The sequence below is a fragment of the Tinamus guttatus genome, unplaced genomic scaffold, assembly GCF_059628265.1.
Source record: "Tinamus guttatus ecotype Peru unplaced genomic scaffold, ASM5962826v1 Tinamus_guttatus_pri_ptg000035l, whole genome shotgun sequence".
Lineage (NCBI taxonomy): Eukaryota > Metazoa > Chordata > Aves > Tinamiformes > Tinamidae > Tinamus > Tinamus guttatus.
This window is the reverse complement of record NW_028288569.1, coordinates 4,832,074-4,901,140: the sequence shown is the minus strand read 5'-3', so window position 1 is coordinate 4,901,140 and position 69,067 is coordinate 4,832,074. Positions and strand designations below refer to the sequence as shown.

General features: G+C 40.7%; 2 protein-coding genes across 2 annotated transcripts; both read right to left on the bottom strand.

The window, feature by feature from the left end:
• Positions 1-22,633: 22,633 nt before the first annotated feature.
• CIP2A (cellular inhibitor of PP2A) lies at positions 22,634-45,806 on the bottom strand. Its single transcript, XM_088533893.1, has 21 exons — positions 45,705-45,806; positions 44,271-44,418; positions 42,874-42,986; positions 41,467-41,561; positions 40,819-40,915; positions 40,120-40,242; positions 39,825-39,970; positions 39,158-39,233; positions 37,950-38,177; positions 37,282-37,441; positions 36,369-36,510; positions 35,582-35,681; positions 35,032-35,150; positions 30,933-31,125; positions 28,812-28,886; positions 28,614-28,724; positions 27,615-27,811; positions 26,131-26,244; positions 24,528-24,610; positions 23,913-24,052; positions 22,634-22,852 (listed from the first exon to the last, which is right to left on the bottom strand). The coding sequence occupies exons 1-21, from the start codon at positions 45,804-45,806 to the stop codon at positions 22,682-22,684; spliced, it is 2,733 nt and encodes a 910-aa protein (XP_088390019.1). The 3' UTR covers positions 22,634-22,681.
• A 1,949-nt stretch (positions 45,807-47,755) lies between these two features.
• On the bottom strand, positions 47,756-55,188 carry SH2D1B (SH2 domain containing 1B). The gene is made up of 4 exons (XM_010223909.2): positions 54,932-55,188; positions 52,163-52,226; positions 49,824-49,992; positions 47,756-47,962 (listed from the first exon to the last, which is right to left on the bottom strand). Exons 1-4 carry the CDS (start codon positions 55,063-55,065, stop codon positions 47,925-47,927), a joined length of 405 nt encoding a protein of 134 aa, XP_010222211.2. The 5' UTR covers positions 55,066-55,188; the 3' UTR covers positions 47,756-47,924.
• Positions 55,189-69,067: the final 13,879 nt, after the last annotated feature.

The window sequence follows — 69,067 nt, the reverse complement described above, 5'->3', positions numbered from 1 at the left end:
CAAGTCAAACGTTTGGTGGTCCTGGTCCTAGCTTAGTTCAAGTCAATCAGATCCTGTGTGGTTCAAAACCCTGGCAGGAATCCCAGTTATCTCCATGGGATAATTGAATCTCTTCTTTATGGAGCAAATGGTGCTCAAGAGCAGTTGGCAAAAGGAACCCTTGAAGCTGTGATTCTGAAAACCACTTAGCAGTGGCCTCTCCTGCCCCCTCTGCAGCAACCCAGGAGCTAACGGGGCTGCCTTGAGCACTGCAGCGGGTCTCCTTAGGGCCTCGCCACACGCATCAGCTCAGGCGGGTGTTTTCTTGACATCTCAGAGAAAGAGTCAACTCAAGAGTGTTACGGGTGTACTTAACGCCACTTAGCACGGGTCTGGAAAAGCATAGCTGAGCTTGTGTCAGGCAGCGTTGGCAAAGAAACAGGGCTACCTCCAAATTCACCAGTGCGGGTATCCCTGGGCAGCCACCACAGAGCTAATTGGTTATCCCATGACAGGCTTATTTTTGTTGTTTGGAAAGCAGATAGGCAGCTCAAAGCAGCAGCGCTTTATATAATGGGAACTTTTTAAACACGCCATGTGGTGTCAAAGAAAAATCACCCTTTAAACAGCTCTGTCGTGACTATATTTATTTACAGGGCTATAGCTATTTTTAAAGATACAGAATTTTACAAGTAGGCCAAATTAAGCTGCATTGAATGCCAGTGAAACTGATGGCTTTTTAGTAGGAATTCATTTGATTTCTATATACTTATGACTTACCCTCTGTAATGATTATGGAAATAAATTTATGCATGTATATACACACATATATTCATATATATGTATACACAAACACAAAAATATGTAACATATGGGCATACGTGTGTGTGTGTGTGTGTGTATATGTGTATGTATGTGTATACATACATATGCCCACACACCCCACTCTGTGAAGTATTCTTGCACACAGTGCTGTCCAGGGAATTTGTTTTAGAAGTCCCACAGCTAAAAGGTTTCCGCCTTCCCCAAATTTAGCAGAATTGCTTTAGACTTCTTTTTTTTCCCCTTTCAAACTGAGATACCATTTCCTTACTATTCAAAGCTGCACAAGTGACCCTCAGATATTATCTCTTCCCTCATTTTATTTATTGTGTCATATCCAGAGCAAGTGGACAAATTTTAAAGACCCCTATCAAAAGAGATGTTGCAGTCTTTTTCAATTTAGTTTCATTTTCAATTTCTAATCAAGTCCATCCAAACAAAAGCTCTTCATCAACTGCTTTTTTTCCCCTCAGCTCCAGGGGAATGCGAAGCCCAAAGGTAGCAAAGCAGTCAATGCTGCACATCCACTCCACTCCTGCCGTTTGCCATACAAGCTAGAGATCTGCTATCTTGCTGCTGCAGCACCAAAAACAACAAAACAACCAACCAACAACTTTCTTCCCCAGAACTAGTCTTAACTTCTTTCTTTGTAAAGACTAAGAGCACAATTAACAAGCACAACTAATGCCAGATACTTTACCGTTGTGAGAGCTGGAGAGAACTCTCCAGCTGGAAAGCCAGTTCAAAGCTAGCATGGAAAGCATCTCTCTCCACAGTGGCACAGGCATGGCACTGTGTTAGCACTGGCAGTGCAGGGAACTGCATTACTTCAGTTTGTGCATCCAAAGAGGGCAGTGATAGAGCATGCAAGTGTTATTTCACATCATATGTGCAAAAATACAAGAGGAATCACTCCAATATTCACCTAGAAGACCCAGGACAGATTCTCACAAGTCCAAATATGTACTAAACTGTTTTTGCTTTGTGTGTTTTTGCTCTCTTGGTAGACCTCTTAAGAAGGTAATAACTGAGTAACTACTCCCCCCTCTCACCTCTCCCCCCCCTTTTTTTTTTGAGGGGTGGGGGAATTTTTACCATACATATTCAGAGCTAAACACTAATTATAACAAGCATGCTATAGTGTGAAAAAGCTATGATTCATCTGGGTCCATCCGTCCTTCCTAATTCCAAGCATATGAGATTGCTGAAGGCAGAAATGAGGGCCTAGGAAGCATCCATCCTTTAGGTGCCTAGGAGTCAGTAAGAAAAAAAAACCCTTGCAAGACATGAGAAACTGGAAGACGTTATGGTCATAGTATTATTTTTTAAAAATAGCAGAGTTAGGAAATACAAGGTAAAACTATACATCTTGGCTTTCCTTTAGGTCTGTCCTGACTAATAACAGGAAGAACCTGCGCTTGCATGCAAACTTGAAGCTGCAGGTAGAAAAGCTGCATAGTTACAGAAAATTGGGTGGCATGCCCTTATCCACCACCAGATCGGTGATGGATTCAAATTCAAAAGCAGGGACTTCACCTCTCTTTGCTGGGCTGGTGGAAGAGCTGGCACGGTGCACCCGGCCCACCAGCTAGAGCGCCCAAAGCAGCTACCTCGCACCTTTGAGAGGTAACCCAACTGTCTGGTAGCGCAGGTCGGCTTGAAGAACTCACTGCAGCACCTAAAACCGCAGACTGACAAATCTATCATCTCTTGTCGATGGAGATAGAGAGGACAGAAAATACAGATGGCCACTCGGTTGCACGATCACCAGGGACTTGTCGCTTTCATGAGCATCTTGCCTGGAGAAAGCTGCATTTGCCACTCCAGCAATCAAACGGGACCCCAGGGCTGGCTGGGGTATACGTTTAGTGAAATTGCCACAGAAACCTCAAGCTGTTAGTGACATGGGAGCTACGGTTAGAGATGAGCCAGCGAGGCGCGCGGGGAAGTGGAGCTGTTGGTACTCACCCTGGAGAGCACGCAGAAAGCACCCGGGCTCTGCCCACCCCAGGCTTTATATACACCTGCCTCAAGGTCACTGGTGATAACTTTTTAAAGGCAGCAACAGCAGCTTCCCTTTGTGTCTATATTTGTCACTGGTCCCCGAGGAGGGGACAAGGCCGGCGCGGGGAACATGTGTGGCAGGCCCCGGCGGAGGGGGAGGGCAGGAATGCCGGCAGGAGCGACGGGCTCCTCGTGCTTCCCCTCGCCGCCTCATTCTTGCTCCATGACTTCATGGAAGAAGCTTTTGTTTCCATGATGTGTTTTCACAGCGACAAGCATTTCTTTGTGCCCAAGAACTTACTTGCGGGCCGGAATTCAGAAGGGGAGGGAGGAAGGACGGGGAAAGAATTGGACTCTCCAGATTCAATTCCCCACAGGGAAGGAAAATCAAAGCATTTTGCATGAGGGAAAAGTGATTTGCAAGGGAATTGGGTTATGCGAGTCAAACATTGTCCTCAAGCAACAGATCCAGGATGAAAGTTTAAGTTACAGTCCAGCACCTTGAAGCCCCTTGCTTGGGCCTGGAAAACCAATACCAAGGCCATAGACACGTTTGGACTACACGAGTATTCCACAAGGATGGAGAGAAAATGTAAGAACACATCAATTCTGCCCAGAAAGTAAACTACAGATAATGAGTAGAGTAGGCATCAATTTTAGCAAGAGCGTTGCTTCAGGAAACTCATTTTTAAGAGTGAGCTTGAGTAATGTCTGGCCTCCTCACCATAAACTCTTTTTTCCTCTAACAGAAATGCTCTGAAGTAGCTCAGGTCTCATTTCATTTAAGCCCATAAATGGCAAAACTACTGGCACAGCCAGACTGATTTGGTTTTACCAAAGTAGCTTCCTTTGCTTCCAGAAGAAACCAAATATACAACCATAGAGGAAAATAAATACCGTGGATAATGCTAGCTGGCCACAAAGGAAGGGAGTGTATTAGGGCTGTAGAAAACAATTCCAATGAAGTAAAGGGAAGGAAGGAGGGAGGGAGGGAGCTCACCCACAGCTTCATCAAATTCTTAGATAACCACAGGAACAAGTGGTTTGGTTTGTAACCAGACAAGAATAAGAATGTTTGCCTACTGAATCTGCTATTTTTAAAGCTGTTGTGCTGATGACTGGACAGTGACAGGTTGCGCGGGCAAAGGAGGTTTGCAAGAAAAGGGGTTAGAGCAGTGTTGCTTAAAGGCAGGAGATTGATGTGGCGAGGCTGAGGTTCTGAGTGCTCCACTAATACTGTATTTTTAGTCTGCAGGGAATGCTACCAAGAGACGGAGAAGCACTACCGCTTTGCTACGGACATACTCACCTTCAGGCAGATTGAAGTCAAGGAGAGGATCCTTTGATAAAGTCAGAGGTGAGCACTTCAATGCACTGTGCTGTTGGGGTTTAAGTTAAGGAAAACAACAGAGCTTGAGACCATCAACAGAAACCACCATAGAGCTGAACTGTCCCTTGGAGTCTGCCAGTAGGCTGAACCAAATACAAAAATGCAGCAGTGGCAGCGATTTCCTCCTGGTTCCCTGGTCTGGATTGATTTTGCTGGGGTCTCTCGTGTGGCTTTGGTGGTACATGATCCATCTCCTTTCTGGTTTCTATCTGTCTACAGGCAAAAAGGAGCTAGTGATAGGTAATTCAATGAATAATGAATAACTCTATAGAGCTCAGGTAGCAGCTCCCGATCACGGATCAGAACAACAAGGTGGATCACACACATCACTGGGATTTACAGATGCTGTTAATCTGCAGCTGAACACTGAGAATATGATTATTTCACACCACAAAGATATAACACATGATCTGCCAGCAGTTTACTTTCAGACACAGTATTACCATCACTACCTCTTTTGCTCAGAAGGAAGCATCTCTAGCAAATTCTCTGTTAGCATTTACACATTTCCTCTGCTTCATATATTTGGCTTGTCAACCCTGCATGAACACTACAGTGTCTCCCCCATGCCTTCATTTTCTTTTCTGGGGCTGCAAACAACTGTTTTAGCAGCTGATGCCCATGCACTTTCCGTGTTTATGTCATTTGTAAAGTGACACAGACAACACTGGGTCAAACATGATCAATTAATTTGCCTTGCTAGCCTGACATGAATTGACACTACACATCTGTTATTCCTGCCTTTCTGAGCCTGTTTTGTTTTATTATGAACAAGGATAGACAGCACATTTCCCCCTAGATTAAATTTGCAACAGTGACAACCAAAGACATTTGTCTCTCACAGGGGCTACTTTTAGAAAGGTTAATGCTGGTTGCCGTTTCTGGGGAAACAAGGAACTTTGATAAGAAAAGCCCTTGTGACTAACCTATTTTTAATAACATTACATATTGGAAAAGAATGCAATAACATTTATCTGCTCCAGACACAGATAGTGTCAATATTACAGTCTTATTTAGGAAAGTTAACATGTTGGATCTCCAAGCACCCATTTCTAACTCCTCGCTATTTTTTTTCTACTTTTTTTTTTCCCTTGAAGAAAGAAAGATCAACTGACTGTTTTGACAAAATCTGGCCTTAGAATGTTCTTAATAAAACATTCATAATATCCTGGCACACCTGAAAACCAAGATCCATGAGATAAGGAGGATGCTATTTCAAGAAACTGAAGTTTGGAGAAAATGTTTTCTGAGTCCTGATCCTTCCAGATCGCTCCAAAGCAAACAGAAAGAAACTCTGAGCTCGATGCATTTAACTGACTGTAGCTAGAAGCTGCAAACTTACCAGTTACCTTCTTACGGTTTTCTGGTCACTGCTCCTTGTTGCTGCTGCTGCATTCTCCATTCAAAAGACAAATGGGAAAGAGGTAAAACAAAATAGCCAGGGCGATCTTGGAAGTCTTGTAATAAAGTCATTGAGGGGGGAATAGTTTTAGGGGAAGAAAAATGTGAACATCTTAACCAGCAGCAAAGAATTATGGTTTAATTCTTCACGTGGTTGGTGTCCCAAAGAGAAACTGGAGGGGAAGAGGAGCTTAACTTTAGAAAATGCATCTGAAAAGGATGAGAAAGCTGATACTAGGCAGTACATTTAAAGCACGTTTCAGAGATCTACACTTCTCTTACTAGAAATAGAGATTTTTGTAGATTTTGTAAGCCCTCATGCTTCCCCAGCTCCAGCGCACATGCTTAGTTACGAACACAGATGTCCACAACCTGAAGAGGCACCAGTGACCTCTGCTCACACTCCTTCCTGAACCATCATTTTAAACAGCATGCATCACTTCATTCTTGACCAACAGCTACAGCGTGGAGTGCAGAATTGATGCTCTGCACGCAGAGCATCTGCTTCTGTGCAAACGCGCCTGAGGAAACAATTCCTCAGCCTCTCAAAATTTCCAAAGTGCTTTGAAAACCACCGAGGCCCATGATCTGTTGCCATCAGTATGCAGACGCCTGAAACCGAACACCTCCTCCCGCTTTGAAGAGCCTAAGATCAGCAGCGAGCGTGGAGAATGAGCGCGCGCCGCCACGGAGGAGCGCGGCACCGGAGTCCTCGTGCCGCGCTCCGTTATCCCTGCCCGGCACTGAGCGGGGGCCCGGGCTGGGAGGATAAACATTTCAGAGCTGTCGCTCATCCCTCTCCCCTGCTGACATCTGATCATTACGGTATCTTAAGGACGCTTTAATAGGGTCAGGGTTTTAATGGGCGAGCTTGGCTTCTGGCAGTGAGACTGACGGCTCTTTGAGAGCAGGTTACTGGTGCTGATAAAGCCAGCGCAGACTGGCTCGCAGCCCTAGGAGAAAAAGAAAAGCCAAAAGCAAGAGAATTGAGCCTAATTAAATTAACAGTTGCAACTCTTTGGCTCCAGAGACATGCCAGGCAAGGGTCTTACATCAGGCTCCTTTTCACCCTTCTCTCTCCAGAAGCCAATGGTGCCTTATTCCCCCAAGGAAAAATTGGCAATCCCCAATAACTTTGGGTGTCTCAGCCTGCCTGTTGGGTCACAGAATAGCTAATAAGGTGTTTTCAGGTTTGGTGGGCATTAAACTCCCCTTAAACATTACTCGCAACAGCAAGGAAATGTGTGTGTGTATGTGTGTGGCAGGGGGTGCGGGTAAAGGCCCTAATCATTCACGGAAGTAATTCAAATTAATCTTTTCAGAATTCATTAATGAGGTGCTGGAAAAATAAATGCTTAGTTAGAATTACGGCAGCCCTTTTGCCAATTTTATTACGCCTTTCTGAGGTTAATAGTCAGCAGTGCTTTAGCCTTGATCAATACAGAAAAACAGAAATCCCTGATTTTGTCGATGCGATTTGTATTAAACAACCTAGCTCAGAAGACAGGGGACTCTCTTTACCCTGAGGTCAGCCCGTAACTATTATAAAGTTGCTCTCCACTCCAGCAGTCTGAAAACCACATTTCCTACTTTGATGCACAGCACTGCCCTTAAAAACTTCCAGGTCTTCAAATGCAACATATTCCAGCTCTTCTTGACAGTCTTTTTCATGACAACTTGCTGTTGTTGTTTTAAGTCTTTTGTATTTTAACTTCAAATATTTCTAGCCTTTCTTTCAGGCATTAGCAGAGTTAGATACAGTCCTTGCTAGTTGGCCAGTCACTAACTTGCATATAAATATCTGTTTCTTTTAATGCTGTGGAGTTTTTTTTTTTTTTTTAAACAGCAAGTAAGGTGAAAGTCATCTATAGTTTTTTCAGACATAACTAACTTTTCAATTCCCTTCCCCCTCCCCTTTATTAACCAAGCTTTAACTTGACCTTTTGTCAAGGACTGCTTGTCTGGTAGCTGTTTAAACTAATGCCTGTTGCCAACTGCGCTGCAAAAAATCCAGTGAAAGCTTAATCTGTGAAATAACTGCCTTGTGGGCACTTTATCCTCCATTGCAAGTGCCAGCAATAACAACACAAATCTATGCGATTGACATTAATACTAAATATCAAGAAGCCATTGCAGAAAGGAAAGTCTATGATTTTTCACACAATATCTTTCCAAGTACAGCTTTTCCAAGCTATTGACCTCAACCAGGAAGCTCAGGCAGTGACGTTTCTTGAAAAAAAATAAACTTCGTTTTTTAAAAAACTTAATCCAGAGAGATTGTTTTCTGCATGAGCCTCAGAAAACACATCTGTGCCTCCAAATATGAACATGACATCCTTCTTCCCAGTGCTTCCAACTGACTGGGGGGGTGTGTGTGAGTGTGTGTGTGTGTAAGCATATATTATCTAAATACTTAAATATATAAATTTATAAATATATAAAACAATAAATATTATATATATTTAAATCCACATGTGTGCACCCATGTCCATGTAAGCATATACACACGCACATATATATATGCAGATCTCTTCCAGCTATGATGCCCCACACTTATACCTTAATATTACTTAGAATGAGCTTTTTCCCTTAGAGACCTGCATAACTGATCCTGAGAGCTTGTGATATGCAGTAGCTGAGCTGTAGCTGATTTCACCTCCACAACCCTCCTCCCCCTTCACACTACCAGGATCCAAAAAGCTTCCTTACTACTCAGGTTCAGCATCATGAAAACATACTGGCTTAAACTAGAGCTGAAATGCCACTACCAGCTCCAAATTGCAAGGAAATGCTCCAAAACAGAACGTTAAATCTCAGCCTTTTCCTCATGGGGTGTTTATGTTTTCCTGAATGAGCACATCACATCAAAATTTAGACTAGTTTCTGAAAAGGTCTGACAGGAGAAGATCAGGCTGGAGGAATCATTGAGTTCCAGCATGCCAAGCCGCCCTGAGTCCCTGCTGCATCTTTACTGTTTGGGCAGCTCAATGACGTAAAAATCACAGACTGGCTGAGGTTGGAAGGGACCTCTAGAGATCACCTAGTCCAACCCCTGCTCCAGCAGGGACACCTAGAGCACATGGCACAGGGTGACATCCAGGCAGGTTTTGAAGATCTCCAGAGAAGGAGACTCCACAGCCTCTCTGGGCAGCCTGTTCCAGGGCTCCATCACCCTCACAGGAAAGAAAATACCAAGCAACTTAATTAGGTTGGCAGTCTTGTCAAATAACTTGTTAAACTGTCAACACAACTCGTTCAAAGAAAAGCCTCTGGTTATGATCTAATAAGTATTTCCCACAGAAACTTCTCACCAACAGTTCAACCATTTCCCCAAGAGAGCGTTTCAGAACAGTCTTCATTTGCTTGTTGCTCTCCTGCCCTGTGGAGGCTGGTGGTTACTCATCACTTAGGGACACACTTTAGCAGGCATGGTAGTGATGACTTTACAGTTAGACTCTATGATCTTGAAGGTCTTTTCCAATCACTGTGATTCTACCCAGTCTCTTCACATCCTATTCTACAAGTCGGGTGCCGGTGCCTTGCCATCGGCAGAGCAGAAAATGGGATCCTAACAGTGACTCCTGCAAGGCAACAAAGTAACAGTTATTTATCTAGCTACAGAAAGAGGTATTAAAATTATGACTAATGTTTTTCAGACAACCAAGATGTGTCAAATTTTTCAGCTAAACCTTCTGCTGCACAACTCTGATAAAAATAAAAAACAGGCTATTTTGATATACAAAAACATTCTATTAAAAGAAAAAAAAGGAAAACTTATTTTTAAGCCGGATTTTTCTGCTTCTTGCTTGCCAGAATATATTGGTCCTGGTAGAAACTCTCATCCTTCTCATCATGCTGCAGTTGAGAAACAGGGATTTTCCAAAGCAGAAGAAAATCACAGTCACCTCCCATGCTCACCCGAACATGCCCTAGAACCTCAGATAAGGAAGTGCTGAGCTCAAGTGCGGATGATTTCCACTGCATTTCTGGCTTGGTCTGGAGACCTTCAGTCATCCACTGCTGACACCTCTATGCCTCAAAACCCTGCAATGGGTCTACTCTCAAAAAGAAAAAAGAAAACAAGCAAACAAAAACCCAAAAAACAACACACAACTGTGGTACCAAAGTTCCCTTCTAGGAAAGGAAAAATGATTGAAGGCAAGTCATTTCTGCCAGACCAATTCAGATGGAAGCAAGGCCAAAAGTCAAGACAGGATATTGGTTTTTGACACAGAAAGCATAAGGAGTGAGAGTTCTGAGTAGCACTAGTGTTCAAAACGGGCAAAATACATTCAAAGGTAATGACGATAGCTTTTCTATCTCGCGTTATATCTATCTCAGAAGTTATTCTTCACTGGACACACTTTAATTGTATTTGCTTGCAGCTTGTAATCAGAGAAATACCCTTAGCTTACACTGAAACTACTGCAGTTCCTATTCATTTGCTGATATCGCTTAAAATTCCTGCTAGCTTTAATGTGAAAACTACAAACTAACATCACATTGTGTTTGTGTTTCTGAGGGTTCTGTGGGGACAGCACACAGTATGATTTACTTCAACAAGAAAAGGAATCACAAGTCAGAAAGTCAGATCTCTTCCATAAAAATAAACCAGAAATCATTTAAAAGATTCCAACAAGGGGCAGCAGTTCTGTCCTCTACCCAGGCTTTGCAAACACTTCTTATCGACTCACTGCACTGCACACACAGCCTTCAAACAAGACAGAAAATAGTTACTTTCTCAATCAGAAAGGACAGCTTCCAGCTTGGTTTTAGCAGGCATTATAAACGATAATACAAATAAGAAAAATGTTCGCTTTTATATGAAAGGGAGGATGCTAGAGGGAAAGTTAAACAAAACCTTTCACTCCTCCTTATTCTCCTTCTTAGAGCCCATTTTGTAGCCGTGACAGCGTGTGACTTGTCACACGGGGCTCTGCTGAGCTGAGCTCCAGATCTCTGGCACTAGGCCATGATAAAGCCTTAAGGCACAGAAAGGCCATCCAAGACCTTCACCATAACCAGGCTTTGGGAAGCAGCAGTGCCTGCCTTAATCCAGCTGTACATTTCCAGCAAATGCCTCTCAATGGTATTACCACAGCCAGAAATGAAAATGTATTAGCAAAGGAAAGATTTTTGGGGGGCAGTACTCCTGCATTAAATTGGATATGTGCCCACCTTCCAGCGTCCATCTCAGCTGCAACAGGCTGAGACCCACGGGCACTTACGAGCGTGCACGTAAGGACGGGCAGCCAAGAAAGCCGCTGACTCCCTGCATTTGTAGAGCATTTGGATGCTTTCACAACTTGACAAAACATATTAAACACTGACATCTTAATTTATCATTCTCTAGATGAAGTGCTTGTCATGTCTATCAGAACTCCTTTACAAACCTCAAATAGCAAAAAAAAGGAGTCCAGCACTTTCTAAGGGAATAGTTTGTGATCCAGGAAAGATTAGGTCTCTAAAATAAATAAACTGAAAGTTTTGCACAAACTGATTATAGCAACAGATCTTTACTATTAAAAATATTTATTGTTAAAAATTTAAGCACACTTAGAATAACCCATTCTCCTACACAGATAGTATTTCAGTCAGTCTAAGTAGATCCAGCCTGGTATTTACATATTAATTTCAATGAAAAAGTACATTTTAAGAACAGATTTACAAGAGGAAAAGATATGACAAGGATGTTGCCTTTATCCTAAAACCAAGCATCATTGAACCAGGAAGTTAAGAGAGAGAGAGAAAAAAATCTAAGTTAAGACACTCAATTTTAACACTGCTGTACAGCAAGGATGCACTGTGAATCAGGCATTTAGGTAATTGCATTCTGGCTTCCTTTAAAGCTATTTTCACCTTTCTGAAGCCCCCAAGTTAATAATCTCCAGCCCTGACTCATTTTAAGAGGCTGCTTTTCCTCCGAGAGGTTCCCATGTCAGAGTGACCATTGGCACTGAGCAAGAGCCAGGGACTCCTGCCCGAGGGTTTTGTCCTTTGGAGGAAACACAGGGTCGAGCTACAGGGTGTTAATATGCAGGGCAGGCACAAGACAAGCACCCATTGCCAGGCCTATAAAGAGGCTTGCAACGACTTTGCAGACCTGCAGCAGCAGCAGCTCAAGTCTGTTGACGGCTCCGGCTTCTGACTTGCAGCAGAACAGTTGGCTTTGGGCTTTCTTTAAAAAGCAGGTATTGGGAAGAGCACAGGTATGGGGAACCTACTCTGAGCCTTTCCAGCAGGTTCTGCCTCGTTTCCACCAGTGGCCAAGGTTTTGGTGGCATGAAGGACAACTCCTGCAAGTCACAACTATCAAACCATCCAGCTTTAAAGACCCAAAGCCAAGGGGCACAGCTAGTCCACGAGTGAAAGCCTGTATGAACCACCTCCCTGTAAGCGTGGTGTTTCGGCCAGTAAAGCGCTTGCTGGCAGCTTATCTGGGTGGTATGGTAGTAAATTGCATATATCTCCAATATTGCAAGGGATCTACTTAAGAATTTTAGCCTGCCTGTACCCTACACATAATCATAATATTAAATACAGCAGTTACTAGTAACTTAGCTTAATTACTAGCTGATTTCTTCATATACAAGGAGGCACGAAATTTCTATTATTTTTAGTTACATGGAAAGCTTCAAGCGCCCGCTTTATACCATTAAGATCATTCAGAACTCTGGGAAAAACACACAAATGCTTTAATTCTTTAAATGAAATTTTTTAATTAATTTGAACTCAAGCTAATTAAAAGATTTACAGATTACACAAAGAAATGCTATTCCATTTTCAAACAGCAAGCCTTTAAGGCTGCAGAGATGTTCTATTCTCCATTTAGATTAAAGATATAACCCCTACGTTAAGTGGAAGAAAAAAAAAAAGTTCAACCTTAATGATGGAATTACAGCCAACAGCACGTAATCAAAGTGCTTCACAGATTTATGCTCAAGGTACAATTGCTTGAAAACACCCAAGGCCATTGCTGCCACTTACAAAAATCAGGGTACTGGAAACAGGAACAAGATTTTTATCCAGAGGTAACAGCCTTCAGTTAATCCTTCTTGCCTGCCGCTTTTCTGTTTTGTGCAGACACGTATAAAAGGAGAAACCAATGCCCAACTATGGTAGCCATCAACAGTCACACTGCAACAACAACAAAAAGGAGACAAATAGCTAGATACTCAACAGAAACAGTAACTTCAATAGGGCTGGATAACTCCAAAAAATTGAAGATGAAATCATTTACTTTGGATTTGTAGCTGAAAAACGTAAGTCTAGTGACTTTTGCTATGGATCTCTCCCTACCAGCAACTACTCTTATCTTTCCTGATCAATTCCAACCATGTCTGACAAGAAGAAAGTATCTCTGGGGACATTCCTACATGTCAGTAGCTGGCTAGAAGCTGCGTTCAGATAGTGCCGTGCTAAAGCCAAAGCAGGCACAAGTCAGTTTTTCCATGTCCCATATACATTTGTCTGGATGGCCACCCAGCACTTTGATATTTCAGAGCCAACATCATTGCAGGCTGTTGCTACCCCAGCGGGGCATCACTAGGGGCAAAGAGAGACCGAAGCTGAATTCGCTTTTGCATAGAGTGAAACTGGGCTTAAGGAAGACAAAAGACCTGGTCCCATGTGCACAAGTTTTGCTGTTTTCAGCACATTCTACTTTTAAACGCGTGAAAAATCACCAAGTCCTTGATTGGCGCAAACAAAGTTGGATGTTCAGCATGACAGCTTCGCGCAGCTGCTGACAATGAGCTTCCTTCATATATAAATATAGCTGATGTATACAGTGATTGTTGGCTTGATTCCTCTATTTAGAATAATGCATATAGTGCCATAGTAACCAGCTCCTGTCACCGATTAGCCTTCTCTTACGAAGCTGAACTATTTGTGCATGAATCTGTAAAGCAGCTCACATTTTTCCTGTCTGGAAGAAAAACAGAGGGAAAACCTGGCTTCCCAGTCCTCCAGTCCTCTGCAAAAGTGACATGGAGTGACCTTGGCTATTGTTCTCTAAGTGGTTTTCCAGCATGTCACATGCATCTGTTACCCATTTATCGACCCACTTGAGTCTACAGAAACCAGCCAGTGCTCTCTTTGCTAAGCAGGGTTATTAAAAATGCACTATTAATGCTCTGCAATATCTCCAAACAAAATTCCTCGGCACGGTATAAATAACCTTAAGGTGTTAGATAACTTTTCAATGAGCCCCAAGAGCTTCACAACAAAATAGGTGCGTAGCCAGCATTTACACTTGTCTTCCCTCAAAGATCCTGCATTTGCGGACATTTAGTATTTAATGTTTTAAAAACACAAACACTGCAGAGCCTTTAACACAAGATGTAAAGAATTAGCCTACATTGTCATTTGGGAAGCTAACACCTGAGCTCTGATATCAAGTCCCAGACACTGGCTTTACTCCTTTCTAACTGTGTAAAAAGGAACACATTGTCTAATCCTGTACAGAGGCAGAAATAGAAGCACTGTAAAAAAGGAAGTCCTTCACAAACACACTGTGAAGGAGAGCTGAGCAGCGAAGATGACCACAAAAGGACATGTGACGGTATTGCTTTGTTTGGGGAGCTTTCTGTAGTAAATGGTGGCTTTCAGATAGAAAATTAACAATTTGGGTGGCTTCTTCGACTGGCAATGCAACCAGTGCCTGGAAGGTGGGAAAAGCCTGCCTCCCTCCCCAGAAAGTGCTCAAGTGATTACAGAGACTTTAGTGTGGTGGAATAAGATGTAGAGACTAAGACCAAGCTCAAAAGCTACTGTGGTTTTCTACAGCTACACAGCACATTACTGTGTGGGAGCAGAGCCGGACACATGCACCCTTTGTGGAAAGCAACCGGTATCAGCCAGCAGTAAAAGAGGCTTGACCTAAACAGCTGAGCTTAACTTTGCCTCAGGCTAAAGACAAGTGCAAAAGGCATTACCAAGCTCAGCTGACACCGAGTAGCCCATTGACTCATACTGCTTCGCACCCTAAAAGGAGCGAAACGAGGAGCTGTGGCTCTGCTAAGCATGTGCATTAGTAAGTCAGAGCAGTGCTGGGGACGCTGGGGTGAAGCACCAGTGCAGCACTGCGTGCTGTGGGGAGGGAGGCAGGAAGACACAGGCAATGCCCTGGCCGAAGTACTTCTGAGCTGGCTTTATCGCTAAGCTGTGAGGCATCACTGTAGCCATCTAACACAAAAAATGCTAGTTTCTATGAGGGAATGTGTTTAATGAGGTGATGTGTTTAATATTTCACTCCAGAAGAGACCTCCCCTCTCAAGCACATGTCCTCATTTAATTTGCCCCAGTGCGCTGATTCTTAATGAGCCTGGGAGAAATCCAGGAAAACGTTATCACTGAATAAGAGCCAGAGACTAATGCCAGACTTAGCTACCTGATTTGAAGTTTTATCACACTTCAACACTGCAAAGAATGGAAAATACTCCAAGATTACCACCACTCTTCTCTTTCTCTCTCTCTCTCTCTAATCACATTAAGATTTTAACCTCAAATTCTGAGAGACTAAAGACTTTTTTGGAGAGTGGGTGGATAAGGGTAGAGGAAACCCTCCAATTCCTGTAACACAAATCATCTCACATTTCTTAGCTTGGGATAGGCATAAAAGTAAAGAAATCACTTAAACATCCTACCTATGCAAAAGTGTTGTTTGAAGTTGCAGACACCACAATCAGAATTAAAATTCTTACAGGAACTCGAGACACTGATATTTTAAATGCTTTCACTCTAACCTGGGGCTTATTGACATAGAAGGCTATTGTTGTTTCAGCAGCATTTTAAGGACAAAAAGATAGAAGAGACTTCAGGAGCCTCACTCTTGTCTCCAAGAGCGATCTGGTCCCCTGGAGGACTCCTGTGTCTCAGGACCAGCATGTACAGGCCCCTGCCAAGAGGTCCCCACCCTTTGCAGCCCTCCCTGTGGGCAGACTTCGTAAGATAACAACACTTTATCGGCAGCTTAGAGCTAGCCTCTGCCCTCCCTCCTCACAAATTCATGAATAAACATGAGAGCATTGGGCTCCGAGTATTTAGATTCATGCTAAACGTGGCTTGCAAGCAGGAAGGGAAGGAAAAAGGAAAGGGAGGGGAAAAAATAATTAAAAAAAACCCCAGAGTCCTCCAGGCTGCAGAAGCAGAACTAAACCTGGAGGCTGTGCGACCTCACTGCAGCACCTGTGCGCGTAAGTGCCCTCCTCCCAGCGGTGCGATTAGTCGCTCTTTTTCCCCCGGGGGCTCTGCCTCATTCTGCACATGAGACAGGCCTGCGTGGGGGGAAGGCAGAGCCAGGTGGGGAGGAGACGGCGCCATCCGCGTGCCCCTTCTGGCTGCATCGCAGAAGCTGCCTCTGTATGAGTCACAAGTGAGAAAAGAAAGATGATTTTAAGGCTCAAGTAATTGCTTGCTGCTTCAGCATGCCAGAGAGCTTCACCACAGAGTACCTGCGCGATGGCAGACAAGCCATTTACACCAACCTTTATGCAAACAGCCGCTGGCTTAGTTTTGTTTTCTAAATAACTAGGCTTGCAACCCCTAGGCTTGCCAAAGCCTTCTGATTTTCATGGAAATGCTGAGCAAGTACATAGCAGAGCCGGAGCTGTGGCAACTCCACCAGGAAGGGTGCTTTGAATAGGAGGTTTTTTAATACTTATATAAAACATGTGTATGCGTGCGCGCACACACACGTGTGAGAGGCAGACAGAGGCTTCCAGCGTTTCAAACAACGGTCCCTGAACTAACAGATACTCTAACCTCCATCTATCTCATAATCTGTTGGTAATATAAGGGTAAAATCACAAAGCTACTGTACAAAGCATTTAAAAGAAAGAAATGAAAAGAATGAGCCTAAAAAAATGGAGTATCCATTAGATATTTCCTGGCAAAGGTCCTTTGCACGTACACAAGGACATGGCTTAATAGAAGCATCTGTCTGACCACACACTGAAGAACTCGCCCAGTGCTGAAGCCAGCCTCAAGCCCAATGCCAAAATGAATACAGGAGCTCTCAGAATTCCTACTACCTTCGGGGTAGTCACAGTGAACGAGTTGCACAGAAGGAAGTGATTCAGTAAAAGTAAGAACTTGCAAGGCTTGATATTTTTTGCTTCTCAACCTTGATCCAAATTCAATTGCTAGATAGGCGATAAAAATAAACCAAAGATGTTTTTTCTAAGCTTGATCCTCAGCAGATAAAAAGAGAAACAATTAAAGCACTTGATGTGACACATAAACAAGCAGCAACAGTTCCCAACTCTCCTTTTTTGCCCCACTCTAAGATTAAACAAAGTATATTGTAACTGAACATCTTGAGGTTCCCTTCACCCTCCACCATCCCAGGCCCATCATAAGCTTATCATAAGCCTCTGAATTTTTAAATTACAATGCTTTTATTTCCTTCAAAGGCTATAGGACTTTCTGGCTGTACTATGAAACATAGCTGAAATGCAATACTTGAGCATCTATATAAACAAAGAAAGCACACAGACATATTGTTATAAAGCGTAACCCAGCCAAAACAACAGCTGCTTACTAGCAAAATTAGTTTTTAATAACTTAATACAGTGCAAAACCCTAAAACACATTGTTAGCTCAGTTACTGCACAGAAAAAAATATGTGTGATACAGTATATGCTCATATAAATAAGCATAAAGGCTTAGCTGTGTCTGGAGAAAGGAAGGAATAGCCCTTCTTGCCTTGTGGGGGATCCCAGCATTATAGCGTGTTTGGTTTCCATACAGAGATAACCTTTTCAGAGATACACTTTGGCTCACAGGAACAGGATTCCACAGAATTTAATCATAATATTTTAAGTGACAACCCATGGCTGGAGTTAGAACAAAGACTCTGTATCATGACATGACCATATTAAAAAGAGATCAACTTTTGTGCTATAGAAGGTTAACCACAGAAATCGGGGATTTTGCACTCCTATTACCTTCCTTTAGGGCAGATGGCATTATTCCTCCTCCCCCCTCATTCCCTCTCTCTCACCCCAGAGCACAAGTAGCAATGGGGACACCTTGCAGGGAAGGAAGGCCATCTCCATAGTGCTCCATGCTGCAATGTGGCTTTGCCAGCCACTTTGATCAGGTTCCTCAGAGAAGGGAGAAAGCTGCTGCCCCACCAGCTTTACAGCATGGTCTTCCTCTTTCTGAGGTTTCTCCACAAGCTATCTGTTCAAAGGGGAAAACGGGCACAGAAAGAAGAAATCAGCATTCAGTGACATTGCTGCACATTCCTCCCCCTGAAGAGTACTGGGGCAAGCACCAAGCTGGAATAAAGACGCTTACCTCGCTGGAGAAATGGATAGAAGATCTCCAAGAAGTTCAGCAAAGGAAGGGCAAAGCCCTGCGAGTGGGCAGCATAACTCCAAGCACGCAGGCAATAACCCCAGTATTCATTGGGTGACCTGGACAGCAGCTTTGCAGAGAGGTGCCTGGGGATCCTTGCTCGTGGTCAGCGTGTCCACGAGCAGCGTGCCTCGTGATAAACAAGGCCAAGGCTATCCTGGGCCGCGTTGAGCGCAGCGCTGCCGCAGGCAGGGAGGGGATCCTTCCCCTCTGCTCAGCTCTGAGGCGGCCACGCGTGGAACGCTGGGCCCTGTTCCGAGCTTCTCCATGCAAGAAATGCAGGGAGTTACCGGGAGGGACTGGAGCTTCTCGTATACAAGGAAAGGATGATGGAGGGGGGACTCTAGCCTGGAGATGAGAAGGCTCGGAGGGATTTATCAAGGTTGATAAATGTTTGAAAGGAGACTGTAAAGACAACAGGGGTACTGAGAGTACCTTGAACAAGGGGGCTGGAATAAGATCCTTACAGCCCCAGCCATTTTGTGGTTCTGCAGTGTACTTTTACACTTAGGTTTGTAGAGACACATTTGGGGAAAAAGGTCCATTGTGGCTAGCAAAACATCTTCAACCTTACTCTGAAAGCAACACAGCCCACCTATACTGAATTAGGAAGACATATCTTAAGCTATCAGCAACACATCGCTTAAGGGCTCACAGAATTTGCAAGCTTGCATTTCCAGGAAATGCCTTTTAAAAAAGGGAACAAAAACTCACCCTCACACTTTTAAAGTCCAACTGGTATCTACCGTTCAGTTTAGAAGGCCCTGCAGGCGGACAAGAGGCAGCGTTTCTAGCCACGTGCACTCCACACCAATGTAAGATGAGATACTTCCAACAACTACCAGCCTCTCTATCAAGACTGTCAGTTACTCCCAGGTTCAAAAGGCAACGTGCCAAGAGGACACGAGACAGTTCATGAAAAATTTAACAGATGGAAAGTATGAGAACCATAAACTTAGCAGACTTGTACTATTTTTTAGCAGTACAAACAGAAGATACCTCCCTCCCCCCCCCCCCCCCCCCAAAAAAAAAGCTACATGCTTACATAACCTGCTCTGCAGCTTGTGGGACATAATTCTGAGCGACTAGCTGTGCCACATCCACGTACACTCCCAAGAAAGCAGCTGGCTGGGGTGGAGAGAAAGCAATCCATCACGAGGGATGCAAACCTGCCAGTCTGTTCCCAACTTCATCACCCTACAGAAGGCAAGCTCTGAGGAGAAAGAGTTGGAAGGGAAGTCTGTTTCAGACGGTAAAGAAATCTGAAGATATTGCAAAAGTGGCCAGATGAGAAGGCATGGAGGAATTTATTTATATAAAAACGAACTTTGCAAGGTTGAAAGCTTTTTTTCTTTTTTTTTTTTTCTTTTCTTTTTTTGGTGAAATAGTACTTGCCTAAAAATACGTGATCTGTGGCTGCAGAAAGTAAACTCTGCTTTCCAAGAAAACGGAACCTCTGCTTACATCTTCTAAGGAACACTTATACCAACCTACAAAGCTGGACATTGGCAGCTTCTACATTTCCCCCACCCACACACACTTTGACTTGTACTTATTATGCACAAAAGGGCACTGTTAAGAGAATTCCTGAAGAACTACACACTTACTTCAAAATCAAGAAAACTAATGATAAACAATACGAAGTTCCTGCCTGGCTGTTAACTTGAAGCTTTTGGTACTGGTACACTGGCATCCTGAGAAGTCGTTTTAGAGTTCTGTACCCAGAATTCTGTATTTTCGTCACAACATCTTTAAATAAATTCTCTTAATCTGTATTAAACACTTCCTAAAAATTTGTCAGAAGTCTTGGCTGTTTATTATGTTACTTCTTATAAACAAGCTTACTTGTCACCACTTATATTTAAGATCATTTCCTAATGGAAAGCCATGCTTTCAGTTTATATAGTGCCCAAGTTCTACCAATGGTGGAAGACATTAACGATTTTCTTAAGTAATGTAGTTAAGAAAATTCCAGCTAAAGTTTCACAACCTCAGGAGAGATCAAAGAGGAGGGGAGCAGTAGGATGAAGATAACAGATCAGATGAGGTAGCAGTGCAAAACTGTTGACCACCTCATTATCCCCAGTACACCAAAAACAAAACGGATTGTACAGCAAACACACACCCCAGGACAAAGAAATACTGATTTCACAGCATGATTCAAGCCACATGCAAGTGAAGTACATAGAGGCACACACGACATGCAAAGCTTTCTCCAAATTACGTAGAATCAATGGCAGCTACTTCCAGGTAATGCAAGTACTGGAGTGCCTGATTTAGAGACTCAAGGTTTCTCTGTGATAAGACAGCTCAGGAGTCCCTATGTTAGTAAAACAGGCAATTGGCACCCTGACGTAGCACTGATAATTAAAAATTGACTCTTATCGAATAGCTGTTTGCTATGCTGGTGCCAGCTACTCTCGGCACAAAATGAGGGAGCCTCTGGGGGAAATGCAGTCCAATAGCATAACACATATAGCATGAAACAGAAATACGAATGTTACGCAGGGAAGCTTACTACAGAACCATCCTCAATGTTAAAGCAAACCTGACTAAAAAACAAACAAACAAAAAACCCCACACAGCTATTCTTTTGCTTGAATTGAGTGTAAAAAAAGCCTACAAATCTTTTCCAGGAGCTTCCAGGACAAGAGCTATATGCTTTCAGCTATATTAGAAAAAGATATCAATTTACTTGCTAGTTCCAGTAGCTACTATTCATTTGGAAAAGCATTGCCAGCAAACACAACTGTTGTCAAAGTAGTTTAATTTGCACACTCATCTATTTGCTATACATTCCAACAGTGCTCAGCAACACTTGGCTTAGAGCAACAGCATACTGAAGCAGCACATTTTTTGCAGGAAAATGTGCCAATCAATATGCACACACAGTGCTTTCTACTATGGATTCTATTATGTCAACTCCACAGATTCATATACCATATTCTAGGGCCCCGAAGCTTCATTGAATAACCTTATTTGAGTAGGCAGCTGTCTACTCCCCCCCCCCGCCGCCCATTCCCATCAGTTAAAAAAAATGAAGTCAGACCTGCATTTATCAGTTTAATTAGTAACATGCTTGACATTTTAATTTCTATTCTTTTATTCTTTCTAACTTTTAAACCCATTGAACTGAAGTAAAAACTTATGTCTAATAAAGTTTGCTTTCCTATTTGAGCTTGGGAAAGTCTAAAAACAAAAGAACACTCCCTCCCCTCACCTCCCTCTCACTCTCCACCCTACCCCCACCCCAAACACCCTTACCTCAACAATTCTGGTGTATTTTTGTAGGTGGTAGTGGGTTTCGTTTTGTTTTCTTCAAACCTTCCTAAACAATAACTTGGATTTAGGCACCTATTCTGCACTGAGCTAGCAGTTATCCCTGTAGTTTACCTCTCAACAAAATGCACAAGACACAGAAAATAGAGCAATCTTTTATTCCTGCGGTCTTCACAGAGACCAAAACAATGCCTGTAATCTTATCTGTGGTTAAGTCATAAGAAATACATTTCAGAAACATGTTAAAATATATACAATTCATCAATGTGCAAGGCTCTACTTTGGCACGAGTTGAACAGATTCAGTAAGACACATGCATTACACAACTGAAAAACATAAGGCATATCAGACATACTAAAATTTAGCTATTGCAAATTAGATACAAATAAAGGCAGTAGCACTACAGATAAGGGTATATATTAATCATCCAGAACTCTGGTAGTTCTACCAAAACAGCTATCAAAGTAAGAATTTTGCCGACTGCCAAAAGACATGTTAGTCATGTCACATTTAAGCTAAGAAGATGCAAAAGCTTTCCCACTCAAAAATGCACATCACAAGTTCTGCTACTAGTCTCAAAGGAAAGTACATTTAAAAGAAAGCTTTCTTCAAAGTTATACTACAAAGAGTATATGAAAACCTATTTCCAGACATGGACAGAAATGTTCAGAAACGGACAGTGCTGAGAATAACTAGCGTGTACCAGGTAGGACATTCAAAGCAGAGCCTTTTAAAGAAGGAGAAAGTGTCATGGTAGAACTAGGAAAGTATTATATATGGTATTCTCACAAAGCCTTGCATTTATTTCTGGTTACTTTCCATTATTGATAGTACTTTGATATTCATTCAAGTTTCTATGCTACTTGCTGAAATCCCTATCACCTACTGATTAGCGACACCCCCACATATTCACTACATGAAATGTGCACCAATAAACTGAAATATAGCTTTCAATGTAACATGCTCTAATTGATATGATCTATTTTCTTTCTATGTTTGTATCTTGGACATCAGGAAGCAAAATATGTGGTATTCAGAAGATTCAAAATCAAGATGAATTTATCAAAATGCTTAACCTTTTGTACTGTAAAGGAGCACATGCATGTCTGACTGCCAATAACCAAGTACAGACAGAAAAAAAGGCAGTGACTGTTGTTGCCCCTTGCCTGGTTAAGGGTGGTAGTCAAAAAGAACAGTTGAATCCAGCTCCCTGCACAGATGATGGTAGTTCTACAAGACTGACAGAAGACCTGTTTGCTGTATGACGGCTCAGATTTCTCAAACCAAAGCTTCCAAAACACTAGTTGTTCTCAAATGACAGTCAAGCTACTTAATTTTTGATCATATGGGTCTTTTTAGCCAGATAATATGCTAACTTCAATTTAAAAGTCTTTACATATAATTATACATATGTATAAAATATTAAAACCTAACTACGAAGCCCTATAAACTGAGGTTCACTGTTTCTGCACTTAATTTGCCACCACTTAAACTGTGAATCATTGCTATCATATGGGAGTGTTTGAGCAGTTCTTCTTGCTGCAATTTTACAACAGCTTCTTTTTCTTCCAAACGTCCCTCCAGCTGGGACTTTTGAACTTCCAGGGAAGATGCCTGCAGGAGAAACGTTCTTTTCAGTTCAGAGGCAGAAATCGATAGATACAATGCAGTCAAAGTTGAGTGGTGTGGCAATGAACTTAAGTAATTAAAACACACAGTTTTAAAATTACAAACTTGCTTTGAAAACTTTCAGAGCTCCCATAGGTGCATGTGAATAACTACAGCTACTGTCACACTTCAAAAAAATACCACGGGGAAATACCACTGTCATCTTAAAATTGTCCTACTTAAGGGACAGAAGTGCTCATAGGCCACCCATGCTTTTTCTCCCCCCTCCCTCCTTCTCCAAGCCAAAGTATTTACCAGCAAGGGAAATATTTGTTATATATTGGAAAATTTTGCCTGGAGAGATTAGCAATGCAATTAATAGAAATGCTGCAAAAGCATTGCAAGACGACACTAATTTTTATAATTACTGACCTGTTTGCAGAGAGTTGTGCCTGTTGTGCCTTATGAGTTATTAGGAAGCTGAATATACTTCCAAGCAAGGACATGCAGGCTACAATGAGTTCTTCTGGCTTTTGTTTGCTTTTTGATATTTATTGTTTTGCCTTTTGTTTGCTTCTAAACCTTACCCTGCTGACCCTAGTTGTATAGCCAAACTGATGAACTTCTCTTGAAAAGGCCCATATTTTTTGTAGAGATGAAAATAGATTTCTCAGAATTTCAAAGATGAAAAAGGCACAGATACATTTTGGTGGGTAGGGGAGAAAAAGAGGGGTGCAAGCCACCTTCTCCAGAAGCCAAAACTAGCATCTAAAAAAAGAACACGCTCCATTCTCTCAGCATGTTTTTTTCTTCCAAACATCATGTCATCTCCATTCTTCATAAAGCCCCATGATAGTCTGACTTTGGCCTCTTTTCTCTTAAACTCAGACACAGTGTTCAAAACTCAAAACCTATATATGATTAAAACTAAGTATATTTGTTCTTATCTATTATCTACACTGCTCTGGTTTCTTTAATCACCTCTATTACTGAAATATCAACTCTCCAACTCTGTTATTTAGATACTTAAATTTCCAGACTGGGGACACGTGAAAATAATTCTTACCTTAATGCTCAGTTCTTTCCTTGCTTGTTCTGTTTTACTTAATTCCTTTCTAAGAACATCTATAGTTTCTTCCATATCTGTTTTTTCTTTCTGCCGAGATTTTAGTTTTTCTTCCAGAACTTTTATTTTTTGTTGCAAGCCTTAAAAAAACCCCAACACATTAAAAGATGGATTGCCAGACTTAGAATAGAGCTATTTAATTGCCTGTGAAACAACAAATATTTTTAGATCCTGCGTGGCTGCCAAGTGAATTATGGAGTACTGCCATCTACTGCTAAGTTACAGTGTCTGTTTTGCAGTTATTTGCTGAAAAGTTAAATTCTTGTAACTTACAGTTCCTACAGAAAGTAATTCTAATGGACATACTCTAATAATATTCTCAAGGGATATTTGATACTGTCCAAAGATTCAGCGAAATCCATGTAAACTGAAAAGTTATATTTACGTATTCTTTCAAACAACAACGACAACAAAGTATTTGATCTGTTTCATGCAACTATTATCTCTAGCTATCTCTAAGGCTTAACAAGTTAGCCACTTCTCTAGGGCACATAAAAACACCCATTTAATCTAATTAGTTCTTTCAGTCCAATGATATTTAGGTACATGGCTTACTTGCTATTCTGCTGTCTCTATCTTGCAGCTGTTGTAGTAGTTCTTTTCTGTTATCTTCAGTTTCTTTCAACTGTGCAGCAGTCCTAGAGTTGAAGAAAAAGACAATAATGGTCAGAGAAGTTAAAAGACAGCAATGTTATATTTTAACAAGCCAGAATGATTTTTTGTGTCAATTCCAACTGCAGTCAGGAGGTTCCAGTCAACACAACTATGAATTTGCAGCGTGTGTGTACAGCAGAATTCTCCCCCACTCAACCTTCTGCAAAAGTTATTTCTCTCTAACCAAAAGGAAATGGTAGAAACTACTAAATAAAGTCATTCTTAGAGCTGAAGCATCAAAAACCGGCTCTTCTACAGACACACAAAGCATTCAAAATACCATTGCAGAACTGAGATTGCTAGAGTCATATCTCACTGCCATTAATAAAGGAGGATACTGCTTTTGGAGCTCCTAGGATGCTCCTGTATTGACAATACTGACAGAAAAATGTGTTTCAGAGAAGCATTACAACTGTACATAAAGAGCATCCAATAGCATTCAGAATATCAGAGTTAGGAAAAAAGGACTATTTCACATGATACCGCTGTAGTCCATCTATAAAAGTCTGCTGCTATCCTAAACAGTTAGGATAATATTTAGTTTTAAGATCATTGAACATATAGGCATTAGCAAGGGTGGTGTTGGAAGGTTTATGGTTGAACTCAATCTTTAAGGTCTTTTCCAACCATAAGGATTCTGTGACCATCATCTCCTATCAGTGTTACAGATATAACTTGAGCACTTAGTAGATAGCCTAATTCCCAAGACGTATTTTGTCTACCTTTTGTCTCACCTAGATGCCATCTACTATCACTCTGGCTCACTTGCTTATCCACCTACCATCTACCAGCTTCTTAGTTGTAGTCTCCAGCAAAGTGCATGTGGGTGGGATGGAGGGGAAGAACAGAGTTGTGCCTTTCCATTGTCCCAAATTTATTTGTACATGGGTCACAGGTACATCAGAACTATCTTACGCCATCAGTTTTGGGGAAAATACGTCTTCCCCTCAGTGATAGTCTTGTGGTCTAAGAATGATGTTTTGTATCACACAGAGAGAGAATACCAGTCATTACTACTTACGATATGATTTGTTTTTAAATGAAACCATGTATTAGTTTCAATTATTTATTTGCAAACAAAAGCCCTCCAGTGTCAAGATCAATATTTGATATAGTACAGAGAAACCTTGGAGGCTAAAAGGCAATATGTGAAAGCTTGGATGAAAAATAATATTTAAAAACTAAAGACACACCCAAAACCTAAAAACAAATACATTAAAAGTCTATGTTACTACACTAATATTTTTTCTTCCTAGTGTTTCTATAGCCTTTGTGGAGGACCTCTAATCCCCTCCTACACCAAACCACAATATAGTAAAGAAAAACAAGTAGAAATGACTACTACAGATTTTCACCTAATACACACATCAAACAACACTGAAGCTAACTACACTTCTCAGAGGTTACTTAAATAGCAGAGCTAAATTGCACTTTAGTCTCAATCTTTCAATTACTTGTGCTTTATCTTTACTTTGTTTAAAAAAAGATTGTGAATTAAACTTACTTGTCATTCTGCTGCTTGAGTGATTCATTTAGTTTTTTCATTGTTTCCACTTGTTTATTTAGTGAATTGCATGTAATCTGTAGATCTTTATATTGTCTTTCAGTTGTTTCATGCCTACAAATAAATTAGGGGGTTACATTTAAAACACATAAGTGGTTTTGAAGAGATTTTACTTTAATAGTTTGTCAGATAAAGAAAAATACTTGACATCTCCTGAGCAATCATCCCACTCAAACAAAAATTATTTCTTCTTAGCATAAATGAAAAGCAAGCTTCAGTAGGCACATTACATGTCCTTAATGAACATCAGGAAGCAACCTTTTTTCAATAGAAAACTCTCAGGGGCTAACAAATCAGTATGCTGATGCCTTTAGAAGTTTGGCATATGCAAACTGTTCCAAATTTGCTTTTTGCAGCCATCTTTTAAGGGACACCGAGTCTATTAAGAGAATTTAAGGAACTGCATTTAAAAAAACGTGTAGATTGTTTAGAAAATAAGTTCTTACTTTATAACACATGGTAAGGATGCCCAAGCTATTTTATTCCTTCTTGGAAAATGTACAATGACTAAATACTAGAATTTCGCTCCTTTCATGCACAACTAAATAAATACATCCTGATATAGCATGTTGCTACATACAAGGAAAGAAAAAAAAACCAACCTGCACTGCCATAGCAACTACAGTAGATGAGTATCCAGGAAACTCCATAACGGATACAGCAATTCACTTGCATGCATTCCAATTCTCTACCTCTGTAACTCCCTATGGGTAGTGACATGTCTTTAAAATTATCTAATCAAATGTTTGTTCCCATTAAGTTAGAATCTTTCTGAATTTTATCAGCTTCTTGGCCTTGCTCACTGACACTTAAGGACAAGACCAACTCAAGCAGGTTGAAAAGGGAAAGCTCTTAACTTTTTTTTTCCCCCAAAGAGAGATACATAGCTTCTAACCTTGTGTACTTCTTATGCCTCAGGTACCCTTTTTAACCTTAAATTCGTAAAGAAATAATAAACATAAATGTCACTGGGGAGATGGTGCTTCCACCCTTCCCAACTCCCTTGGACCGAATTCCAGTCAACACGCTACAGAAGTGATCACAAGGTGCAAGCTCCTTATGTGATGCGGATGCGTCGCATGACACCATTAGACCAAGCATTTTTAGTTATTTTTTCTTAATGGTTTTTTTTTTTTTTTCTATTTTGCTTTGGATATTGTTTAAATATACAAAGCTCTTGGCATTTCCAAGGCTAGACCTTCAATACCTACAGCTTTAGTTCTCAGATGCTATTTAACACAGTGACTTACTGAATGACTTAGGAGGTACCTGACTCAAAAGTAGGGAAAAAGGGAAATTTTCACTTTAAACTATGAAGTAGCACGTGATGCTGTCCTTCTAATGTACTTAGCCCAGAAAAATAAAAGAATGTTATCACTCCAGTTAGATATAAAGGATTTACTCAGAGATCTTAAGCTTCTTACTTCTGAAGAAGATCAATGGAGGATTTTTTCAGTATTTCATGTTCTTCAGCAACTGTTTGTAGTTTTCGGTTATGTTGAAAGAGCTGTTCAATATCATTTTGTGCCCTTTCAGATTCCACCTGCTGAGCTTTCAGCAAAACATTAAGTTCTTCATTTTTTCGTTCTGCATCCTTCAACATTGCAGCAAGAGTTCTTGCCTTTGAGTGGGGAAAAAAACAGTTACTAAAAGCTCTGTTTCACAAGTCACTTTGTAATATCTAATTCATGTTTGATACCTAATATGATAGGCATATGTCTCTAATGTTAAAATACCTGATGGTTCAAATCAGCTACATTAAGAAAGATTTCTTAACAAATACTAACTGAAAATTAGGCAATTAGCTCCTTCCAAATTCCTTGAGCTTCCTTTATAACTAGTGTAAGAGAAGGAAGAAAAAAGGTCAAGGAATAAAGAAGGGAAGAAATAGTCCAAGATCAATATATGTATGCCTTTGGTTAAGTTGCAGTCTCAGCTATTGAATCTTTATAGTAAAATTTAAATAATAAAAATCATTATGAGCTCCCAAAGCATACCTTACCTACAAAGGCCCAGTGATGCACAATTTGTTTGAAAGTTCATCATCTTATGAAATACAACATGTGATTAGAAGGCACAAATAAGAAGTTGCTCCACATACACCAAACTCCGTATAGAAATCTAGTGAGAGCTTTTGTTTAAGAGAGTATCTTCAGATTAGTATTAATTGTTAACCAATGGTCAAAGGTAGTCAGTACAGTAGGTTAGTTTTTTTGACTTCCTTTAAAGGAAAAGAAAGCTGAAGGAAACTGTTCTAAAGAACAATCCAAAGGTAAATGGGATGCTTATGATGACACATCAAAATTGTCCTTAACTGTAAGCACAGCTTAGCTAAGCAGTGGAAAGCTTTGCATGCGCCATCGCAGTCAAAGCTACCAGCCCAGCTCCAGCCCAGCATTGCAGCACAAGCTCCTGCAACTCACCTCAGACTCAGCTTGGGCTCTCTGACATCGGTACTGAGCCATCAGCCTATCGGCCTGAGCCAGCGCCAGCGCCTTTGCCTCCAAAAGGTCTTGCAGCCTGCTTTCTTTGGACTGCCCACAAAAAGAATATTTTTTTCATTACAAATTTTTGCATATCCATGCAGGAATGCATCCCCAAACACTTTGGGTCATACTCACTGCTAACGCTGACAGTTTCTGCTCATAAACGTCCATTAAGTCGGATACCCTCATATCAATGATTGGCTCCTTCATCTGTGGAAAATTTGACAGCAGCAGAAATTAGAAAACATTAAATTTGTAACTACTGAGACAGGTAATGTGTGTCTGAAAAGCTTGATAATTTATTGAATTGTGCTAGCTTTTTAAGTTCTTATTTTATCTCTGGAACTATCTGCTCAACTGCATACTCCAGACTTGAAGTCACCCTGGGAAAATAACACCACACCCACAATGTTTTCTCCATGGCCTCATCTTTGTTAACTCCTGGAAAATTATTTAGCTGATTTTCTCTAATGTCAACAGGACAACACACACATGGCTAAAAATCCATGCTTACACTCCTCACTCTTGTCAACATGAGGATTATTAGAAAACACTCTGGACAGTTATTTTGAAAGGACGCTATCCGGAACAGAACTTGCTATTTCAACCCATCTGCTTACTAGAGGAAGTAAATAAGCAGCTAAGTCAAATGAAAATGGCACTCAGTGATTTCAGGATACTCTTCCTTAGACAGTGTTAATATAACGATTATGAGCAGCTGTTCATATACACAGATGTATAACCAAGTGCAAATTACACCAGCTGTTTGTACAACAAATGCATATTGAACTTTTCTCCACCATTTAGAACAACTATAGATTTTCCTTTGAAATTATCAGTAACCCCAACATATCAGCCCCGCAACATAGCTCCAGTCTTCAACTCATTTCTCTGCCCTTTACAGACACCAGTAACTTAGATTTTTTCTTGCAAACTTGTGATCTCCATGCCCTTTTACATATTACAAGGAAAGATTACATAAGCTCCCTTCACTTTCTCCATACAGTCCTTCTCTGAAAAGATGGTTTTCAAATACGTTTACACACGTTCGAGCATCACACAACATACAGAACGCGCACAGAGCTGACCTACTCGGCTGTTTAACTAATCAGCGTTTCCTGCATTTTTAAAGAAAAAAAACTATTAATCAGGAAGACTAAGAAATAATTTGCTGAATAACATATCAAAAATATTTTTTCCTTCTCGTCAAAACTCTAAGGAGCTGCAGGACATGCCTGCAAGCTACTGAACTAATGCTGCAAGACACCTGTGGCCACTTGGACTTTTATTAATAAAGACATAGCATGCCTACAGACTGCCACCCGCAGTGCTGATAAGAATGATAAGAATGAAAAAGGAAGCTGAGGCAAGAGTCACTGGACCTCTTACACTGTCATTCCAGCTACTACCTAGAACCACTAGCTTCATGAGTTTCATTCTCAACTACAAAGGGCAAAGGGTTGCAGTAAAGGTAAGGCTGGAGGCAGTGGAATCAATATCGTCACCAAGCCCTTGTCAGACACTTCCTGTTCAGCCTGTTGATTTGCATGCTGTTCTTTGAAGTCAAAAGAAAGTAGTGGCAACAATCCATCACTTTGCCTAAAACAGCTACAAAGCAAGTACTTGGCTTTGAACAGAAAAAGAAAGATATCAGCATCTGACGGTATGGCCCCATAATGGGGAAAGGGTATGTGGTGCCTATTCCAGTGCCTCATCTGCAATGCACATAGTTGCAGAGGAAAGCAAAACTTTTCTAATGTTTCTAATGACTACTTTCACAGGAACACCACAAAGGTTAAAATGCAAATGCTAAGGAGCCAGCTACAGGCAATAAAAGGCAAGTGTTAGTATTCCTGTTTAGAGGTGCAAGAGATGTGCACCATGCTTTCATAAAGCAACATAATCACTCTACTGCCTCTATTTTGGCAAGGAGAGTGGGGTGGAAGTGCGAAGGGAAGGCCCTCCTTGTACCCATCCCGGCAAGTATACACAGCCATGACTACATCTAACATTTGCCTCCATATATGACACCTGAAAGAGTGTGGTCAGCTCAGTGCAGAAGAGGATTTCAACAAGATCCCAGCTTCCGATATAGCACTGTACTGAGTTCTGCTCAGGAGCTCAGTAAAAACACCACATTCCAAATAGACAGGAATCTACACTCATCTCAACAGTCACATGCACTGTAGCCTGGAATGTAAATATGTTTTCAGTGAAGTGTCAAATATTTAACAAACATACATAAATTCTATTAACCTCTAGCCCGGAATGGAGTTTCTGTATTAATTCCTGAATGTTTGAAGTTGTAGAATCATCACATGAAGAATGGGATGAAGAACTCCTCACTGAAGTAGCATGGATCATGGGTGACTGCATTTGGATTCTTTTTGATGCATGCTCTGTTTCGTGCTGCTTGTAAGCATTATTTGCAGCAATGCTTTCACCAAGCCTGTATAAACACAAAGGTTATTAAGAATAACTTGCTAAAAATACCATTGGGAGGATTAAAGATAAGAACAATTTCATAACAACTTCTCACTCATTGAAAATATGACACTACTGAAAACTCCATGTACATTATCATATAACATTAAGATATACTGTACCTCGTCCCTCCTCCCTCCCCAAAAGAAGAGGTCAGTCATCTACCAAAGATTCAGTATCACATTCACCTACATTTATCTCAAAAAAAAAAAAAAAAAAAAAAAAAAAAAAAAAAAAAAACCCAACAAAAAAAAACTTTGTAACCTGCCATGGATCACCTCCAGAAACCGAGTGCAGCATTTCACAAAGAACCTGGTGTTTGGCTCTTTTTAAAGAGAAACTATAAACTGTCTCTTGTTACTCTGAGAAAGAGGATACTTAACATATTTTTATTCTGCTCAGCAAGGCTACTGTTTGCCAGTAGCAGGACAGACATGGTGTTTAGCAGAAAGTGATTCATCAAAGATCAAAGCACTGAATAATCAAAAAGTACAGCACTACCAAAAAACCTTCCTTTTTTCTTGTCTGGGATTCTGCTTCACAATGTTTTATGAAACATACCAGGTTTCATAAGTTTTAACTAGAATTCGAGTATGCAATAAATAAATTGGAAAACCCAGATCCTTGTCTGCATGTAACTCAGGTCCCATTTTCAAGGCTGTTAGTCATGTAATATTCCTAATCAGAGCATGAAAAGTCAAAAAGCTGAGTTTTAAGTGACCACTCAAGATCTTGATTCTTTAAATTCTTTAATTAACCCAAACACTTCATTGAAGAACTGTCTCAATTGCTTCCTGTCTACATGAATAGAGCCTATGCTTAACTTATTATTATGGACATGTTATTTTGCTACTCCATTGTATAAAACCAGGTATGTTGGATTGGATCCAGATCCTTTAACTAGCCTATTTGTTACTACTTTTTTTTTTTTTTTTTTTTTTAATATCCGCAGCATGTTTTATATCCACACACACACACACACACACACACAAAGCCTAGAATCAAAGTAGTTTAGGTTGGGTGGCACCTCCAAAAGCAGAATTGAACTAGATCATCTCTGAGGAGGGTCACTAAAGCAGGTTGCTCAGGACTAAGTCAAGTTTTGAACATCTCTAAGGATGGAGTCTCTACAACCTCCCCAAGGAACCTATTTTAGTGTTTGGCCACTTGTACAATTTTAAGATACATAAACACAATTTCTTGAATTTCACTTTTTGCCTCTGTGTCACTGGATACCACCAAAAACAATGTTTCCCATCTTCTCTGCACCCTCCCATCAAATATTTATAAATATAGACAAAGTCCTAACCCTAAGCCTGTTCTTCTCCACTTCTTAGCCCCACCTCATGAGATGTTCTAGACCCTTAACCATCTCACTTCACTGGATTTGCTCCAGTACATCCACATCTTTCTTTCACTGGGAAGGCCAGAATTGTACACAGCAATCCAGATGTTGTCTTCCAAGTGATGAATAGAGAGGAATGATCGCCTCTCCTGACCTGCTGGCAACACTCACCGCAGTGCAGCCTAGGAGTCTGATGGCCTTTACCAGCTTGTGATCAACTTGATTTCCACCAAGACGCCCAGGTCTTTTTCAGGCAAGCTACTTTCCAGCTGGTCAACCTCCAGTGTTTACTGGGGCAAGAGATCATTCCTTCCCAGATGCGGGACTTGGCATTTCCTTTTACTGAACTTCATGAAATTGCTCTCTGCACAGTTTTCTAGCCTGTCATGGTTTCCCGAGTAGCAGTATAACTAGCTGGTGTATCAACCACTCCTCTCAGTTTTGTATCATTTGGGAAACTGCTGAGGGTGCAACGCTGTCCCATCATCCAGGGCATTAAGGAAGTTGAACAATACTGGCCCCCAACACTGGCTCTTGGGGACATCACTAGTGACTGGCCTCCAGCAAGACTTTGTGCTGCTGACCATGACCCTTTCAGCCCAGAAGTTCTGCCAGTTTGCAAACCATCTCATCAGTCATTCATCTAGCCCAGATTTTATCAGTTTGCTCATAAAGATGTTTTGGGAATCAAAAGACTGAAGACAAAATAAATAACACGTACTGTTCTCCCCTCACCACTAAACTGTTCTATTTCGTATAAAAGGCTGTTAAGGTTGGTCAAGGATGATTTCCCCTTCCTAAATCCATGCTGACTACTCCAAATCACCTTTTTTCATCTTTCAGACGTGGAAATGGCTTCCAGAAAGATTTGCCCTATAATCTTTTCAAGGCTGTCAAGCCTTGTACTCTCCCAGATCCTGCTTTTGGCCCCTCTTGAAAATTGATGCAACAGTAGTTTTTTTTCAGCCCTCAGGAACATCTTTTGATGGGACTTTCAAAGGTAGAGAGTGGTCTGACAATGACAGCCTCATGGGTGCGCTCCATCAGGGTCCATAGACTGGTGTACATCCAGCTGGGTTAAAGATTCCCTGGCCTAACCTTCCTTCACCAAGGGTAAGTTCTTCCATCTCCAGAATTCCCCTCTGGCCTGGGATTCCTGAAGGCTGGTCCTTCCAGTAAAGACTGTGGTGAAAGAATTGAATTCTTCAGCCTTTCTGTATGTTTCAGGATCTTTTCACCATTCAGCATCAGACCCACATTTTCCCTAGTATTCCTCTTGGTGGTATCATTAGTGCTCATGTGGAAGAGCAGCAGGGTTAAGAGCCTGAGAGCTGGGCGATCTCAGCAGATTTTCAACAACCCCCCGGAACCTGAGCATCCAGCAAGCCACCCTAGGGGACAGACTTTGTTCTGAACAGCTGCTAGCCACTTTTGTGCCCTGCTGCATGAACCACTGGAAAGAATGCTGCATCTGTTAACTAGCTTTTCCAGCTGTGTTCTGGGAACCATGCACGTATACAGGGCTCTCCCAGTTCCTGCTGCAAGGGTGCTTGACCTTCCCTGATCAGGAATGGGCTAGAACAAAAGCTCCAAGCACTTGCTGATCTCTTAAAAGCTGACAGAGCTTGTAAAAGCAACTGGGGCTTGCTAGAACCAGAGCCTCTGGTAGCTATCCTCATTCAGCAGAAGACACATTGAATTTCCCTAGAAGGCTCCTAGAAATGGAGCTACTTGCCCCATATCTGATGATCTCAAAGTCCCTAGAAGATTAAGACGACCTCGAAGCAAAGCCATCTGTCCATGAACTGACTCTCAATATCACAAACAGAGTTCATTTGCTGATACCCTAGAAGGGGATGTAACACTGGCAAGGTAGTCTATTAAGTGTTGCTTCTAGTACCAATCGTTGATGAAAGCAGGTTTTTCTCATCTTCTCCCAGGCTCGTCATCATGTAAATTCCCAGCTATTCTGAATTAAGGTAATGATTTTTCCCAGAGAACTACTGCATGGTTTCACACTTAACTGCAATTGATGATGTCTTAACAGTTTACTTGCTAGAAGTTTTTGAATAGTCCTTTTTAACCCTATTTAGGGTAGCTTTCATAAATTGTGCACGTTTTATCATGTTACATTTGTTTACTTGAAAAAAAAAAATCAAGGATTTAACTCTTGACATCTATAGCTAACTAGATACAAGTGCTTTTTAAATATACTACTACTTCATAATCATAAAAGCATCAGAGTTTTAAGGATGAAAATCTTCACAGCCACCGTTCTAGGCTCTTATAAGTGTTCTCAACACTGCCTTTTTTCAGATTATGACAAAAAGGAGTATGATTCTCTTTTTTTGGTAGTTTCTGCATGTACCATCTTTGAGCTTTCTCAAGAACAGGAAAATCACAAACAACAAAATGACAAGAAAACACACAAGAAAAACAAATTATTATGATAAGTCTTCCCCATGAAGCATCCCTACAGCCATAAAAGTGTCAAATTTTACCACATTATCCCAAAAAGGAACTTACACTATGGCAGGAAAATCCGGTAAAGGTGCTGCCTCAAACAATATTCGAAGCCCAGCTTGCACTTGGTCTCTGTGATCTGACGTTAAAGCAAATGTCAAAGGTGTAATCAAGCGTTGATCCTGAAAAGAAACTACTTTGATCAAATACAAGTCAACAAAAAGAAAAAGACATTACAATACACCCAAGCTTATTGGCACAGAAATGCTTTATTCAAAACTGAAGCTACCTTGCTGAAGTTTACCTTTCTAAGTTTCTGAAGCATGAATGCAATAGAACAGAAACCATTTTAAAAATAACTTCTTTTTTGTAGGTATTATAAACTTGCTTTCCTATTTAAGTCAAGGCAACAGAAAAAAAGTCTACTTAAGTCGTTAAGTTTTGAACTACTTGATTTTAAAGATATAAAAACTCATAAGCTTAAGATATAATTAGAATTTACATAGAAACTTGGAATTATAGATATGCACACAAAACATTCAGAATTAAAACTATTGCAGTGCTATGACCCTCTCTTTCACAGATATGCTTTAGAAGAGATTTCACATCATACCTGTAAAACTTTGTAGAAGCTGACTTCCATACTAGGTACCTCCTGCTTAAGTCTGCTCATAAGATCAAGTGTTTTCAAAATAACATCAGCAGCAAGTTTGCTTTTAACACAAATGGAAAAGTGGAAAAAGAGGTAGAATGAGATTTGTCAAAGCAACTCTGAAAAATTCAGTCTCTCTACAGAACACATGCTTCTACCCCCAAAATTAAATGTCTAGTAAGGCACCAATGCCAGCACCAGGAGAGATTACTTAATTACTTGGACGTGCTACTGAGCTTCTCCAACACATTAAGGACTGCAATAATGAACTCCAATTCAGCTTGGAAGTGAAGAGCATTTAATTCCAGGCCAATTACGTCTCATTATTGGTTGGCAATGGAAGGGCAGCAACTAGTCAATGTTCTAGCCAATTACACTGAGCTCACGTGCTTTATATGCCTTTAGCATGCATTTTTTTTCACCTTCTCTTGTATAATATTTCTGAACTCTAGTTACATAAAATCTCAGTGGAAAATTAGATGTCATGAGCATTTCAGGTATGCTTTTATTTGGATTTAACTACAGCATATGAGGTTTAGTATCACTCTTCCATGTAAGTGGAGCTTCATGTAACCCCAGAACAATACCAGAACGTTTAAGCTAGGTTTTCTTACTGAACTGACCAGAAAGCCTTTTGCCACTTTTGACCATCTTTTTTTTTGATGTAGTTCCAAAGAAAATCATCCACCACTCTCATGCAAGTGTTGCTAAATTAGAGTTTAGATAAACATGATTTTAGTGTGCTCACCACAGCTCAGAGTTCACTACCTTTGTCCCAAAACCAGTATCAACCCCAATATAGATGAACTGGTGTTCTATTAGCGATGTGCACCGGCTGGCACTCAGTTCCTTTGAGGCGTGTGTTTTCAGTATGTCATCTCCACACAGCAGTAAACTTAAGTTAAGAAAAAAATAGCTTAATATATGCATCTTTAAAGTCACAAGCTAAGTAAGCTTCACTTTTCAATTAAGTTTACTAATTTGGAAACAGACAACTGGAGAACTAGAGAAATGCCACTGTCTACAAAATCACTAGGAATACAGAAGATGATCAAAAGGAAACAAACATCAACCTCCAACACAAGAGTTAGTTCTCTAGGTGAGATTGTGGGCGTAAAGTTGAAAAAGGCAACTGGACAAAAATCATAGAAGCAGAAAAATAGGAAGAAATGCAGTTTTCCAAATAACTCCAGGCTTGAAGCCTGAAAAAATGAGTAATAGCACCACACTGGTCTTCTCCCCATGCTCCCTATCTTGGCCACTGTCAGAGATTGTATGCTAGTCCAGACAGACCAAATAAGCCACTCATATTCTAATGAAGGAACCCTTTTGCAAATAGAAGAATGCAAAATTGCATCACTTCACATCTATTTTTACTTGCATTTCATCGATCTGAACTTGCACCATATTTAGCTGGATGCTTTACACTTTCGAACAGCCACCACATTTTATCCTGCATCACTGTATTATTCAATTATTCCCAAGCAATTAGAAAGCAATTTAAGGTCTTTCAGGATGACAGCCCTAAGCCAAATTATGATGTTGACTGTCATGAAAAGCTATTAAGTGACTCAAGATGAGCATTTTCTCTAACATCTTAGAGCAGCAGATCATTGTAGAAGAAGATTAAATTAACTGCAATAGGCACATAAAAAGGATATTTGTCAGAACACTTATAGCCTTAACCATTCGTTCACACTTTTTCTTCACTAGTAACTCATCCACAATCTGTTCTGGCATCTGAAGATGATCAAGCAGAACAGGCAACAAAAGATCCACAAAGTGTTCAGCCGAGCCACTGTTGCCACTATTAATAACGTCCTGCAACAGACAAATTTTACATCAATATTTAAAACCACACAACCAGAAAACAAAAACCATTCTACCCTTCTTACACCAACCTGTTTTCTAGCTTCCCCAAAGCCTTACTGTTTCGGGTTTGTTTCAAGACTACTGATCAGTATCACACTGGTGGAAGTTTAACAAAGAGCACAGAATCAGCAGACTTCTCCACTTTTACTAGTCCTAACAAAGAACTGTTTGCATCTACCCAGTTACTTCATGAACGGCCATATCTTCCAACTACATTTCTGCAAAAGGCTATTTTTTAAAAACACAGCTTGTCTTTAAAAGAAAGCTGATTTACAGCGTGTGGAATTCTAAAACCCAAAGCATTCTATTTCAGATTTTTTTATATACTGTTTTTCCAAGTAAGAATACAAAGATGGATCGACATTCTAACTGTAACAGCAGTTGTTCACAAATCAATTCAGAGAAATAAAATACAGCTACAAAGAGGCTATTTATACTCCATTAATAGTTTTTATACCTCAAAAATCTCCTTGAACAGCTGCAAAGCTAGAACTGAACAGTCTTCAGAACCTTCCAGTGGTTGGTTTGACAAGTGCACCAATGCAACAGACGGTTCAAAAGTCTTTGAGCGAGCTACAAATCTGGCATTTCCAGCGACTGGCAAACCAGAGGGTTCCAGTATTGCCTGCCGCAGAATATGACGCAGCTCCGTTACAGAACAGAAGGCAAGTAGCAGTTCTAAGACCTGCATAAAGTGAATGAAAGAGTTTTAATTTTTTTTTTTAAACATTGATTGCTTCTACAGAAACTGTAATTCCTATAACAAGGAGCAAAAATTAAGAGAGATGTAAGTTCCAAGCAGCTCCCCTTGGCATGCTGAAGGTGGTTAGCTAACAGTACTTCAAAGGATGACTTCCAGGAAAGGAAACTAAGTCAGCTGCAGAAACACAGTTCATAGGAAAATCAGGCTTGTAACAGTTTTCAGGGTACCACTTCCTCCTATATCTAAAAAGTTGCTGCCTAGAAATCCTTCAGCAATAGAAATGCCTCTGCATGAAACCCAAATGAAGAAAGTCACAAAAGGAAAACATTCCAAGATCTTTACTGCTGCATATGTGCGTAGAGAGATAAAAAAGGAGGAGAGATGCATTTCACAGATATATTCAGCCCAAATATTTTCAGGACATTTCATATTTCTGTCTTCAGCAACAAATAACAAGAGTGTTTCATTTACACAAGGAGGTAACTAAGGTAATGTAAATGCAAAGGTAAATTGCTTAATTCAAAGAAGCACCAATTTTATTCAATTATGAGTGAAATAGCTTATGATCTCTAAAACAAACAGAATGGTTTTACAATCATCAGTTCAAAATGTGAATATTAATTTAAGTTTTGGCCAGCCTAGTGAGGTGCACACTGCATTCCTGGTCCAGCTCTGTGCATTTGTTGTTAGCCAAACAGAAAAAGGTTGGGGCCTTTTGTTTTTATGGCAGTTGTCTGAAAGCAGACATACAACCAATCTCTGAAAAGTCAGCCTGATGGTGTTTTGAACAACCGAAAGATTTACAGTGGATTAATGCTGACTAGAAGATTAAGTGACCTACAATTTATTTCAGCATCAATAAGTACATAAGAAACATGCTTTTGACTTCAAAAGTGAAAAAAAAAAAAAAAACAGATTAGTAAAGATAAGCAATTAGCTTTATGCTGAAAAAGCATGAATACCTTACATGATGAATCAGAATCCCTTCCATGAAGGAGATCTAATACTTGCCCAAGGCATGAGGTGAAGTGCTCATATCTACAACATACATAGGATTTATCACTCGATACAAGTCTTAAGTGCCACGTTCCCCTTTTGCCCTCCAAACACTTCAAGCATAGATTTGACAGTCTTCATAGTTTACAGATACAATAATGTAATTTCTATTCAAGGCTTTACTTAAAACATACTCTAAAAGTGAATGGAAATTCCTTAAAATAAACCAAGACTTTGCCAGCTGTTTTCACTATTAGAGATTCAGATCTAGATTGAGCAACTAAATTCTATTGGCTGGATTTGTAAAACTGCTAGTCGAGGATTTCAAACGACTATTCTGTAATGTCCTCCACTTAAATTATTACAACTTGGACAATATTACTCTGTGAAATGGCAACAAAGCCATTCATTAAGTTGCCTTACCACCAATACCTCCCAGTTCACATTACTTCAGTATGAGATTGGTAATGCAAGAATTCCTTTGGTTTCCAGTATAAGATGCTATAAGCAACTAGTAGCATTCGAGAAGCACCTAGATTTTTTTTTCCATGCTTCAGTTCAGAATAAAAATAAAACATAACACAGCAAAAGCTTAGGAAGAATATCCTACATTTTCATAAAGCAAAGTTATACCTGGTAAGATAATCTGCAATTTTGGGGTTCTTCAGAAGATCCACAAGGAGATCAACAGAGTATTTTCTTGTTAGAGTACCATCTCCATTTACAACAATATTGAATATTAGCTGAAAAGTCTGATGGATATTTCGGGCATGAAAAAGCTGAAATAAAGAAGAGTTATATACAATACACATACATACTATGTGCAGGTCTCTTATTAAAATTTGCTGGCATCACAATTTGCTTTGGCCACAGTGGCTGTTAATTTTAGATAAATTAACATTAGAATAGACTTCAAAGAATTACTTACTTTTTCTCCTACTTCTTCATTTAAAGTAAGGCTTGATAACACTGAAAGTGCAAACACGACCATAGTCAAACTACTGTGGGCCAGGAAACTTATCAAGGTACGATAGAAACTCTTCACATTATTCTAAAGCAGAAAAGAGAAATGCAGGCATTACCAATTGTATTCCACTCACACACCAAACTTACACCTAGTACATACTTACAAATGATACAAATCATGAATAATGATACAAGAATCTTAGAATAAGTTCTCTGGAAAATCTATTTGAGTGTTCTGCCAATGAACAGTTACTTGGGTGCTGATGTCAATGACTATATTCGCTGTTGAATTCTATCAGTAGAAAATTAAAAAGAATTCCATTATATTTGCTAAAACATCTCTACAGAGAGAAAGCTATCCCTGAAAATTGATCTCCTCCCCATCTCTCTTTGCCCTGTGATCAGATTTGAAAACAGTTTCTCCCTTTTTGCCCTTCTTCCAAGAAGGCACATTACAATATTCCCTGCCACGTATATGAATTTGTATTCCTCAGTTATGAGTTGTTTGCACTAATTAATGAAGACATAGGGAAAAAAGCAGTAGATATATGGATGTGTATTTGAAAATGCTGGAGCCTTGACATCAAGATCAGTAACAGTTACTCATTTATCTTCAGAAAGGTAGATCTTTATTTCTCAATCCAAGTTACTGCTGACTTACCAAAGACTTAATCTGAGTTTGGATAGATATGTTGTGACGACAGAGGTTTGCTAGGAGTCCTAAACATGGTATTGTTAACTCATCTTCAGTGGACTGACTTCCAAAAAAAAAGAAAAAGCACAAAAATTTAAACAAGCTTCTTTATACTAAAGCATCCAGAATTTAATTAAAACAAATACACGATTTTACACAGGACGCTATTTCTCCAAGCAAAGCAAAACTGAGATTTGCAGCCTCCACAGTGTTAGCAGCTTTTAATTGAGCATAACAGTAAAAATATGGTCCCAATTTTACTGCAAGCTCTTTTCAGAGTCATCAGGCCTCTCAGGACATTTGCACAAAATTTGTGTTATCATAATTTCAATATGATCTAATGGCAAGCATGAATTTACTATTGACCCCATTTTTGGATTGGACAGCTGAGACTGTGATATCAATTCAAGCGCAACCTCTGCAAGTCCCATAATTACTCCATTTGAAAGTCTTTAACAACATCTTTAAAGAAAAACCTCTAGTAACTTCAGAGAAAATGTCACAATTGATTCTAGAGACTGGATTAGTACAATGAGCTAGTGATCTTGGGAAAAAAAAAAACAGAAACTTAGCTAGATACTTCCCATAAGCAAAGACAACTGAGTATACACTTACACGTGATGCATTAGAAATGAAATTAATTCATCGATGTTGGCACCAGCATGAAAAACTCGAACATTGTAGGTCAGCCTCTGCAGCAGCTGAATACTCTGAGGAAATAAAAGTTATTCAGATATATATTTCCTGTAGCATCTCATTATGTTTCAGGTACAAAAGGTATTTTTCTACAGTTAGAACCAACAAACAAGATGTAGCAAGACACTGCAGCTAAACTTATTTTCACATTCTGGAATATTAGCAATATAATTCCACAAGCTGCTGCAAGCACTCTGAGTTCTCTTCTACTATATTTATCTGCATGTACTTATTAAAAGCACACATAGATTAATATGGTTTTATTTTTACAGAGAAATTACTTGTTTGTGCCCATCCAATTCTTGCCGTTCCTCTGTCAGCAGCGTCTCCATTCAATCAGTGAGAAAAAGGCTTTGTCATATTGAAATACCTAGAAACTTCACCCCCAAAAAACGAAAACAAAACAAAACAAAAAAACAGGAAGTATTTTCAATCTCTTTCAGGAAGTTTGTCTAGAAAACCTCTCCCAATGATAAGGATTAATGTGACTTGCCCTAAGTTCCCTGGTATTTCTAGTGCTTTGGTAGATATCCAGAGCATGTCAAATGCATTATTTACAGGATGCCTAATTAATTTTCCAGAGATAAAGGGTAACAGAACTGCTGGCAAATTCACTTGCTGCTTTTCTTCTCAGAGGAAAGATGTGATCAGAGGTTATTAACAAAGTAGTCAACAAGGAACTGCTGAAAGCTTAGAGACAGGTAATAAGAAAGCCTGTACATACTTAAAAACACAGGAATTACTGACAAAACTTTACTGATCAATAGACAGAAGGGTATAATGAGAGTTGGTAAAGACTTATTTAAGTCATAGTACTTTGACTGAAGAAACAATAAACGTCTGCACCTGACTCCAAAGACAGGGCTTCCAGAAGTAGAGCCTTTTCCTTGCACTGCCAGATATCCCTGACCAGAGGGAGAGAGGCATACAGCCCCAGGAAAACTTCAGTGAGAACCAGCAGCCACAGCTTCCCCTTCACTCTAATTTCAGCAACCACCTGTCAACGCACTGACTAGGGAAATAGTCTCCAGACCTTTAAGGACACATTAGGAAAAATAACTAAATTTACATTCGATCAATTGGAAAATAAGCTTCCAGGCTCTCATGAAGCTATTTCTTGAAGTAAACACTTCTAGTTTCAAAAAGCACTTGTTTTTGTGAATTACAGTTCTTGAGAAGTATATGCATGATTAAATAAAGAACACTGAACTCCAATAGCCCCAGATAGCGTATAAAATACATAGCTTTGTAGCACCTTTATAAGGTATAGTATAATATTTACTGTACAACTATAATAAAGTATTATTAAGCATGAGTTCCAATTACCTGTAATAAAACTGGATCACTAAAATTAGTAGAACTTCGATGAACCAGCCCTGCCAGCACACTGGTCAGGTTGTAGGTATCCTGAAGAGCTTCTCTAGCCTCATTGTCTAAAGCTAGAATTTAAAAGTATTATTAATAATAATAAAAAACCCCTATACAGTAGCAAAGGTAACAGTTACATTAGCAATGGAAGCAGAAGCCAGGAGGGTCAAGCCTGGGACAAGTTTCTTCAAATATATTTCACGAGTAACTACAAATAAAACAGAGTTCCTGTACCTTTGCGTCTCTATCTCACTAAATAACATAAATGAAACACCATCTTTCCCTTAAGATGCATGGACACTGAGGGAACTGTCCCTCCCACCCCGCTCCCACATTTACTTACTAAGTCTATTTGAGAGCTCAAGTCCTGCACACTTAAAGCTTAACATCAATGATTTTAGTTTCTTTGCTTTGTGCTCAGGTGGGAAAGTAGACTAGGCAGTCCAGGGAAAGGAGGAGCAAAAAGAATGACAAAAAGTAAGCAAGGGACCAGTGGAAGGAAGACTGAATCTGAAAAACTCCCCACTCTAACAGATGGGGGCAAGGGTGAAACAGCAACAAATATCTTTTCACACTAAATATTTGCAGAAACTCAAAGGCAGCTCAAAAGAGACTGAGAATCAAGAATCATTAGGCCATCCTAAAAGACTCCATTCCACCAACCACTGGCACATGATGGGAGACACTGGACAGCATGAAACAAATAGTTGTGAATATATAGTGAATTTTTCACTACATATGTAGCCTGTATGTGTGTTATGGTGGGCACAGAGTTCCCTAGACGATAAAGTCACACTTCTGTGAAATGGAAGAAAAAAAAAATCCCAAGAAACAACTGATGGGCATCAGAGCCAACTCCTTGATCCTGAAACCCAAGCAGACGAACCAAGGGCACTGGGCTCTGAACCCAACTGAGATGCTAAGAAGCATCTCAAATGGAGGCCTGAACTGAATCTGTGACTACTGGTGCATCATGGTTTCTCTCTTCCTTCGCAATGCCTGCGCAGATTTCTTCACTTCATAAAAATGTTATTTTCAAGCTTGAAAAAGACATCAAGGAACCTCCAAGAAAATGATTTCTCAGGCTCTCAGCAAGGAAGCAAATTCTGGCAAACGCAATCACTGTTTTTTTCCTAGGAAAATCGCCCAATCTATTTGTAATGGTGATTTAACATCCCATCTAGCCTTGTATGTACAATATGGCATCAGTCACTTGAACATCATTATAATGAAAAATATTTAATCTTTCTCTGCTTATGCATTTTATAGGAAGTTGCTCACACATCACAGACCCAACACCTGCCTTATCCTTCCTATCTCAGATCTAAACTAAATATTTAACAAACACGACTTACCCAGCTGTGACAGCAAAGTAACCACAGACAAAGTTAGAGAAGGGTTTGTATTAGCATCCTCAAGGAGTTCTACTAGGCAAATAAGACATTCACTTGGTAGAATCTGCTTTGAAGCAAATAATCTAGTAAGTTTGAGTTCAGAAATAACCTGGAAAGGAAGGGAAGAGGAAAAAAGAAAAGACCATTTTACATATATACAGATACACATTTCCCTTCCCCCACCCCTTTTCAAAGTTACTTACCTGCAACAGGGTATTTAGTACAAAAGTCATTGCATAGGGTTGCATGAGAATTAAATATCTTTTGCCGTATTTGACAAATTTAATGCAAGTGCCATTCTAGCAGGACACTCATGTTCACATTTGCTGCTTTCTCTATCTCAGACAGGTTTCAAAAACGAAACAAACAAAAAAAACCCACACAGTTTTCAATGTGTAAAACAGAGGACAGCTTCTTTCAAACTAATAGCTGCAGCAGAACAATACTTCGCATTTCTTCACACATTAAAGTGACTTAATACTAGCTGCTTACTCTTTATTTATATATATATTTATTTACATATACACACACACATTCAGATAAAAGATGGACCTTATCTATTCTGAAGGAATAATCAAACATATTGCTCAACACGGACACTTAATAATCGGCCTCAGTCAACTTCACAGGCGGTACTACAGAATAAGAGGACTGGAATACAAGAGCATTTCTCTGTATGAAGATAAGCAGTAACATGTAATGCTGCTTTGTGAATACTCTATGCTGTAAGACAAAAGCATTTTGAATTCATGGAAGGCATGTAAAAAGATGCAAGGAATGACACAGCCACATATCATTTCAGGTAGACCTAAGTTGCATGATCATAATATAGCAGTGTAATGTTATTCATGTATAGCTCATGTATATCTTCACAGTAATTACCCCAAACTAAGCTAAGCTGAGAACTAACTGCTAGATTAACATATTTTTTTTTAAAAAAAAAAACCCTGTATTTGATAAAGGGACCCAGCAGATTTGGTGGTACATCTTCAGTCAATGCTGCTATTTTTACTGAGACAGCTGCATTTCAGTTACACAACTAGCTCCTTAGCTGTGAGCATCTTTGAATATACATCGTGTGCAACAGACAAAGCGTAAATACATGATCAGTGTGCCATTCGAACTATGGTCTTTTTCCTCAAGTTGTGAAAGCAAATGACATCTGCTGGGCAGGGTTTCAGGGCTATGTAAAAAAAATAAAGTAATAATAACTAAAAAAACCACACACACAACTTGCAAGTTGTGCTGTGCATCTGTAGACCTACACATACAGCATGAACATAAGAAATGCTGAGGGGTGAGGAGGCCGCGGGCACCCAGACTCGCCAGCCGACACCGGCGTCCGTTGCGGGCGGCCGTTGGAGCGCGCGCGGGGGGGACGGGCGGCGCTCTCACCTCCAGGCTGCGCTGCAGGACCGCCGCGTTGGGCGATGTCTTGGCGGCGCGGTACTGCGCGGCGGCCAGGAGCAAGGACTTCATGCAGCCCGAGGCGTCCATGGCGGCCGGGCTGCCGCGCGGCGCAGGCCCCGCTCACTCCTCGCTCGTATTTCCCGCCGGCGCCGCCATCTTGCGGGCGGCACCCAGTGAGCGCAGCGCCCGCCCACGCCGCGCGGGGCATGGCGGGAGGGGCACCGCCTCCGCCATTTTGGGGCGGGCGCGAGTGAGCGACCGTTGGGCGCGGCCGTTGGCGGGGCCGGAGGTCACAGGCAGAGGCCATGGACGTCCGGCGCCGTGTCTGGTCTCCGCTCTCGTCTCGCGCGGGTGGGAGGTCGGGGAGCGTCGGCTGACGCCTGAGGTGTTCGTTTGAGTTTTTTGGAAACGGAAACTTGGAGCTTTTTAAAAATAATTATTATTTTTATATTTTGTAAGGTACCAGGTCTGTGAAAAAGTTAGGAACGTATATATTAAGCCCTCCGCCCCCATACTGAAAACAGTATTTTCTTATAAAGTACACAGGAGCAATTCAGTCTGCTTCCTCGCCCCCTGCTTTTGAGTACTCATTCCTTCACGGGTTACGTGCCTCATTCATCTCCCCATGTGTTTCATGTGTCGGCAGTCGCTCGGCAGGGCTCCTGTAGGCAACCTGAGATGCCCTGCGGTCACCCAGCCTTTCCATAAGGTTGGATGTCGGTGTGGGTGACTAGTGCATGAACAACAGCTGTGTCTCATTGCATTAAAAAAAGAAAAAAAGATGAAACCACGTGGAGATGTAGACTGTTACCAACTAGTGCAGGTGGTGGTGGGGGGATGTCACCACAGCTAATGCTCAGTCTGATCCCTATGATGACCAAGGTGAGGCAGGCTGGTGAGCTGTGCTGGCAGAGAGGCATCCTTGCATTATGCTTCTACAGAGTATGATTTTTCTCCTTTAATGGTACTATTTGTCACAGGTGACTACTTTTCTTTTCAATTCATGAATTTCGGACACATAGATTAGTAATTTTGACAATGGCTGAGTTAATTAATATTCCCAGTGTCCATCTCTTTCATGCTATAACTACCACTTAAGCCTGACATCAGAACTGTTAGCAGTGTAGGTTCACCGTGAAGTCCCAAGCAGTGTAACATCTAAAAGTCCCACAACAAATACTAGTGAAAAAAATATACAAGGAGAAGAAGAAAAAGCATTATAGCTAATATTACCCTTATGGAATACATAAATAACTTATGAAAGATACTAAACAAACACATGGCAAATTTAATCATCTTCTATAAGATCACACATTGGTACTATTAACAGGGGGAATCAGGACATAAATTATATTCCTGGCTTTGGCTACTAGTTGCAGGTCACCTTCAGTACAAAAGTGTGTGCTAAATATTTAAAATGAGGAGTTAGGTCAAAGTAAATTCTTACAACAAAATAATGAAAATATGCACATAACAATACAAGCAATCACAGTGGCAAATCAATGTTGTAAATATTTGCATGTGTACATTAAATATTCAGAATGATTTGTTCATAACCACACACATGTAAAGCTTTCACTCCTCTAGTGAAGCTAGCTACGAGAGCTATTAACTTTAGCATGAAAAATGTGCACCATGTATTTATCAGTAACCTTTTGTTCTAATTTAGACTATTTCAAACTACAGGCTCATACTAGTATGCCATGGCATATCTATAGCGGAGATGGCTAGCTGCTTACCAGCACGGAGGCAGCATAAACAGACAACAGAGTTTCTATTTTTTTTTTAACCATTTCAATGGAACTTTTATCACCATGTATGTCATTTTATCATTTTGCATCAATTACATATCAGTTCTGCTTTATACACATTATACATTAATTCTCCTTTATACACATTCATTTATCATACTTATATTGCTGTTTTCTATCAAGTTGTTCATTTTAGCAGGAGGCACACCGCACAGTTCGCTGACTAAAATTCAAAACAGACAAACAATCTTCTTTATGCTATGGAAAAATAGCATCTTGTATGGGATTACTGGAGCAAAAGACAGTTGCTCTGATAGGCTCCAAACAGAGTTAATTCCAGATGTCTAGATGCACACCTGGGAATGCCCGCCTGATAACTGTCTCCAGCTGATCTGTTGTGCTGTGGCACAACAGTCTGAAAGGGCAGCTTCCCAAATCACCAGGTGTAGATCCTTTAGGGTAGGACAACAACATAATCCTCCTCTTCAATTTCTGTAAAAAAAAAGAATCAACACAAAAGGCTCTTGTCATTGCAAGTCACTCTTCTGAAAGACCGCTGCGAACAGGATGGCGTGTTGCTAGGCTCACGTTTGTCACTAACTGGGTTTGGCTCCTCTGTATTCCCTCTGCTCTGGCAGGCCAACAGTATGTCCAGTGTCCCATTGACTGACTCCTCCAGACCAGGAAGAGCATAAACCTGTGTTCTTTCCTGAACCAGCAAGCTCAGTATTTAAAAAGTTGTGACAATATAAGAACCAATCTTCATGAGAAAGTCAAATGCTATAGTAGTCAGTAAATCATATCAACAACTCAGATTGCTGAGACTATAAGATAGCACATTCTTTCTTCTCTTAAATATTTCCAACAGGGAAGTCAGCTAGAGGGGGAGAGCTCAAAAAGCCTTCTTTCTCCCTTAGATCCTTTCAGATTTAGTATTTTTGGAGAGCTTGGGGAAACGCAGAAACTGAATGCTTAGGACTATGTCGCACTGTGGAAACCCACTGCCTCTTGAAGTAACCTCCCGCAGGCAAGCTCCACCTGGGCTAGAAAAGATCGGCCCCACCTGGCTCCTGACAAGCACTGTTGACCCGAGTCCTGTGAGAGGTTCCAGCGAGGACACTGAAACGCTCAATCCGGAACACGTCACAAGGCCAGCAGCTGGTGCAGCACAAAGGACCAAGCCAGAAAAAGCACTTGTTTTAAGACCCTGCGTTTCAAGGAGATGGCCATCGCGATGTTAACCTGAGTTCCCCTTGTGAAACAAAGTAGTCTGAGGACTATACAGCAGACTACCATGTGGTGAAATTTCAATTAAAATGGAATAGCAAAAGTTCAAACCCACCCTTATTTTTAAGGGGCCCTGTTCTTATGTCAACAACAAACGTTTTGATGGTTAAGGAGAAGTTTTGTGTTGGCTCTACAATTCTTGCCCAGGATGCTGTGCATCTCCTGGAAAAGTTGATACATATAGGTTCTCTAGATACATATATGTTCTCTAGAATACGATATATTGCCTGTGAACTGGGAATGAATAGTTTCCCATGAACTAAATCTAAGCAAAAATGAGCCCTTTTTTTCCTTGACAGGAAATGCCGTGAATCCAATTTTTGCTCCTCTATGACATTACTGTCAATACTGAAATTATCATAAAATAAAACTTCAAGAAATGTTAGCTTGGATTCAGGCTGTACATCAGTAAGACGGAAATGTTTCATTATGTTCCTGATCTTTATAAAACAGAACCAGAGTTTGGAACAAGGTCATTTTAAAATGAGAAATAAAAACATGCAAAATATATCAGCATTTTCAAAATACCTTTTTTTCTGTGCTTCTTTAAAGAGAATATTTAACTGTAATTGCTGTATTTCTATAGAAAAAATCAGATAGCAACATAATGGTATTTTCAGCCAGAATCTTTGTTCATCTGGGAAATTTTAATTGTCTGCCATGGGGATAAGCCTTTTTAATAAAAAAGTTTCTATGTCAAATCCTTATTTCTTCAAACTGAGGGCAGATTTTTATAGCAAAAGTGCTTTCAGTAGAGATTGCCAATGGATTTCTGATAACTGTATCTCTGTGTTGACTTTTAATGAAAGATTAAAAAAAAACAAGAGACTATGTGATTCAGGTGTTCATTCTTGTGATGTTCAAAGCCAGCCCATGCTAACGGTACCAAGGAAAGGAACTGTCACTAGGAAGGTGAATAAGAGCAAGACATATGATTCAGTGTAGAGCCTGTGAGGACTGAGAGGCAGCTGAAGGAGGCAAGGGTGTTGAACTTCTGTCCATGCCAACTGTGTTTGGAGACTTTACAGCTGTTCACCACAGACCTTTACAGTCTTGTATTTCTTACCGTTATAGACGTCATTTGTGGCTGACGTGAACCTTGAGCTTCTTTGTGGGGGCTTGTGTTTCATGACTGGGTAGCGAAGGTTTGTTATTAGTCCTTGGTTTGGCTTTTCGTAGGTGTATATTAAATCCTTTAAAGTTCTGAAGGTCCTCTCTGGAACACCTTCAGAAGTCTGTAAGGATGGAAGAAGAAAGTGTGTTTGCAGTAGTATTTCATAGCAGATATCTTAAGTGATAGGAACTTTATATAGCTTATTCTTTACCAAGGGACTATTTTCTAAACAGATTTGTTGACAGAATATTGTGCCATTCTTAAAAAAGTAGGGACATCAATTTGATGGTGTGGTAATGGCACTAGGTATAACCTGCCTCCACCATCCCAGGCCAAGAGCATTGCAGCCAGGAGGAAGCTATTTAATGCTCCCTGCCTTCACTGGGATCACAAACTTCCAACTTTAGCAAGAAAAAAGTTTATTTACCTCAGTCCTCTCACCACTGGCTGTAGCCAACCCCTCTTTGCTTTGCAGGCCTGGCTGCATTTCAGACATTCCCAGTTCCTCCCCTGAGAATCCCCTGACCACAGATCTAGGACTACGACCTAGAATTCTCCGTCTAGGATCTAGGGCTTAACATTCAATTCTTTTTTTTTTCTTCTTCTAATCAGTTCAAACATTAGGTATTTCAGTCAACTATACTCCATGTCCTGGAGAATTTCAAATTTCACTCTTCATCACAACACAAACTTATTTTACTCTTAAATGCAAAAGGGCAAAAAGATCTGGTGTCTTTTGAGAAGCCAGGGTGCTCATGGCGACCAGGTAAATTTCTCATTTCCTGCATCTGTCCTTCAAGACTTGGTGTGTGACACAGAAAGGTTTAATGATGTTGCTGTCTTGTTAGACCACCTGAACACTGATGCTGCCCTTTCTTTTAAACAGAACTTTAAAAAAATAGCAAAAAAACCCACCACCCAACTCCTTCCTTAAAATAATCAAATGTTGATGAGGGTAAGCAAAATAGGTTCAGTATGTAAATATGTATTCTGGAGCCAGTGCAAAGTTGTAAGGAATCATATCTCTATCTGATGTCAATGAGCTGACCAAAATTTATTTTGCAAGCCTAGATCTGGGAGCCTCAAAATGTTCCATGCAGTTCAAGCAATTTTTTTTTTTCCAGCAGTGGAGATCTTGAGTTATCTGTACAGAGGTGCTTGCAGCTCTGCTACCTTAGGACAGTGACAGATAATAAGCACACTAATCAGCTCCTGTTACAGTGAAAGTCCCTCTTCCGTTACTTAAAAACATTAAAAGAGAACAGGGCTTTAATTTCATTTGCTATCTAGCTAAAGACATTTCTGGTGTTTTTTTATACATCTTTTATCTTCCATTCATCTCTGCACAGACTGGATGCCACTGCTTCTACAAAGTTCATGGCTGTATCTGCCATAAAATACAAACAACGCCATCAATATACTATTTCAAGATGTTATTTTGGTAAGCTGAAACAGTCTGGCTTTATAATCTTGAAAGAACAGAGCTTTCTTTCATATTCTTGACAGAATTCTGTAAAGAAAATTGGATTTGAAAAAAAAAAAAACTCAAAGTGTTTGAGTTACTAGCTGCTGATAGGCACAACAGCAAAATCCAAAAGAGTAGCTATAATCCAAAATACTTTTTTTGTGCGTTAACAAACCATCCTGCTGTTCATGGAAAACGATGCTTTTCATGCTCAGCCCAATACTCCTGTTAATAAACAGGAGTCACTACGATATGACAGCTTGGTGTCTTGTTTATGAAATGAGTTTGGTGGCCTCATCCCACTTATATGCTACCTGGGTGCTGACAGTCCTGTTGCTATCGTACTGCAAGCAAAGGAGGAGCTGGCACGTCGAGGCGTCTCCTCACCTTGCCTCTAGATTCAAGCTTTGTGCAGGGTTTTGAACGGATGGGATCTGCTCTCACCCTTGTTTTCCAGCAATGAGCAGCATTATCTGGGCTTGTCACTTCAGTTGCCTGAGAATCACACAGCTCTATAGATATATGTAAAGTTTAAAGGAGCAGGTAATGAAAGTTATGGTTTCTTTCAATAGTATCAAAGAGAAATAGTCAAACCAGAAAATACTTGGTCAACAAATAAGAGCTCCTCTTAAGTTACAGAGATTTCTGCATAGGTAATGAGCTCATCTGCAAGAATAAGTATGGCATTAAATAATCAAGAATTGATAAGGGTATAAAACAAACTTGGAAATATTTTCTACAGTAATGTGTTTGTGTGTGTGTATTTTAACCGGATTTTTTTTTTTTTTTTAGTACAATCTTTATAGATGAAACGAGGGTTACTCACTTGTATTCTGAAATATCCTTGGTGTTCCCTGAAGATGCGATAAGTATAGATGATATCTTCAAAGCTGTAAAAAAAACATCATTTCGTATGTTATGCTTTTATTGGCTGTCAGATTACTGCAACTACCATATACTGTTAGAGCTGAATCTGGCAGAAAAGTTTGATTCTTGTTTGTTTGTTTGTTTTAATAGTAAATTGCAATACGGTGAAAGATTGAAGCCAAATAAACAAATCTCAGGAATGTGTAGTGCTAAATACCATCAACTACATACCAGAACATCACTTGTAAAAACAGCTATGTTAGAAAATACTCAGACATTTAACTACTCAGTGGGACACTTAAGAAACAAAGTCAGTGGCAAGCTTACATCCTACTTTAACAAAAATGAAAACTCAGCAGCTCTTTAATGTGTATCCAAAAAGATATTTTCCACTAAGAGCATACAAATTGTGCCTAGGGACATTTTATAATTATTTGTCTTTCAAGACTGTCATGAAATAATGTCGTTTTGAACTTTGAGCATGCATTCATTCACTAGAGCCTTCAAAATACTTCAGATCCTACTATATATGTTTGACCATTTACTAAAATTAGTTATGGGTGGTCTTAAGCCTCAGAAACTGAACTATTACTTTATCATACCTACCAGAGATTTAATCTTCTGCACACCCCTGTTTAGATCTGCTTAACTTTAAAACCAATGCCCATCTCTCTTTTTTTTGCCCTGCAGAGTTAGGACAGTTATAGCAGACATAGCTAAAAGTGCCGTGCTCGATCCACAACCATCGCACGTCACTTAGCAGGGATGCTGCTTAACCATGCCCAGCTGGTTTATGGGCCTCCACGTGAGCTAACTGCCTGAGCATTTCTCCAGTTTCCCAGGTGCTCTGCACTACTACAGCGAGAATAAAGAGTTCTGGTGAGTCAGAGCAATGAAAATGCTTCGGGTATTGCTTGTTCTGGGATAGTAAGAAAACACAAAAGAAGAGACTAGGACTCCACTGTGAGGTGCCTAGTAAAAGAAGAGAATCCTTGCTCCTGTAGGGTGTTAACGTCCTTGCTCACCATCAGCAGAGTTGCTTCACTACACTGGAAACTACTTTGTGCATATCTCAACGTGGGAATAAGTTGCAGGCAAAGGGGTGGCACATGCACGATTGAGAGCTGCAAAATCTCCAGCAGTGCTGAAGGAAGGGGAGCCACAAGCTGGTTGTGCCTCAGACAGCACACTAGGTTCAGCTAGCCATCACACACTCTTTTCACACTGTGAACAGGGCTAACATACCTCTGCTTCAAAAGTTATTGCATCTGCAACATTGCTTCTATCTCTACTGTTCAGCTAAAATATTCGTTAATGCACAAGCTAAAGCCAACACACCATAAATACACTGACTTCCCATAACACTGAAAACCTAGGGAGGCTAGCAGGAGTCATACTGGAAGTCGCATGGTTTTCCATATGTCTGCCCAGAACATCCTAGACAGATAAACACGCCTGCAAGCTGCCACATTGCACATCTACATTGCAGAAGAAAAAGCAATCAAACAAGCACAAAAGCAACACCTGCCATAGGGTGGCACCAAGCTTAAGCTTTATGTGAGCACAGAGTATGGGCAGCGTAGGCTGGTGTCTGCTCACCACACACTGTGCGCGTGTGCCCTCTTTTGCGTAAGTAGATTAAACTAATGACACTTAAGTACCCTTCCAATCCCTCATCAACTACACTTTTAATAAGAGTCCAGTAACCCTCCTCCCATGTCAGTGAGGAGTATTTTCATTTCTTATCCATGCTTTTCACCGCAGTCTCCGTTTGTCCCTACTTGCTATTTCTCTCCCTACAATAGTCCTCCTCCTGTCCACAAGCCCTATAGCACTGCATTTCTCCCTCCATTTTTCTTTCTGTCTTCTGATTTGTACCAAAAGCCATGAGATTTTGATTACTCATCAGAACATATTGTGATATTTTTGATAATTAGATGTGTTAAAAAATTTCATGTCACACTCAAATACAGGCACGCTAAAGATGAATGTGAAACATGGTCAGACAAAAAAATGACTCAACAGACATACTGTTTTATAAACTTTGAACACTTTAGGAACAGGTCATTATATATGAAAAATGTAAAACATAGAACAAGAAAAACATACATTTTTAACCTCAGTGAATAAAATTAAGGATTATAAATACTAGTTTTCTATGACCAGCTTGTTCATAGGCTTGTCATATGAATTTGGACAGGAGGATATATAGCTTTCTGTCTCAGTTTATCTTCTTGCTACAGATAAACTTCCATACAAGCACGAGGTAAACCTTTCATTAAATAGTCGTAAGGATATGAAGTCAAAAAGCATATGAAGAAGGAACTGTTTCATATCCTACCATGAAATGTTTTAAGTGCCTAAATGCTGCTAAAATGTTACTTACTCATTATTACAAATACAATACCTGTCAGCTTTGAGTAATGTTCTTATCACTGTTTTTTGTCAGACTAAGCTATTTTCTCGAGCTCCCTTTCTTGTCTGCAAAGAGACACCAGCCTTAGCAGAGAATGATTTGTCCATCCTCTGTTTTATAAACTGTCTTTTGCAAATACCATCCTCCTCTGTATACTGTAAAGAAAGTCTAAGGCAAAAAGCATTGGTGGAAGACATGCACACATATGTTGAGTCTTTTAATACTAGGGAAGAAGTGTGAAGAGTAGGAAAGTTGAACTCTTGTCTTGGCATCTATTTTAAAACTTATTAAAAATAATGTTAGAGTACTTACAAAACACACAGACACAAGGCTCCTGCTACAGTTTCACTCTCTCGTATTAAATAGCTACCGTTCTTTCCTTTCTTGGACAGCAGTTCTTCACAAGTTGTTCTTGTTATCTTCCCGTGAAAAAATGGGAACTCCATGGACAAATAAAATCAAGTTCTCTTGGCTTTCAAACCAAATCCAGGTCAGAAGCCTGGCATTAGAAGACTTATTCTAAATGCAGGTGTCTCGAGATAATCCAAGTTGGAGGTGCTAACTACAGACGTGAGTTCATCTGTATTGCTACTACTGACCTTTCAGTAAGACAGTCAGCTAATGGTCTGTACTAAAAGGCCATGAATGCAATGAGGAAGGAAAAGGGAAATGGTTTTTCTCCACTGGTCACAGTCCACATCAAAGGAGGGTTCTTCTTCTTTTTTTTTTTTTTTTTTCCCTCCACATTGTAACAATAGAGTTGACATTTAAAGTTGCTCAAAGTCTTTCACACAGGGTCACTAATTTGAAAAAAAAGTCACTTGTTTCATTATTTTTCTTGGCAGGTTCACCTTCTAACACACCTTTTAGAAGGGGTTTATGTGGGGGTGGGGATGAGGAGCATAGATTTACTTATTTTTCAAGTTTCAGGGAAAGTTAGACAGCAATATTTGAGAATGATAATTTTTCCAAACAGGGAATTCCTTCCTCCTGCCTGTTATTTTAAAAGTACAGCTTTTTTTATCAAGAAGCCACTGTACCATGATGTAAAAAGGTAGCAGGAAGGAGAAGAGGGTCAGATCGTCCCTTTGCCAGCCCTGGGAAAATACTGTCAATTCCAGAAGGCTAGATACAGCCATGTATAAAACTGCTGCTGTGCCCTGATGGAGGAAATACTCCAAGGGAGATGCTATCCCAGCCATTTAAGACTTTCCCTGTTGGAAGCAGAGGATCAGAAGAAGAAAATAAACACTGATAGATCAGAGTGATTGTGGTTTGGGTTCAGGTGGGAAAAGACAGGGACAGAGATGGCAGGAGAGTCAAGTCCTTGAGAGGAGCCATGGATTTGGGACTGCGCAGCAGAGCTTACTTCTGAGGCCACAACAGAGACCAGAGTCACCAGTGCTGACATTGGCATGGGTCTTCCTGATTTCCAAATGTGCACTTTGCACATTAACCCCTCAGCTCTGATACCCAGTACCAAATCTCCCTGCGCTACAAAGTTATCAGGAAATTTCATAATTTCCCTGTTGCTAAACAATGTCAGTAACATCCCCTGGCCCATGGCCAATGAGCCCCTGCAATTTCAGTTTACCAGTCTGACACCATTGCAGCTGCTTAGCTCATTATGCCAGGGGCACTGGACTGATATGTTGACATTCCAGTATCCAGTCTTGCTGATGACGCACACACAAGCTAAGGAAAGATTATATATATTTTTTCCTTTTTTTTTTTTATTAAACAAATCCTTCCCCCATTTAAGAAAAGCTCCACCAAACCCAGCAATTAGGAGATGTTACACTGCCAGCAAAATCTTAATTCTCCTCTCTTTATGAAAACGCCATATAATAAAGGATCTGCTGTAATGGTCAAAGAAGGTCAAATATATGACTATATTATTTTTCCATATGAAATCTGCTTCACTAATGCCACAGCCTGGACTATGCTACAGGAACAAATCAAGGTTGCATAGGATATCAAGGAACTCTCTTTTTTATTTTTCTAAATTACATCTCTGAAGTCTAAACAAAATAACTGTCCCCAATGTTCCAAAACAGACCTTGAGATTCTCTGTTTAAACAGCTTTCAGCAAAATGAGGTGTACAACTACACAGGGATTATAATGAAGAATTGTGACCACTGGCATCCGAGTCACAGAGTGGGAAAAACATCCTGTGGAAGAAAGCCAGTAAATAATCACTAAATAAAAAGCAGCAGCATAACAAGGATGGCTATGCATTAGGTTGCACATCAGGCAGTAACTTTCAAATACACTTACCCTTACAACTTCCTACACACAAAATTCATATGTGAACATATTAACATATTTGCTTTTATCTGGAAGTTAATCATATATCATACTAACAGCGTGTTCAGATGACATCTTAGATAAATTGGTTGTAAAGCAAATAGATATGGCTTGGAGTCAAAGAACTTTGGGAGTTAGAAGAAAGATTCGCCTAAAAGAGAAATTGCTAAAAATGGCATGTCTGAAGGGAAGCTAAATCTGTTTTCTACTACAGTAATCACAGATTACCATAAATTATCATCTGTATTCATAGATTACCAATAAAACAACTCCCCATGTCCAGGGAGGAAATGATCCCTCCTCATCTTGCAAGTGTTTCTAACAACAAGTGGTAATGATTCTTCATGTTCAAATACAGCTGTATTTTTCTATAGATAAAAACTGTTTGGGGCTTTTGTCTGTACCTCTTATAAACAACAAGTTTCTCTGAGGCAGCTTAAGGTGAGTGGTTCAGCCAGAAGCCCAGCTCTAAGAAGGAACAGCAGCAGCTGCTTTATGCTGGCCCGCTTCAGGCAGGTTCTCCTCCACGCTGAAAGGAAAGCAAGTAGGAAACAGCAACAAGCTTCTCTTTCAGGAATGTGATGATTACACGTTCTTCACAGCTTTCCTAAAGACCTCATTAGCTGGGAACAGGCCAAAAAATAGAAGTAAATTCAGTAGATCTTGCAGGCTTAAATCTTAAAGTTACGCAAATGGCAATGGCAGCCACGTTTCATCTCCTGACTGCTTAGTAGAGCACTCCTCTGATGACAAGAAACCCTTGAGAAAGGACTCAAAGAGAAATGAGGGTTGGCAACTCCTTTCAGCAGCAAACACCACGGGCAGCCTGACCACCCTCCTCCTCAGCAATATTAGGAGCAGTAAATTCATCCTTGCTCTCCTCTTGCCTTTTCCTTCCCATGGCAGATGCAATATCGGCAGCCAGTTCTTAAGTCATCACACTTCAGGCTCATTTACCTCAGAAGCCTTGAAGTAGCTTTGCTGGAAAGGTGACAAGATTTGAGACAACACTAAAGAAGGCAAGCAGAGGACATTTGGCAAAGGAAAGTGGGTGGGTTTGGGTGGAGGAAACCCACCAGTGTCAGGAAGTACAATAGGAAGAGAACGTGGTGGAAAGCCGATTCTGTGGGGAGCAGCAGCAAAAACCCAGCAGCAGAGCAGGAGGGGCAGAACAGGAAATGAAACAAATGAGCAACACGAAGGATCCTGAAAGAGTTGAAAGGGGAGAAGAAGTGGAGCCCAAAAAAGTGAAAAGATGCTGAAGCAGAATTAGAATATAAAGGAGATGTTAAATAAAGGGATTTTGATGAGAACGAAGAGGCAAAACTCAAGTTAGAGGGAGAAGGAAGTTAGCCTGTGGTTAAACAGTTCAGTACTCCGAATAGAGAAAAGCTTTTAAGGAGAATGGAATAAGGACAGCAAAATAGTCAGCAAAATTGGGAGAAGGCATTAGTGCAAGCAAAAGGCACTGGAATGAACATGGTAGTAGACTTGCTAATAAATAATTGAATTACAGCGAAAGATAGTTATAATCAGCCGTGATCATGATACTCCTTGCTTATTTCAAGAGCTGGAAAGTGTTTAATACATTATGGAGATCAAACAGTATCACAGCAATCACTTAACTGAGGAAAATGACAGATTTTGAGGTTGGTATTCAACTGTATTCAAAATATTATCAATGCATATTGATAATATTTTGCTCAATCTTCTTAGTTTCCAAGTCTGAAATCTGCTGTACCAAACCATCTCTAAAAGGTTGTGAGTGGGATCTGTGTGCCTGAAAGAGGGCCTGGGACACCTGCCTGATGCACAAGGCTGGCAGATATGACACTGGATTTGTAAGGGGAGACCCATGCCCTTCTGGAGTGGCAGCCTGAGAGTAGCCAGAATACCAATGGTACCTGAAGTGGCACTAGTTAGTGATGATTTGCTACCACTGTGTCTCAGGAAGCTAGCTCCTAAACCTGTTTGTTAGAGAATTAGTTTCTGTGCTGCATGCAGAAAATTGAAGGTGAAACCACAAACTTTTTTTCAAGAGAAGTACAAGGACATTAGCAGTTCCCTTTTCTGGGGATGGTTTCCTTTTCTGGCTATATTTATGTACCTTTTTGGCTATTCCGCACTACAGAAACAAGTCTTTTCTCCTCTACTCTCTAGAAACACTTTAGTTTTGCTTTCCAAGAGAAAATAAAAAGAACTCTGATTAAGCACAGCTCTGAGTAAGAATCTGGGGCCATGAGATTTTCTTAGTGGCATGCAGTTACATAGTCATCTTCGTTAAACTTCAGACACAACTCAGATTTAGCAATCATCACAGTAGGTTCCTGTTAGAAAAGGAAGAAATTGCCTTAACCACTAGTCGGATGATCTGCTTTGTGCAATACACTCAGTTTGTTCATAAGCATGGTCCCATTTCTGATCTATTTCTTTTGGTTGGAGGCAGGGGCAATGGTGTGTTTGACACGGCAGGATTAAAGTTCGCTTTTGTTAAGCTAAGAGCATGGCTTTACAAATCCTTCCTATTAGGAAGCATAATTAGATGATAATCTAACTAGATTAGATTATCCAGTTCTGGGATCCAAGAAGGACATGGAGCTACTGCAGAGAGTCCAGCACAGAGCTACAAAGACCATCAGGGGACTGGGACATCTGCCCTAGGGAGAGAGGCTCAGAAAGCTGGGCCTGTTAAGCCTAAAGAAGAGAAGGCTGAGACGGGATCTTACCAATGTGTACAAATACCTTAAAGGAGAGTGTCAAGAGTAGGGGGACAAACTCTCCGTGGGGGTCACCAGCAATAGGACAAGAGGCAATGGCTACAAGCTGAAGCACAGGAAGTTCCACCTGAATTTGAGGGAAAAACTTCTTGACTTCTGTGGAGGTTGCAGAATCTCCTTCTCTGGAGTTACCCAAAACCTGCCTGGATGTGATGCTGAGGAATGTGGTCTGGGTGATGCTGCTTGTGCAGGTGGGCTGGACTAGATGATCTCTAGAGGTCTCTTCGAACTTCTAGATAGATGATTCTATGGAAAGGGAATTGACTGTAAGCTTGCAGTCAAGCATACTGCATATATTTTCTGTTCCTTTTGAGGTTTCCTATTTTTTATTCAAACAAAGAAACTAAAAGTTTATTTCCAAGAAGTTCTAATTTTAAAACACAGAACGTTGAACACAGAAAACATTGTTTTAGTTGACTGTGCATAAAGCAAACCCATCTCGGGTAGATCTGAGTCTTTAAGGGATATATCAAGGCAGTATGTTTCTACAGCACCTCCACACATCCAAAGGAGAATCACCTGGGGCTAATATGATCCTTTTACTTTACAATACTCATCTGTAGCATTTAGGCAGATTTGAGACTAGGGGGTTTGCTTAAAAGACAAAATCGTAGTTATATACAACAGAAAAAATGCACAGGAGGAAAAAAGAGAATTATATACGCACTATCTGATCTACCACTGCCTAAACCACAGGCATGCTTCACTGACCAGATGTAGATACTCTAGCACTGTCTCTTGCACGTATACATATATATTTATGCTTTGCTTTGGCACCCGTGGGCTAGTCCAGGGCAAAAATGCAAAGCTCAGACAAGCACAAGACAGGACTTTCAGGCTCAAGCCTAGGATACTCGCTGATGGAAACCAAAGCCACAGAGAGCTGGCCTTGTCAGCCACGCCACGACACTGAGTCTTTACAATGTGTGCAGGGGTGCTGTAACAGCCTATCCTCCTGGACCATATTTGGCTATAAACTCAGGCCAAGTGTTTTCCTAACAAGTCCTACTGGCTTAACAAATTTAACAAGTATTTCTGGCTTACACAAGCTTGCACAACCCAGCTGTGTGAAGAATGATCAGCAGTAAGAGCTGAAGATACTAACCACAATGAATTCTGTGCATATTTCAGTTTATGGGTAAGGGAAATACACAAAGAGAACAACACTTGGGTTTCGACACCCCTAACAAAAACAGCTAGACTGTCTGAGAGGGTCTCATTGCAATAGGAGAAAAACCAAAAGGGGCAAACCTACATGACAGGAGCAGAATCTTTCTCAGCAGATTCAGGATGCTGCTTGGCATAATAACTTCTGCGCATTCAGACAGAACCTGGGCTTCTGCTCATGGCAGAGAAGCCCCTTCTAGGAAGTCGCTGCATTCCCAGCCATCAGTGGGTGAGCCATTTCTCATTTCTCACCCACGCCTGGTTCTCAAATCAGCTGTGCTCACTGTGGTGACATAGTTGGAAGCTACCCTAATTCACGCTGAGGACTGCTTGTGACGCTCGGGCTTCAGGATGCAGAAGCAAAAGACTGTGGCAGGCTCGGTGCAACTTGTGGCAAACAGCCTAGGAAGAAAAAAACATCAAACTATTCCTCCCTAGTATCTCTTATATTTAAAAACGCATACATCCTCCAGTTGGTCTTCTGCTTACTTAACTAAATGCAAACACTTAATTCAGTCCATCCTCACAAGTCATGCTTTCTAACCCTGAATTTGTTCTCTTTGCTTTTCTCTGTATTTAGCTCCTGCTTCTCTAAATTTGATGCCAGCAACTGAACAAGTCTTTTGACTGGAAGCGCAAAACAGTTGGCTAATATTTATTATGTAAAAGAGCCGCTAATGGAGCACATCCTGGTTGACTATTTTTCTGCCATATTGCTGCCTTTACCATTTTCAGGTTTTGTTTCTGTTAGTATAAAACTGAGTGGGATTTTTTTTTGCAGTAGTACCTCTATACATCATGAACATCTGAGCTTTGATTCTACCCCCCCATACTGGCAGCATCTCTAACACAACAGAGCTCCTAATACTGATCTTTGTAAAAAAGGGAAAGCTGAGGAAGCACTAGGTTGATTAACACTGTGAGATGTTGAGTGGACAGGAAATGATCTACCCTGATGAGGTTTAAATAAAAAGATACAGTTAAAAGACGCATAAAAAAAAAAAAAAGTGTCAATGAAACTTGAAAACTGCCAAAGCAGGGAATAAAAGAGGAAGCTAAAGGTGGGCCATTTGCAGCCTGACCAGAAATAGTGGTAGGGAAAATTTAAGAAGAAAATTTAACTGGTGTATTTATTACTTATGAATTGCATTTAGAGCAATATTAACTCATATCGCTTCAGATTTTTATGCTTTTGTTTTTTACAGTTGCATGTTAGTCAAATGTAAACCTAGGATGAAAAAAGCCTGATTTATAACCCTCTTTACATATTATCTGATTTTTAAAATATAAGTTAATTGTAGGTGATCCTTCAAAAATGCAAACTTCACTTTGTCAAAATTGGAATTAAAAATTATAGAATCAAATTTTTAAAAAGTTACACAACCATAAAAACATATGAATATGTATAAGCATATGTAGTTTTGTTTGTCTTGAAATTATGCAGAATTTTGCTAAAAATCAGTTGTAAGATATAGTCGTAAAATAGCATTTTCATTTTCACATAGCAACCCAGTGATCAGGGTTCCCAATCACTCAATCATCCCTAGCATTATAATATTTCTTTCTCTTTTTTTTTTTTTTTTCCATTTTGGTTAATGTAGTCCTTGGAAAAAAAAAATGAAAAACGGAGAGAGGAAAAATATTTTTTCATTGACATAAGAATTTTCAATACTTTTAAATTGAAGAAACTGGCGGTTCAGACTGTCCCCTCAGAGAGACCATGGCGCCTCCCAAGAGGCTTAGTCCAGATGGGAGAACAGACACTGAAGGGATGGGGAATCCCAGTTACATGAGAGAACTTCAGCTGCAGAGCAAATGCAGTGAAGCAGTTCAGCCTGACCTGAAATACATCCAGGTATTATAGACTTAAGTGAAACCCCATTAGTAGAGAAAAACAAACAAATGAAATATTCTTGAAGTTCATGAATTCATTCAATCCATCCTAAAAGGCTCAGATCTTTGTAATAAGTACCCTCAGGCAACAATCTCTCACAAAATATTTCAGGAAATGCAATAAGAACTCAATTCACATCAGTGTCTTGAACGTACTTCCTTCCTCTTAAGAAAGGTGCTATTAAAAGCGAGAGGTGGCAAAACACATTTACAATTGACCACATCTCTATACTCATGCTACATATTTTGCCCTAAATACCTTCACTGTAAAAGTCTCTTTTGTAGCTTCTGTCTTATTACTTGAACACGAGAGTCTGACCACTGTAATGTGCTGTCATTCCTCAACAGTGGCATCCTGCCCTGCCTGCTCCCTTCCCAGGTTCCAAGGATAACTGAAATTGAGGTTCTTAGTGTAAAACGGTGCTGTTTATTCTTACTTATAATCTCCTGGTCAGTAAATTGCTGCTGTCCTGACTAGATAACTGCATACATTGCAATTATATCTTCCCACTTTGGAAGAAATGCTTGTCTTAGTGTGCTGATGGTTGCACTCATAAGATTAGTTCATGCAGAGCCTTGCCTTTAATGCATATCTTCAAGCAAGGGGTCTAAACGTTATGTTCAGAGGACCCCTTACAGCAGTATTTGTGGGACATAACAGAACAGCAAGAGCACACTTGTTAAAAACAAAGAAAACTTAAGAACTACCCACTGTGGTTAAACCAAAAGCCATCTATAGATTAGACCTCTGGCAATGGTCAGTAGCAAGTATGCAGAAAAAGGAAGTATAAGCAAGGAGAAAAGCATTTTTGTTAAAAAACAGAATAAATACTATTAAAGGATATCTACAATAAGAAAAAGGTTTTACTGTGAAGATGGTCAGGAAAGGACATGCCTCAGTGTTGGCAGAGAGAAAGAACCGGTAAATTTTAGATGAAATCTGAGTATAGCAGCCTAGAGATGCCCCACGTGTCTCTCTTTGCACTCTGTGATGGAGAAGATGAGGGGAGGAATGATGTAAGGAAGACTGGATATTATCTGATCCTATCTTATGGTCAAATATTCCAGAAAATACACCAGGCATTTTAGATTAGAAAAAAAATTAAACTATGAAGATAGGAACAAGTTGTTAAAAACTTGTAGATGCTTTAGCAGCTGCAGCTATAACTAGATAGAAACAGAGACCTCAAATGTAGAATCTGTTGGGGTTCTTCAAAAAAGCTAGAAAGCAATGAAGAGACTCTCTCAAGAGCTACAGAAGCGTTCTGAGGAGTAAAAAGAAACCCAAGAGACATGGAATCACTGGAACTAAAGGACAAGAAGCTTTCAGAAATCACGTGCTTTATGATACTGGAAGGGTCTGAGTGGTACAAAATCCAAATCTTTCCTTAAAACACAAACGAGTGCTGAAGAGAATAACATGCAGATAAACATATAAAGATACTTCAACCATAGCTTATTGAAAGACAAATGGATGGGGATTGATCATACATCGCATAATGCGAGAGAGACATATGAAAAATTAAAACTATGAGTTTCGTATAGGCGTAATCTACACTGCAAAAATCTATTTCTGTACTACTTACCTGTGAAGCCTCCTCTACCTCTCAGTGCAGAGCATTCTCCCCACATCCTACCTGTTCTTCTGTTAGCAAAGAATTAGATTTGCTTTTACGAAACTAGACCAACTTCTGCCAAAATAAGGTGTTGTAGATATAGAAGCTACTTCATTCTCCCCTGTTCTTTTGGGGTTTTTTCTTTTTTTTTTTTGAGCGTATCATTCAGTCATGATTCAGTAAGAACATTACAGCATGCTTAGTTTTGAATCGCTGAACAGGAAGGGTCATGTTTTCTGCCCTTTGATTTGTAAATTGGGGGAGAAAAAAAGGACATGAGCTCCAGCAGCACAGCTACAACTCACCAGCTCTTACTCATAAAGTTCTCAGTCCTGATTCATTTTGACTCCCCCTTGGCAGATAAAGCCTCCTACTGCTACTGTTGCTACCGTGAAATTAATATTCAAACCCAAATGCTCCATCACACAGCATGAAAGCTGTGTGAAATGATTCTCTGATTTGATGTCCCTGAAAATAACTCTATTGCACTGGTTAAACAAATTATGAACATGGAAGCAGGAATAATAAACGAACAACATGAACATTTCCATTTTCCTTTGGAAAGAATAAAAATATATAACCACATAGAGAATACTAACCTACACATACAAAATGAACTTTCAAACCTGATAAACTAAGCCATCTAAATCCAAACCCATCCAGAATCCAGCCAAAAGGACTAGCCCTGAATGTGACTATCACAGTACAAGTCAAGCATACAGTTTTACAGCTAAGCCAGCTTTTAAAAGAGGTATTCTTGCAAATGTGAAGATCATTAGAAGGCATTTTTTAACAGAGCTATCAGCAAGCTTTCAAGTAGATGTTGTTTCTTGTACAACCTCTAAGATAGCCCAATTAGACCCTTCATTTACACAGACCTAGCTCTTTACTGTGTGCTGGGCATATTATTTCAGCTTGGAATTACGGCTTGACCCCCCAAAATAAGGAAGGCCTGTTATGCTGATTTTTCACATTGAAGTGGATCAACAAATTTCTGTGTCAAACTAATTTCTGTGTCAAACTAAAAGGAGCACCATAGGTTTCTTCCAGATCTTTCATAATATAACATCTCACTCAGCTTGTTTCAGCTAATACAGTACCACTAACATGAAGGCTCCCTGCTCACGGCCATCACCAGGAGATCCCAGCTGCAGCTGCACATGGAACCTCTCCCCACAGCACAGCCATCTCACACCAGCTGCAGGAGCCGTCAAGAGGGAAAGAGAAGTGAAAACCCTTTCACTAAACCAAAACCAAGCAGCAAAGTCAGACCATGATACCTAAGCATCCTGGCTGCGCTCCTCACAGGAGCAAGTACTTTGCAAGAGTTTAAACTTGCAAGGTACCCAAAGAAAACCATACATACGTATTCAAACATCTCATGTTAAGTAACAAACCAGGGAAAGGAGGAGAGTATCATCTTATGTAGAGGGATGGCTAGAGAGCCGCGTACATGGCTGCCCAGCAGGCCTGCTCAATTCTAGCCTTCAGGTTTCAGTGAAAGAACAAAGGGAGTGCTAACTAGGAGATAAGAAAGTAGACCAAGGTCAGAGGGAATAAAAGAGCTGTTGAACTAAAAGGATGAGCTAAACAAGTAAGGGGGGCTGTAAGGGTCTGAGTTAGATCATTGTCTACCAATTAGGAGCCTGTGTAATTACATCACTAATTGTTAAGAATCATATAAATGTACTGCATGAAAAGCTAAGGAACGAAGTCAGTTCCAGCTTCTATGAAGTTGATGTCTGGCATTCCTGACCCGCTCCAAGCTGCAACAAGTGGCGCCCGAACAGGGACAAGATTCCGAACAGGGACCAGATTCCGAACAGGGACTGGCACAGGGACCTGGCACAACGGTGCGGGATTCCGGAGGACGACGTACAGGTGCAGCCGAGTGATCCGACCAAGAAGGGGACCGGAGCGGGTAAGCCGGCCGTGATTGCGCACACGGAAAAGACGGCGTTGGGGGGCAAGAAGCTGGGGCCCGGGACGGAAAGACGTCGTCAGGGAAGGGCTAGAAGCAGAGACCCCGGTGTACGTACAAAATGGAGCGAGAAGCTGCTGTACAACTGCTGCTGGACTTATTAGCAAAGAGGGAGGCAGCAGTGAGCATAAAGAAGCTGTATGAGCTGTATAAATGGGCTAGAGACAAGGGACACTTGCAAAGACCTAAGCTGAAGCGAGGGGGTTCTGAGCCCCACCATCGCCCAAAGGACATCACAGGGCCACCGCCAGATCGTGAGCCTCTCGAAGCTGCGAGCAGTGTACCTATAAAAGCCTTTGCGAGCACTTCAGGACCAGGACCGCCACGCCACCGAAAACCGCTGGTGTCTGGAGATCCATCGCCAACCCTCCCCCCGCCTGCGTCCTCATCCGTGCCTGTGGCGCCTGCATTGTCTGTGCCCCCACTCCCGGACCGCCCCGTCGTGCCTAAGAACGGCCCGGCTGGGTCCAGGACTTGTTAGATCACCTTGAAAAAAGGAGAAGGGGGGCCGGGGAAGAAAAGGCGAATGAGATCAAGGAGACTTATGTTGCTGAGGGCTTGACAACAGCCAGGAGGGAGGTGCAGGGGGATTTGATCCGTCTTTTAAAGTGGGGGTTGAAGAACTGTAATGCTTTAAGTGAGGACAGAAACCGTTATTAGGGCTATTGTTTCTATTTGCTATGTTCATCTCTATTATGTGTTGTATCCTTTGTATATTGATGCCGACACGAGGTATGGTTGAAAGGTGGAAATTTGTATGATCTGTAGAGTCATAAAACTATTGTACAAAATAGAACCCAAGACCTTGAGAAAGAAGATGTTTGCCTGCCCAGGCTGAGTGATAAGGAGCATGGAGGCGGCTGCCCAGCCAGGCTCACAGCCGACCTCCTTCGAAAGCAGCTGAAGGCGACTGCTCAACCGGGCTTGTAGCCAACTTAACTGCAAACATCTTCTAAATTAGTTTGAAGGTCAAACACCCGAGAGGGAGGAGATGAGAAAGGCAAGACCCTCAGACTGACAGTTGCGACCACTTACTGGTATGCCCACCTGCACGACCAGGAGGGAAGGTTATGTGACTGAAGGTGGAGTTTGTCCACCCGCCCTGGTCTGCCTGCTGGCACGTACTGGCCCTACGTGGCAGGATGCACCAGGCATAAACAAGACAGTGCAGAAAGAGGAGGGGTGAGACTCCTAACACTGAGACCCACGTTGTCTCTGCGGGGACGCCCGCTGCGTTAGGAGCCTGTCAGCAACCCTCTAATCTGCCAACTCGAGGGAATGTTCAGTCTCAGTGTCCTGCCGACAAGTATTACCTCACGAGTAATTAGGCATACTTTGCTTCTTTAACGTGCTTTCACCTGAATAGCCGTAGCCACTTTGTTCTGTGTGATTATTGCCGAATCCCAAACCCATTCGCAACCTAATTGGCAACGAGGATGGGATTAGGCAATTGAGACAGTGGAACTCACTAGTGGAGTGCACAGCTACGTGAGGTCGTGCCACTGGATAGAAACTGTGTTTGTGCTGTTTGTGTGTGTGGTCTTTAGATCTTTATTGTGTAATATATATCAGCAGAGAGGGCTGAATAAGCACAACAGGAAAGTGCAGAATTTGAAAGCGGGAAAGCCAGGAATAACTCAGACTATGGCGTCCCCCCCCCACCCCCAACCAGTGGAGGACTGGGAGCCGTACTCTGACTTGTATCCTTGGAAAGAGACTAGGGAAATACTTCAGCATGGGAAACAAGAATGAAGCGACGGCCAAGCTCCAGTGCAACTGGCACGGAAGGACCTGCAACAGTCCTTACAAATTGTAAAAGCCTCAATGCTACTGGAGCGGGCGCCTCCTTAATATATAGAAATCCCAAGCAATTTCTGGGGAGGAAACCAAATTGAAGCTATGCAAACATAAATAGAAATGGAAATCGAGAACCTTTCAAAATGATTGGGACATCTTAATAATCGATTTGAAAGATTGTTTTTTCACCATACTATTGCATCCTGAGGACCATGACATAGTGGAACATATGAACCAAACGCTGAAATGCCAGCTATAAGAAAAAAAAAAAAAAAAAAAAGAGAGAAAAAAAAAGAAAAAAAAAAAGGAAAAAAAAAGAAAAAAGGAAAAAAAAAAGAAAAAAAGGGAAAAAAAGGAAAAAAAAAGAAAAAGAAAAAAAAAAAAAGAGGAGAATTGGAAATTATGCCTGCAGAAAAATTGGCAAGAGCAGAATATGTTTTAAAATTTTGAGATTACCCCAGGACAGCCTAGTCCCTCTGATGGTCAAACACAGGGCTGGGCTAAAGGGAGCCCTGACAGAAGTAAAGTTGGGTCCGTGTAAGGCGATGCTGAGAGACTGGAACACGGGAAAATGGACGGGACCTTTGGACTTGATAACCTGGGGAAAAGGGTATGCTTGTATCGTTACAGATGCTAGAAATCGGATGGGTGACAGAGAAAATGGGAGAGGCCTTAGCTGGAAGCAACCTCACATACATCAGATGTAGCAGGAAAACAGCTGGTACCCTAGCGGTGGGAAGTGTGAGCCTGCAGAACATCATGAGAGGAAGAAGTGTCCTGTACTACTAAGCAGGCCTTGCTGGTACAAAAGAAAAAGGGGGAATTGTAGAGGGATGGCTAGAGAGCCGCGTACATGGCTGCCCAGCAGGCCTGCTCAATTCTAGCCTTCAGGTTTCAGTGAAAGAACAA

Excerpts from the sequence above, each read along its gene's own strand:
- CIP2A (XM_088533893.1), bottom strand. The coding sequence starts at position 45,806 with ATGGACGCCTCGGGCTGCATGAAGTCCTTGCTCCTGGCCGCCGCGCAG. Across the intron at positions 35,151-35,581 it reads GCTTCTACAAAGTTTTACAG|GATCAACGCTTGATTACACC; the intron begins GTATGATGTGAA and ends GTTTCTTTTCAG. Across the intron at positions 24,053-24,527 it reads TAGAGACAGCAGAATAGCAA|GCTTGCAACAAAAAATAAAA; the intron begins GTAAGCCATGTA and ends GGTTTTTTTAAG.
- SH2D1B (XM_010223909.2), bottom strand. The coding sequence starts at position 55,065 with ATGGAGTTCCCATTTTTTCACGGGAAGATAACAAGAACAACTTGTGAA. Across the intron at positions 52,227-54,931 it reads GCCTTGTGTCTGTGTGTTTT|CTTTGAAGATATCATCTATA; the intron begins GTAAGTACTCTA and ends TTTTTTTTACAG. Across the intron at positions 49,993-52,162 it reads AAGGATATTTCAGAATACAA|ACTTCTGAAGGTGTTCCAGA; the intron begins GTGAGTAACCCT and ends CCATCCTTACAG.